Below are 72,089 nucleotides of genomic sequence, written 5' to 3'. Positions count from 1 at the left end.
ATGTGAAAGCATTTACACAAGGCCGTGTAAGTGTTTATGTTATTTTTACACTGTATTTCACATCACAGTTATTAACCACTTTAGTATCGATATATTTGTTTAGTTCCTCAACCTGTGCTCCCCCATTTTTGTTTGTTTTTGTGTAACTAACAAGCTGCGACACTGCGGGCGTGTAACTAACAAGCAGTGACACTGCGGGTGTGTAACTAACAAGCTGCGACACTGCGGGCGTGTAACTAACAACCAGCGACACTGCGGGTGTGTAACTAACAAGCAGCGACACTGCGGGTGCGTAACTGCGGGTGCGTAACTAACAAGCAGCGACACTGCGGGTGCGTAACTAACAAGCAGCGTTACTGCGGGTGTGTAACTAACAAGCTGCGACACTGCGGGCGTGTAACTAACAAGCAGCGACACTGCGGGTGTGTAACTAACAAGCAGCGTTACTGCGGGTGTGTAACTAACAAGCAGCGTTACTGCGGGTGTGTAACTAACAAGCAGCGTTACTGCGGGTGCGTAACTAACAAGCAGCGATACTGCGGGTGCGTAACTGACAAGCAGCGTTACTGCGGGTGTGTAACTAACAAGCAGCGTTACTGCTGGTGTGTAACTAACAAGCAGCGTTACTGCGTGTGTGTAACTAACAAGCAGCGTTACTGCGGGTGCGTAACTAACAAGCAGCGATACTGCGGGTGTGTAACTAACAAGCAGCGTTACTGCTGGTGTGTAACTAACAAGCAGCGTTACTGCGTGTGTGTAACTAACAAGCAGCGTTACTGCGGGTGTATAACTAACAAGCAGCGTTACTGCGGGTGCGTAACTAACAAGCAGCGATACTGCTGGTGTGTAACTAACAAGCAGCGACACAGCGTTACTGCGGGTGTGTAACTAACAAGCAGCGATCGTGCGGGTGTGTAACTAACAAGCAGCGTTTCTGCGGGTGCGTAACTAACAAGCAGCGATACTGCGGGTGCGTAACTAACAAGCAGCGAAACTGCGGGTTGCGTAACTAACAAGCAGCGATACTGCGGGTGTGTAACTAACAAGCAGCGTTACTGCGGGTGTGTAACTGACAAGCAGCGACACTGCGGGTGTGTAACTAACAAGCAGCGTTACTGCGGGTGCGTAACTAACAAGCAGCGACACTGCGGGTGTGTAACTGACAAGCAGCGACACTGCGGGTGTGTAACTGACAAGCAGCGATACTGCGGGTGTGTAACTGACAAGCAGCGACACTGCGAGTGTGTAACTGACAAGCAGCGACACTGCGAGTGTGTAACTGACAAGCAGCGATACTGCGGGTGTGTAACTGACAAGCAGCGACACTGCGAGTGTGTAACTGACAAGCAGCGATACTGCGGGTGTGTAACTGACAAGCAGCGACACTGCGTGTGTGTAACTGACAAGCAGCGATACTGCGGGTGTGTAACTAACAAGCAGCGATTCTGCGGGTGTGTAACTAACATGCAGCGTTACTGCGGGTGTGTAACTGACAAGCAGCGATACTGCGGGTGTGTAACTGACAAGCAGCGATACTGCGGGTGTGTAACTGACAAGCAGCGATACTGCGGGTGCGTAACTAACAAGCAGCGTTACTGCGGGTGTGTAACTAACAAGCAGCGACACAGCGTTACTGCGGGTGTGTAACTAACAAGCAGCGATCGTGCGGGTGTGTAACTAACAAGCAGCGTTTCTGCGGGTGCGTAACTAACAAGCAGCGATACTGCGGGTGTGTAACTAACAAGCAGCGTTACTGCGGGTCTGTAACTAACAAGCAGCGATACTGCGGGTGTGTAACTAACAAGCAGTGTTACTGCGGGTGTGTAACTAACAAGCAGCGTTACTGCGAGTGTGTAACTAACAAGCAGCGTTACTGCGGGTGCGTAACTAACAAGCAGCGAAACTGCGGGTTGCGTAACTAACAAGCAGCGATACTGCGGGTGTGTAACTAACAAGCAGCGTTACTGCGGGTGCGTAACTAACAAGCAGCGACACTGCGGGTGTGTAACTAACAAGCAGCGACACTGCGGGTGTGTAACTGACAAGCAGCGACACTGCGGGTGTGTAACTGACAAGCAGCGATACTGCGGGTGTGTAACTGACAAGCAGCGATACTGCGGGTGTGTAACTGACAAGCAGCGTTACTGCGGGTGTGTAACTGACAAGCAGCGATACTGCGGGTGTGTAACTGACAAGCAGCGATACTGCGGGTGTGTAACCGACAAGCAGCGATACTGCGGGTGTGTAACTGACAAGCAGCGTTACTGCGTGTGTGTAACTAACAAGCAGCGACACTGCGGGTGTGTAACTAACAAGCAGCGTTACTGCGGGTGTGTAACTAACAAGCAGCGTTATTGCGGGTGCGTAACTAACAAGCAGCGTTACTGCGGGTGCGTAACTAACAAGCAGCGTTTCTGCGGGTGTGTAACCAACAAGCAGCGATACTGCGGGTGTGTAACTAACAAGCAGCGATACTGCGGGTGTGTAACTAACAAGCAGCGATACTGCGGGTGTGTAACTAACAAGCAGCGATACTGCGGGTGCGTAACTAACAAGCAGCGTTTCTGCGGGTGTGTAACCAACAAGCAGCGATACTGCGGGTGTGTAACTAACAAGCAGCGACACTGCGGGTGTGTAACTAACAAGCAGCGTTACTGCGGGTGTGTAACTAACAAGCAGCGTTATTGCGGGTGCGTAACTAACAAGCAGCGTTACTGCGGGTGCGTAACTAACAAGCAGCGTTTCTGCGGGTGTGTAACCAACAAGCAGCGATACTGCGGGTGTGTAACTAACAAGCAGCGATACTGCGGGTGTGTAACTAACAAGCAGCGATACTGCGGGTGTAATCAAAGATACCTCCCCCCCAGAGACCACTCACGCTTGCCCGTGTGAGTGCACGCAGTATATTTCTGCACTTTTTGATTTAAATACAACCGTCTACTTCATAAGTATATTCTGCTTTATCCCTGACGTGTTTGTTTTTATCTCATTTCACTCCGAGGACGACATTACAAGCTATCCCTACAGAGAAGACCAGAAAAGTTCCACTTCAGACCAGCGGAGAAGTAAAGTACAAGCGGAAGAAACACAGAAGATACAACAGCAAAAGTAAAGATACCTTGATGTGAAAGCATTTACACAAGGCCGTGTAAGTGTTTATGTTATTTTTACACTGTATTTCACATCACAGTTATTAACCACTTTAGTATTGATATATTTGTTTAGTTCCTCAACCTGTGCTCCCCCATTTTTGTTTGTTTTTGTGTAACTAACAAGCAGCGACACTGCGGGTGTGTAACTAACAAGCAGCGACACTGCGGGTGTGTAACTAACAAGCAGCGACACTGCGGGTGTGTAACTAGCAAGCTGCGACACTGCGGGCGTGTAACTAACAAGCAGCGATACTGCGGGTGTGTAACTAACAAGCAGCGATACTGCGGGTGTGTAAATAACAAGCAGCGATACTGCGGGTGTGTAACTAACAAGCAGCGTTACTGCGGGTGTATAACTAACAAGCAGCGTTACTGCGGGTGCGTAACTAACAAGCAGCGACACAGCGTTACTGCGGGTGTGTAACTAACAAGCAGCGTTACTGCGGGTGTGTAACTAACAAGCAGCGACACAGCGTTACTGCGGGTGTGTAACTAACAAGCAGCGATAGTGTGGGTGTGTAACTAACAAGCAGCGTTTCTGCGGGTGCGTAACTAACAAGCAGCGATACTGCGGGTGTGTAACTAACAAGCAGCGTTGCTGCGGGTCTGTAACTAACAAGCAGCGATACTGCGGGTGTGTAACTAACAAGCAGCGACACTGCGGGTGTGTAACTAGCAAGCTGCGACACTGCGGGCGTGTAACTAACAAGCAGCGATACTGCGGGTGTGTAACTAACAAGCAGCGATACTGCGGGTGTGTAACTAACAAGCAGCGATACTGCGGGTGTGTAACTAACAAGCAGCGATACTGCGGGTGTGTAACTAACAAGCAGCGTTACTGCGGGTGCGTAACTAACAAGCAGCGATACTGCGGGTGTGTAACTAACAAGCAGCGATACTGCTGGTGTGTAACTAACAAGCAGCGACACTGCAGGTGCGTAACTAACAAGCAGCGTTACTGCGGGTGCGTAACTAACAAGCAGCGTTACTGCGGGTGTGTAACTAACAAGCAGCGTTACTGCGGGTGTGTAACTAACAAGCAGCGACACTGCGGGTGCGTAACTAACAAGCAGCGACACTGCGGGTGCGTAACTAACAAGCAGCGTTACTGCGGGTGTGTAACTAACAAGCAGCGTTTCTGCGGGTGCGTAACTAACAAGCAGCGACACTGCGGGTGTGTAACTAACAAGCAGCGTTACTGCGGGTGTGTAACTAACAAGCAGCGATACTGCGGGTGCGTAACTAACAAGCAGCGACACTGCGGGTGCGTAACTAACAAGCAGCGTTACTGCGGGTGTGTAACTAACAAGCAGCGTTTCTGCGGGTGCGTAACTAACAAGCAGCGACACTGCGGGTGTGTAACTAACAAGCAGCGTTACTGCGGGTGTGTAACTAACAAGCAGCGATACTGCGGGTGTGTAACTAACAAGCAGCGACACTGCGGGTGTGTAATTAACAAGCAGCGACACTGCGGGTGTGTAACTAACAAGCAGCGTTACTGCGGGTGTGTAACTAACAAGCAGCGACACTGCGGGTGTGTAACTAACAAGCAGCGATACTGCGGGTGTGTAACTAACAAGCAGCGTTACTGCGGGTGTGTAACTAACAAGCAGCGTTCCTGCGGGTGTGTAACTAACAAGCAGCGTTACTGCGGGTGTGTAACTGACAAGCAGCGATACTGCGGGTGCGTAACTAACAAGCAGCGACACTGCGGGTGTGTAACTAACAAGCAGCGACACTGCGGGTGTGTAACTAACAAGCAGCGACACTGCGGGTGTGTAACTAACAAGCAGCGATACTGCGGGTGTGTAACTAACAAGCAGCGACACTGCGGGTGTGTAACTAACAAGCAGCGATACTGCGGGTGTGTAACTAACAAGCAGCGACACTGCGGGTGTGTAACTAACAAGCAGCGACACTGCGGGTGTGTAACTAACAAGCAGCGACACTGCGGGTGTGTAACTAACAAGCAGCGACACTGCGGGTGTGTAACTAACAAGCAGCGATACTGCGGGTGTGTAACTAACAAGCAGGGACACTGCGGGTGTGTAACTAACAAGCAGCGATACTGCGGGTGTGTAACTAACAAGCAGCGTTACTGCGGGTGTGTAACTAAAGCCGAGTCCATAGAAGGAGGGCTGACGCTCAGCGCTGAGCCCCTGCATCCTCCATGTGGATGTCTTTAGAAGGGGCTCACGCGAGCGTCAGCAGGCGAGCCGAGGAGACAGGATTTTCAGCCGATGGAACTTCTGTTCCAGACGGCGCTGAGGATGTCACGTGGGCGGCCAGCAACCAATCACAGGTAAGTGAAGCAGAGAAATGGCAACATGTAAGTTAAATGTGTTTTATTCTTTTTCTGTGTGCTTTTTGCCTTGATTTCTGCTGTGTCTTGTGTGCTGAGACTTGTGTGCTTGTGTGCTGAGACTTGTGTGCTTGTGTGCTGTGAATTGTGTGCTGTGAACTGTGTGCTGACTTGTGTGCTTGTGTGCTGTGAATTGTGTGCTTGTGTGCTGAGACTTGTGTGCTTGTGTGCTGACTTGTGTGCTGTGAATTGTGTGCTTGTGTGCTGTGAATTGTGTGCTTGTGTGCTGTGAATTGTGTGCTGACTTGTGTGCTGTGACTTTTTTTTTGTGATGGATCCTGCACTTATTGAGGATTTAATCAATGAGGTCTCCCTCAGAGATCCATTGTGGAACCAACGTTCCAGAACTTATCACGACAGAATTGTCCACGATAAGCTCTGGAAAGAGATAGCGCAGCTACTGAACACATCACGGAAGTATTTTTCACCCCTTTTATGCGTATAAATGTGTATTTGCCTTTCCCTCCAAAAGCATACCCATACGCCTGTATACGTGTCATAAATCGCTAGTATCCATAGTATTAAAAATGCACGTTGTTACAATTTTATTTTCTAGTAAAATTAATTTTTTTATGTTATTTTTTATTCCTAGCAATAATTGCGAAAGCCAAGTGGAAGAACCTTCGGGACGGCTACCGGCGGGAGCTGAAAAAGTGCAGCCCACCGCGTTCAGGGGACCCTGGACCAAGCATCGGGGAAGGACCTTCCACGTGGCCATATTTTGAGCTGATGAACTTTCTCAAAGAACAGATGCCGCCAGCCAAAACGTCTTCGAATGTGGAAGATCCCGAAAGCCAGGAAGAGACCTTTGTGGAGTTGTCGTTCGTTGAAGATGACCCGAGCTCGGAGCCTGTTGCTTCTGTTTCCACGCTGGAACCTGCAGCGTCCCAGCACAGACTTGGAGCGGAAGATGCTCCAATTCGAAGAAAACAAATTCGGCTTAATGCAAGCGATGATGACGAGCAACGAAGAACTGGAGTTTTTTAAAAGTCTGGTTCCTTATATTCTGCCCTTGGACAAATTGACAAAGCTTCGTCTGCGTCAAAATATTCAAGAACTTGTTTTTGACGCGGTGGCGGATTTTGAGGCGAATAAGTAGACATTTATTTCCAAAAAAAAAGTTTACAGTTTGAAATACAGTTTAAAAAATAGTTATGTTAACTATCTTGTTGAATAAATATTTATACTTCTTCATTTAACTTTTTTGTCGGTGTATTTTCCATGTAGATTTAGATTAGACACTTTTTAATAAATTAATAAAAAAAATAAACAGGTTATATTTCAAACATATTTTCTGACTGTCTCACATGCTCCCTATCACAAAACAGTGTGCGTACGCACACACTCACTGATACTGTGTGCACGCACAGACACACACAGTGTGCACGCACACACTCACACACAGTGTGCACGCACAGACTCACACACACTGTGTACGCACAGACTCACTTCCAATGTGCCAAACTCGCGCACTGCCACGCTGAACCAATGACCCAATTCATGTAGGATCTAAAAAGGTTTTATTGATAATGTTTGTTCTTTCTATTACAAAAAATTATTAACCATATCCAAAAAATAAACTTTATTACTGTTACATGTTTTATAACTCTTCTGGTGAAATTTTTACATATCATTTTGCCATGGTACAGCTCCCTCCGCATTGAAATAATCTCTAAATGTATCTCGAATGCATTTAGCAATTTTGCCTGGTGCACTGTTAGCTTTATTTCTGCGGAATGAAGTAGGAAGTACTGCTGTACTTATTTCTGCGGAATGAAGTAGGAAGTACTGCTGTACTTATTTCTGCGGAATGAAGTAGGAAGTACTGCTGTACTTATTTCTGCGGAATGAAGTAGGAAGTACTGCTGTACTTATTTCTGCGGAATGAAGTAGGAAGTACTGCTGTACTTATTTCTGCGGAATGAAGTAGGAAGTACTGCTGTACTATCATTCATTACACCCTCATTTGCTCCTTCCAAATGGATTACCACATTATGTAGTATAGCGACACATTTCACTATACTTTTTGCATTTGGCACCGAAGTTTCTATCGCTTTCAATAGTATGCGCCATTTTGCTGACATTATACCAAATGCGCACTCTACACACCGCCTGGCCCTCGACAGTCTGTAATTAAAGATTTCACCCTCTTTTGTTAATCCTTTCCTACAATAAGGCTTCATTAAGTATTTAAGCAATGGGTAGGCCTCATCTGCTAGTAGGACATGTGGTAATTTATCTCTGGAACTGGATGGCAAAGCTTTCGCGTCAGGAAGCACCAATTTATTTTGTTCTATTAACTTATATAGTGATGATGCTCTAAATACTCCACCATCACTTTGTTTGCCATACGCGCCCACATCAATGGCTAGAAAACGACATTTCGCATCAGCAACTGCTTGTAAAACAATGGAGTGAAAATGTTTGTAGTTATAAAACATTGAACCAGAATTTGTAGGGTGTTTGATTCTTATATGTTTTCCATCTACACAGCCCACACAATTTGGAAAATTCCATTTCAACTCAAATTCTTTAGAAACCTTTTCAAGCAAATCAACATTTGGAAATGGCATATGTTCTGGCTGCAATGCATGATATATTGCGGTACATGTGGCATGTACAATTGACGCAACGGTGCTTTTCCCCATCTTGAATGAAAACGACAAGGAACGGAACGATGCCCCAGTTGAAAGAAATCTGGAAAATATAAAATAAAACAGTGCAAGAGTTATTACACATTGTTACAAACCATTGTATGCATCTCTCTTGGTCTCTCTCTCTCGGTCTGTCTCGGTCTTGGTGTCAAGGTCGGTCTCTTTTGTTCTCGGTGTCTCGGTCCCTCTCTTTCCTTCTCGGTCTCTCGCTTTCGTTCTCGTTATCTCGGTCTCTCGCGATAGAGATAGAGATATATAGAAATAAATGTACACAAAAACACACACACACAAATAATTACCGCAAAGTTATCATCAATCTTTCTTCGGCACGAATTACTTTGCAGAAATTTGTCTGTAATGGAGTTATAGCTTCTTCAATATGTTTCAAGATGTAGTCGAAAGTTTTTATTGACATTCTCATATATTCGTAGAATTTTTGATCGTGTGCACGTAGAAATGGGTATAATGTGGCAAATTCACCAAGTGTCGCACGCTGCCGATTAATTTCATGTACGTTTGTTGTTCTGCCACCCCAAAAAGCAGTTTTCACATAAACACTCTCCATTAGGAAAAAAATACACTCTCCATTAGGAAAAAAATACACTCTCCATTAGGAAAAAAATACACATCTCCTTTGACAAAGACATTCTTAATGTCAATTTCTGGTTTGAGATATATGCTTTCCTCAGATAATCTCTTTTGCTGTTTGCTTTTCCTTTTTTCTTCAAATCTCCAAAATCTTCACTGCACTGTGTGCCAGGCCTCGCACCCTGCCTTAATACAAGGGGCGGGGGGGGTGCCAGGCCTCGCACCCTGCCTTAATACAAGGGGGGGGGGGGGGGTGTGCCAGGCCTCGCACCCTGCCTTAATACATTGGGTGGGGGGGGGTGCCAGGCCTCGCACCCTGCCTTAATACAAGGGGGGGGGGGGGGTGTGCCAGGCCTCGCACCCTGCCTTAATACAAGGGGCGGGGGGGGTGCCAGGCCTCGCACCCTGCCTTAATACAAGGGGGGGGGTGTGTGCCAGGCCTCGCACCCTGCCTTAATACAAGGGGGGGGGGGGGTGTGCCAGGCCTCGCACCCTGCCTTAATACAAGGGGGGGGGGGTGTGCCAGGCCTCGCACCCTGCCTTAATACAAGGGGGGGGGGTGTGCCAGGCCTCGCACCCTGCCTTAATACAAGGGGGGGGGGGGTGTGCCAGGCCTCGCACCCTGCCTTAATACAAGGGGGGGGGGTGTGCCAGGCCTCGCACCCTGCCTTAATACAAGGGGGGGGGGGGTGTGCCAGGCCTCGCACCCTGCCTTAATACAAGGGGGGGGGGGGTGTGCCAGGCCTCGCACCCTGCCTTAATACAAGGGGGGGGGGGGTGTGCCAGGCCTCGCACCCTGCCTTAATACAAGGGGGGGGGGTGTGCCAGGCCTCGCACCCTGCCTTAATACAAGGGGGGGGGGGGGGTGCCAGGCCTCGCACCCTGCCTTAATACAAGGGGGGTGTGCCAGGCCTCGCACCCTGCCTTAATACAAGGGGGTGGGGGGTGTTAAATCGAGCTACTTCATGCACAGGGTCAGGACAAAACAAGCAGACACTGGGAGCGCACTGGGAGGGCACTGGGAGCGCACTGGGAGACACTGGGAGCGCACAATACACTGATTTCACCCACCCTCAATGTTTTCCCTCCTCGAGCCCTGAGGTTGGCGCCTTCACGGTCACTTCGGCGCTTCCATGTCACGTGAGCACGTTGTTCCCCTGCACGGCGCATGATGTGGACGTCGGGACTTCGACCCCGACTTGACCCCGTAACTCCGCCTACCATCAGCACGCTGGCTCGCCTGCAAGGCCGTGCAATCGCGGAGACTGCAGCAGGCGAGCCTCAGCGTCAGCGTGCCTCAGCGCTGTTCATGCCTCTATGGTCCGGGCCTAACAAGCAGCGACACTGCGGGTGTGTAACTAACAAGCAGCGATACTGCGGGTGTGTAACTAACAAGCAGCGATACTGCGGGTGTGTAACTAACAAGCAGCGTTACTGCGGGTGTGTAACTAACAAGCAGCGTTACTGCGGGTGTGTAAATAACAAGCAGCGATACTGCGGGTGTGTAACTAACAAGCAGCGATACTGCGGGTGTGTAACTAACAAGCAGCGACACTGCGGGTGTGTAACTAACAAGCAGCGATACTGCGGGTGTGTAACTAACAAGCAGCGTTACTGCGGGTGTGTAAATAACAAGCAGCGATACTGCGGGTGTGTAACTAACAAGCAGCGTTACTGCGGGTGTGTAAATAACAAGCAGCGATACTGCGGGTGTGTAACTAACAAGCAGCGACACTGCGGGTGTGTAACTAACAAGCAGCGATACTGCGGGTGTGTAACTAACAAGCAGCGACACTGCGGGTGTGTAACTAACAAGCAGCGATACTGCGGGTGTGTAACTAACAAGCAGCGTTACTGCGGGTGTGTAACTAACAAGCAGAGACACTGCGGGTGTGTAACTAACAAGCAGCGATACTGCGGGTGTGTAACTAACAAGCAGCGATACTGCGGGTGTGTAACTAACAAGCAGGGACAGGGAAGGAGTGTGAGTATGGGGATAATGAAGGCGTCCCGTTTTTATGCTGATCGGGTGCCTGGGAAATTCTGGGAAATAATTATATTTGAACGCCCGGAGGCCTCCATGGGCAAAGCTATTAACCCCTTCTCTGCCAGAATGTGGTTGCTGATCCTGCTGGCAGTGGCGGGGTTAATGGGATTGTGCTGTGATCCCATTATCCCACGGTAGTTTCGGGGGGGGGGGGTTGCTTTATTTGTAGGACCATTTTTGCACTTAAACAATAATCTTCGTTTTTACCAATGAACAACTTTTTGCAAAAGAAAATAAAACCCAACTAATTGAGACCGTGGGATGAAATGCGTCTGCGCGGGAAAGGGTTAAACTAATTCCAATAAGCGGGCGTGTCCGGCAGCCGGTCAGGAACCGGCGGAGAGTGCGAGGACACGCGTGGAAATCCCGCGGATCACACGTTACGTGGTGTGGTGAGAGGATTTCCTGCGCCTTCTCTTGGTGTCAGATTTAGGCAAGACGTTATAATCCGAGAGATGACATATCAGCTCCGCAGAATTGAGGAAAGAGAAAGGGAAACTGGGATAGGGCCCATTACAGTGTTACGCTGGGCAATCCCCACTCTAACTGCCCCTAGATCACTCCCTATAACTTCTCTGTTAAATGACCCTATAATTTATAAATTACCCTATAACTACTACCTATAACTCCTCCCCTAACTGCTCAGTATAACTCCTCCCCAACTGCTCCTATAACTCCTTGTAAGGACCCGGGAGCCACGCGGACCTCCCCGCGCTCCCGCAGATGCCGATGCACGCGCAGCCACTCACCTCCTCCCCGGAATCCCGCGCTCTCACGCGCGCCTCCTCGCGCAGGGCTTCCCCCACTGGAGCGGCGCTCTCTACCCTCGCGGCGCGCATGCGCATAGGATTGGATTCCTGGTCGCATTGTGTGTCATCGGCATGCTCGCGACGCTCCCAAGCGACGTGTCAAGAAAGCTCTATCAGCGTTAACATCCTCACCTGCCTAGCTACTCCCCAGCCTATCGCTGCTCCTGCGGAGGCCACGCCTCTGCTCCTCCGCCCTTGGGGATTGGCTCCCTCTGCCTATATATGCTCAGCTGTGCCACTGGCACCTTGGCTGAGCATAGATTCGTGTTCCGTGTGCTTACCTCTCCTGTACCTTAGATCTCCTGCCTTGCCTTGTGATTTTCTGTGTACCAACCCGGTTTGCGTTTGGATTACCGCTACTGATCTCGGCTATCCTCGACCATCCGCCACTCTCCTACCCTGACCTCGACTCTGTACCTCAACCATTCGGCTCTCTCCAAACCTGACCTCGGCAAGTATAATGACAACTCTGATCTCTCCTACCCCGACCTGGCTACCAAGACCACTCTACATTACGGACTTGACCCCTGTGTCTGTGGCTGTTGTTTACCTATTCCCATCTCAGTACCGGGGTCTCGTCTAGTTTGTGGTGAGCACAGCGTAAAAGTATGCTCAGCCCCATAAACATAGACTCCGCTGAGGTGGGAGAGATGGTGGCATCTCATGCCGCTATATTCTCCAAACTCGAGAAGTACCTAGAGCAGTCTGACCGTCGTATGGACTCCCTACAGAAGGACCTTCAGACCCTCTCAGCTCAGGTGCAACAGGCTAACCCCATGTCTTCAGGACCACGACTTCCCACTCCCAACCGGCACCCTGGAGATTCCATAGAATGTTGTGGGTTCCACAACCAATGCTTTATCCAGTTTGAGATGATGCCCTCCAGATTCCTTACGCCTAGATCCAGGCTAGCCTATATAATTTTGTTACTCACCGACGGGGGAGGCCCAGGCCAATGCGTCATCTGGGAACAGAGAAGGGACCTCACACAAGACATTGGACAATTCACTAAAGAGTTCAGACGTGTCTTTGACACACGGGCCGCAAAATTACTGCCGCTTCCTCCCTTTTTCACATAACCCAGGGGAATCGTTCCGTGGCCAGGTATGCATTGGAATTACGGACTATCGCCTCTGAGACAGGATGGAACAACAAGGCTCTTTCTTCTGCCTTCTGGCAGGGACTCTCGGAACAACTGAAGGATGAACTCGCCACGCAGGAGCGCCCAGCTGACCTGGAGGACCTCATCGTTTTCTGCATATGTGTGGACCAGCGCCTGCAGGAAAGAGGAGCTGAGCGTTCTCACCATCATCAGGAACCCAACAGATCTTCCTTTGTCCATTTCTCTTTTTCAGAGGTTCCCGCTGCCGATGTTCCGGAACCTATGCAGTTAGGAGGCAACAAGCTGTCCGTCTCGGAGAAACAGCGCCACCGTGCGTCTGGTCTTTGCCTCTATTGCAGCAATCCAGGTCATCTAGCTCTTCGCTGCCCTCTCAAGTCGGGAGACCACCGACTCCCACTAAGGTCCAGAGGAGCCTCCGTGGGAACACTCTCTAACTTCTCTATTACCAAGGAATCTTTACCCAACAGAATCATGATCCCAGTATCCCTATCCAGTACCAGAGACACTTCCTCCTCACCGTCCCTTCGACTGCCCCATAGACCTCTTGCCGGGTTCCGTCCTTCCCAGAGGACGCTCGTATCCTCTCTCTCTCCCTGAGACCAAGGCTATGTCTGACTACATTTAGGAGAATCTTCAGAAGGTTTTTGTAACAGGGGACTTATCCCTGTTCAGTAATGTGCCTTTAATCTAGCAGTGTGGTGGTTAACTTCTGGTAGTTAATTACTAAACACCACATGCCTGATTTAGATGGCTTACAAAAACCTGTCTGTTCAGACAGGAAGGGACTCCTTAGCTCACTTTTGAGCTGACCTTTGGAGACACCACGTCTTGAGCTCTGTCAGAAAACACAGCAGAGCTGATTTCAAGACACAGGGAAAACTACTAAACCTGAAGCTGAACCAGGAACTGAGAAAATTTTCCCTCCAAGAACCAAATAAGACTTCTAAACCTGGACGCTGATATTTTCTGTGCACGCACGGGTGCGGTTCCAGGAGAGCAGAGAAGCTTACTCTACAGCTGATAAGAGACTGCTTATATCTGCTTAAGACTTTCATTATTATCTGTTTATTTTCATGCTATATGTTTTGGGGCTGAGAGAAATGCTTGACTAGGGAGATGTGAATTAATTCCATAGTGTTTTCACTAGAAATACTCCTGATAAAAAGGAAAAGGCACAATAAAGCCTTATTATAATTTCACCTTATAAAAGCCTCCTAATTGTGTACCTCTGTGAACGTTCCGTCTACAGTTTTCATAAGAAAATCCTCTTCACCGGCAAGTGCAGGGTTCTTTTTTGTCAAGAAGAAAATGGCACCCTTCGTCCGTGTATTAACTATCGGGATCTAAACAAGATTACCATAAAAAAACAATATCCCCTACCGCCTACCGCTAATATCTGAATTGTTCGACCGTCTTCAGGGATCTACCATTTTCACCAAATTGGACCTACGTGGAGCATATAATTTGGTGAGAATACGTGGGGGCGACGAGTGGAAGACCGCCTTCAACACAAGGGATGGCCATTATGAATACCTAGTTATGCCATTTGGCCTGTGTAATGCCCCCGCGGTCTTTCAGGACTTTGAATATTTCATTTACAGAGACCTTCTCAACAACTTCCTTATTGTCTACCTCAACGACATTTTGATTTTTTTCAAGTCTCTTCCGGGAACACATTGAACAGGTCAAGCAGGTACTACTACGCCTCCGACAGAACCACCTCTATGCCAAGCTGGAGAAATGCCACTTCCACCAAACCTCTACTACCTTCTTAGGATACATTATCACTGATTCTGTTTTTTCCATAGACCCCTCCAAAACGGAAAGCTGTCATGGAGTGGCCCCTTCCTAATTCTCTCAAGGGCATTCAGAGATTTCTGGGCTCTGCCAATTATTATAGAAGATTTATCCACAAATTTTCATCCATTGTTGCCCCTATCACGGCTCTCACCAAGAAAGGAGCCGACGTTGTGTCTTGACCCCCTGCAGCGATCCTGGCCTTCGACGTCCTGAAGAAAGCCTTTAGTTTTGCCCCAGTCCTGATTCACCCCAATCCTAAACTCCCTTTCACCCTAGAGGTGGATGCTTCAGACTTCGGAGCCGGCGCCATACTATCCCAAAGAAAGTCTCCCTCAGCCAAGCTGCAGCCTTGTGCTTTCTTTTAAAAAAAATTCTTCTGCACAACAGAATTACGACGTGGGCAACAGAGAGCTACTATCTATCAAACTCGCGTAGGAGGGATGGAGGCATCTATTAGAGGGTACGGAGAGTCCAAACACCATTTTGTATCTGGAGAGCGCTCAACGCCTGGGTGCCCGTCATCCCCACTGGTCTGTTTTTTTCACGTTTCAACTATATTGTATCATCTCCTTCATACCCGGTTCCAAGAATATTAAAGCAGATGCCCTTTCCCGCCAATTTCTTGTCGAGGACAAAATCGAAGCCAGATCAGAAACCATTCTCCCCTCTAAGCTCATCATATCTGCCAATTCGTTCGACATACTAGACGACATTTTTCGAGATCAGACTAACATTCCTTGAGAAAGGTCTTTTAGAGCCTGAAACGCGTGGGAGGTTTTTTCCTGTTGTGTTTTGTTTGTTTTTTTGTTTTTTATGTAGTTTAATAAACTTTTTTAACTTTTTCATCCTACTGGTGAGCTGATGGTGCTTATTTCTGGGACTCTGCTGTTTCGTGCCAATCCCTCTTTTGTTCATAACATTCCTGAGGGTCTGGAGGTTCCGGACGGTTGTCTTTTTGCCGTACCACCCTTTCGCAGGAGGATTTTGGAGTGGGGTCACTCTTCAAAGACTGCCGGTCATCCTGGTTCTAGAAGAACTTCTGATCTTATCTCACAGACGTTCTGGTGGCTCAACATTCAAGCAGACTTGAAGGAGTTTGTCAAGGCATGCACCACATGTGCTCTTAACAAGGTCCCTCGCAGCTGTAAGGAGCGCCGACGTACAACAACCCCACGCTCCCCCTCGCGCATACGCGGGTTGTCAGCAAACCGGTCTCCCTTTCTGGCGCACGCAAGGTGCACGCAATGCGCGCGCGGACTTCTCCCTCTTCAGCACACGCAATGTGCACGTGCACAGCGCGGACGTTCCCCGACGCCACGAAGCTAGGCTCCGCCCCCGGATCACGCCACACACTCCCAGTGCGCGGCTCATGAGCTCTGTGGCAACAGACCATCAGCCCTAAACAGCGGCACCTTGGTACTTGGATCCAGCCTACCACAGGCCTCTATGGAGGCTGCGCCTCCGCTCCACCCCTCATGAGGATTGGTTCTTCCACACATTTATTCTCAGCTGTGACACTGGCACTTTGGCTGAGCATAGACTCACGTTACTCTGTATTTGCCTCTGCTTATCCTGCCTTGTTCCTGTCCTGTTGTCTTGTTCCTAGTTTGATCTCCTGTTTACCGACCCGGCTTGCCTTTGGACCTCCGGCACCTCTGGAATACTGATCTCAGCTCTCTCTGGCTCTCCACTTCACTCCAATCCTGAACCCGGCTTGTACTTCGATTCTCCTCTCTACAACCCTGACCTTGGCAATAGTACCTTCTACACTCCGGACCTCTCCTGCATTGAACCCGGCAAGTAAAACGACTACCCTGATCTCTCTTATCCCAGACCTGGCTATCAAGACCACCCTACATTCTGGACGGGGTCCCCGTGTCTGTGGCTGGTGCTTCCCTATCCCCATCTCAGCACAGGGGTCTCGTCTAGTTTGTGGGGCTGAGCATACTGTCACGCTGTGCTCACCACAAACATTGACCCCGCTGGGGTGGGAGATGTGGTGGCATCTCATGCCGCTATGTTCTCCAAGCTAGAGAAATATTTAGAACAGTCTGATCGTCCTATGGACTCATTGCAGAAAGACCTCCAGACCCTCTCAGTCCAAGTACAACAGGCTAACATTCCCACCTTCTCTCCACCTCCGCCGGTTAACCCCATTCCGTCCGATCCACGACTTCCCACTCCCAACCGGTACTCCGGAGATCACTTAGAATGTCGTGGATTCCCCAACCAGTGTTTTATCCAGTTTGAGATGACCTCCTCCCGGTTCCCTACATCAAGATCCAAGGTAGCCTATATTGTGTCATTGCTCACAGGTGACGCATTGGCCTGGGCCTCGCCCATCTGGGAACAGAGAAGAGAGCTCACGCAGGACATTCGGCGATTCACAAAGGAGTACAGACGTGTCTTCGACACCCCGGGCCGTAAGATTACTGCTGCTTCCTCCCTTCTTCACATCACACAGGGAAATCGTCCGGTGGCCAGGTTTGCCTTGGAATTCCGGACAGTCGCTTCGGAGACAGGGTGGAACGATGAGGCACTCTCTTCAGTCTTTTGGCAGGGACTTTCGGAACAGCTGAAGGATGCGTTCTGCATTCGGGTAGACCAACGTCTACAGGAGAGTTGATCCGAGCGTTCGCGCCATCGACAAGTAACCACCAGGACTTCACTTGTTCATTCCCCCTTTCAAGAGGCTCCCGCTGCTGATGCCCCGGAGCCCATGAAACTAGGCGGCAATAGACTGTCCCCCTCCGAAAAACACTGTCGCAGATCCTCCGGTCTTTGTCTCTACTGTGGAAACCCTGGCCATTTTGCTTCATGCTGTCCGCTCAAGCCCGGACCCAAGTCAGGAAACGCCGACTCCCATTGAGGTCCAGAGGAGTCTCCGTGGGAACACTCTCTAAATCCTCTATCACCAAAGAACCTTTACCTAGCATAATTTTGATTCCAGTATCGCTTCTGGCCCCGGGACTCTCGGTTGCTGCCTCAGCGTTCATCGATTCCGGTTCCGCAGGGAACTTCATAGATCAAGAATTCGCTAGGAGGAATAACATCCCACTGGAGAGGAAGAGGACCCTGGTGGGACTAGAGGCCATTGACGGACGTCCTCTACAACCGGCATTCATTGTCCTACAAACTATCGAACTGTCCCTATTGTTCGGGCAGACCCACAAGGAGAAGATCTCTCTGGATGTCATCCTCTCCCCTTCTGCTGAAATAATTTTTGGGCCTTCCATAGCTTCGACGCCACAACCCTCATATCGATTGGATAAAACAAGAAAGAACCCATCTCCTGGAATCAGCAGTGCTCCATGACCTGCACAGTACCACGACAGACGATCTGCAGTGTGAAAAACCCCGAAGAGGTACAGAGCACTTTACCAGGCTGTTATTCGCCCTTCAGAGATGTCTTTGATAAGGTCAAATCAGAGGTCCTTCCTCCTCACCGGTCCTTCGATTGCCCCATAGATATCCTGCCAGGTTCCGTTCTTCCCAGAGGGGGATCATATCCTCTCTCCCTTCCACAGACTAAAGCCATGTCAGATTACATTCAAGAGAATCTCAAGAAAGGATTTATCAGGAAATCTTCTTCACCAGCTGGGGCAGGGTTTTTTTTTGTCAAAAACAAGGACGGCACCCTTCATCCATGCATCGACTACTGAGGGTTAAACAAAATTACTATTAAAAACCGATACCCCGAGGGCGCATGCGCGACGGCTGGAGTGCATGAACGTGTGAGCCATTAGCTCCGTTCTCAGCCGGCGGCAATATTAAATAAAAACGCAGCAAAACAGCACAATCAAGCCCCAATTCATATCTACACACTGCCTCAAAGTCCCAGGATGCCGAGAACGACCCGCTCAAAGAGTACATCAGCGGTCCTGACAGATTACTTCACTAAAGGAGATCCAGCTCGGGCCCCCAGCCAGGAGGGAATGGCGCCAAGTAATTCCGAATCGGAAGAGGAGGAAGATGTCGGCCCAGACACCAGCAGAGACAACCAAATTATGAGACGCAGAGACATGAGAGAGTTCTGCTTAGACATCAAAAAGTGCTTTCAGTCTGAAGTGGCAGCCCTGAGAGCTGATATCTGCGGTATAGGAGAGCGCACAGACTCTCTTGAAAAAAAAATGGACGCCACAGTCAAAGCACTCCACAAAACAGACAGACAAGTGGCACAAATGAGGGAAACAGTCAGGGATATATTGGATCGGCAGGAGGATGCGGACAATAGGGATCGGAGGAACAATGTGAGGATCCGGGGGGTCCCAGAGACTGAAACGGATCCGGAGGACTTTATGTGCAGATGGCTCCAAAACATAATGCCTGACCGTTCGGAAGCAGACCGGCACCTGGACCGCTGCCACAGGGCATTGAGGTCGAGACCACAGCAAAATCCCCCCCCAAGAGACATAATAGCCCGTTTTCACTTTTTTAGAGTGAAGGAGGCATTCTGCCAATTGACCAGATCTCAGGGAGACTTTGAGGGTTATAAACTGCAGGTCTATCAAGACATCTCACCCACTACCCTGCTGAAAAGACAACAAATTGCCCCCGTAACTAAAGTGCTGAGAGAGGCTGGGACCCGCTACCGTTGGCTGTACCCGTTTGGGTTAATGGTGATACAAAATGGCGCTGCCACCACGCTGCGGAGACTAGAAGATGGCAGCAGCTTCCTCACCAAAATAGGGCTCCAGGACAAAATACCCGCAGAACTAGCCACAGGGGGAGCTGCACCCGACACTTCATGGAAGGAGGTGAGAAAAGCCGACAAGCGACGTCAACCCCACAGCCCGAAATGAAATCGGGACCTGAGCTGCAAATAAAGACAAACACCCTACCTGTTCCCGTTCCAGTTACTGTTCCATAGTTAAAGAAGCAGTTCAAGACCCGTTCAGGTCAGTTCCATGGCTCCCCGCAGCTCCGGCAGCACCTCTCCACGAATGGCGGCCATCTTGGAGCAGCTCCCGATCCACAATGAGAGGGGAGGGGCCGGAGGAAGGAGACTGAGGAGGCAAATCTCGCGAGAGGACGGCCTGCCACTACCAAGATGGCAACGGTCGTCGTCACCAGGGGAGGAGCTGCAAAGCATCACGAGAGGTTCCCGACTGCACAGGAGCCACAGACGGAGGGTTTGGAGGCTGAGCAGCAGACCTGTCGAGCTGGAATGAGTCCCGTGGCAAGGATGAAGCAGAAGAGGGGAGGGGGGGCTTACTATGTTTCCAGTTACTCAAGGTTTAACACAACACACCACAGTACATTAATAAATAAAGTGACAGGAGGAGAAGGTGTAGCACAATAGGTATAGTATACTAAAAAACAAAAAACAAATGATGAATAATAGTTTAATTTTTATTATTACCTTATTACTGTTTACTGTTAATGGAGAGTAATAAGTGATGTTTTAAAAAAAAGAATAAGAGGTCAAGGGGGACCGAACAAAAGCTAGGGGAGGGATTCCGAGTTAGTTATAGGGAGGGAGGGGAGCTGGAGGTAAGCTAGGTTACGTAGTTAGGAACGCGAATAAGTTGGGGGGGGGGGGGGTTCTGACGATAGAGTCAGTTCTTTAAAAGTGCTAGAGGATAGCTCATGGCAAGAGATACCACGTACATAATGGTAAAATTTGTCTGCCGGCGAGGGCTTCAGTCTGGCCGTCGCTGTGCGTCTACAGACTCGGGCCGGGGCGGATGCCCAGGTAGCCGAGAAAGTCCTTGGGAGAGGGTGGAGCGGAGGAGCCCTGTGGAGGGGAGGAGGGAGCCAGGGGCGCGGGAGGAGTTCCACCTACCCGAAGGCAAGGTGGGGGTGGTGGTCTGGGACCATTACTGCCTCACCCACATGGTTGTTCATATCAATGTTGTTTTTTTCCCTTTATGTGTCCTATGTCCCATATGTCTTTCCCCTACCCTCCCCCCCCTCCGGCCAGAGAGGCAACCCGCTGCCATTGAGCGCACCGCTGTGCACTGCAGAGAGGCCGAGTACTCCCGCGGGGTACCGGACACCCCATCTGAAGACACTCAGGACAAGAGGTGAGAACACACGCACCTCATGTCACTAACATTTATCTCACACAACGCCAAGGGGCTGAATTGCCCGCGTAAGCGGAAAATAGCGCTCACCGACTATAAACGTAAGGGTGCGGACATTGTGCTGCTACAGGAAACACACTTCAGTACCACCAGTTTCCCCAAATATTTTGATAAGCAATTTAGACAAGTCTACCTAGCGTCCGCAAGGGTAAAAAAACGCGGAGTAGCGATACTGATACATAATAGGGTGGGACTGGTGGTAGATGAGGTAAAGAAGGACGAGGAGGGTAGGTTCCTGCTACTCACAGGGTCTATTAACCAGCAACCGCTCACGATCGCCGTAATATATGCCCCCAGTGGGGGGGACCCGGCCTTCTTCGTCTCATCCTTTGAAACTATCCGCAAACACGCTAAAGGCGCATTAATTATAGGGGGAGACTTTAACACGGTATCAAACGCAGCCCTGGATCGCTCAGGGCCCTACAGAGGCCGGACGGATCCTGGATCCAGGGCCCTCGAACAGGGACTGCGCGATCTACAGCTGGTCGACATTTGGAGGGAACTCCATCCCCTCACTAGAAACTATACGTTCTACTCACACCCACACGACTCATTTAGTAGAATCGATTACTTCTTTGTCTCTAGTAGACTGGTCCCAAAGATCGCCCATGCGGGAATCCACGATATTTCGTGGTCCGATCACGCACCAATAGAGCTACGGTGCACACAGATAGGACTGGACAGGCCTGGAGCAAACTGGAAATTAAATGAATCCCTTCTAAAAATCCCGGATCTACAGATCAGGATTGGAGATGAAATCCAAACATTCTTTAGAGAAAACAAAGGAAGCGTTAGCTCTCACATAACCCTCTGGGAGGCACACAAAGCAACAATAAGAGGGAACCTGATTAGTATTGCGGCCCGTAAGAAAAAAGAGAGCAACGCTAAAATTAAGAGGGAACACGCGGAGCTAAAGACACTTTGGGATAAATATAAAATCGCCCCAGACCCTGCCACCCGCCAACAGATTGGCGACGCTCAGACTAAACTAAATCTACTTCTGGCCTCCCAGGCGGAGAAGTCGTTGAGTTGGACTAAGAGAAGATTCTTTGAAAAAGCAAACAAACCAGATACCCTGCTGGCTAATATGATCAGCGCTAAAACCAGTAATTATAATATCCAGGCCCTACGGCTGGAGTCAGGCAACATCACGGCCAACCCGCAAAACATTGTAGCGGAGTTCAAAACATACTACGCGAAATTATACGATGGGGATAAAGTAGCCCATTCGGCTGGCACGGACAAAGCCCTGAAAGATTTCTTGAAGGGCTCGAATCTACCGGGCCTGAGTAGGTTGGACAGAGAGGCAATGGGTAGTGACTTTACAACGGAGGAAATATTGGAGGTTATCAAACACCTAAAACCCTCTAAAGCCCCGGGTCCCGACGGCTTCTCGAATCTTTACTATAAGAAATTCGGAAAATTCTTAACCCCGTTCCTTCGCAACATGTTTAATCAAGTACTGGGAGGCACCCCTTTCCCCCAACAAATGCTCCAAGCGTCCATCTCGGTAATACATAAACAGGGAAAAGACCCGTTGGACTGCAAAAGCTACAGAACAATATCCCTGATTAATTCGGACATCAAAATTTATGCCAAACTCCTGGCCAATAGATTGGGTCTCATCCTACCCAGACTGGTGCACCCAGATCAAGTCGGGTTTGTCCCGGGTCGACAGTCTTCAGACAATACTCGACGAATCATTGATCTGTTAGAAATAGCCAATGCCAGATCAATACCAGTTATGGCGCTCAGTCTGGATGCAGAAAAAGCATTTGATAGGATAGACTGGCCATACCTTGAGGCCACGCTTGGAGCGTTTGGGATGGGAGAGAAACTAACAAAAGCAATTTTCGCCCTTTACGAGAATCCGTTGGCAAGGGTTACCCACCAGGGGTTCGTCTCGGACCCCTTCCAAATTAAGAGCGGAACACGACAGGGCTGCCCGCTCTCCCCCCTCCTCTTTGCGTTGTGTATGGAGCCACTAGCCGCCCACATACGCGAGAGCAAAGACATTACGGGTATAGACATTGGAAACCAGTCGCATAAGGTGGCACTCTATGCGGATGACGTGTTCCTGACTATATCTAGACCCCTTACCTCTCTGCCAAATCTTTTTGACCTGCTGGGGAGATTCAACAGGATCTCTGGATTCAAAATAAACCAGTCCAAATCTGATGCCATGAATATTAATCTCCCCACGCACATGGAGAAGCTGATCGCCTTAAATTTTAATTTTAATTGGCAACCGAAAAACATTAGATACCTGGGGATCAACGTCACCAAGGCGTATGACATGCTATATCAGGCAAACTATCCCAAATTGACACAGACTTTGAGAGGGGACCTCAAAAGATGGTCTACCCACAATATATCATGGATCGGAAAGATCCACTGCGTTAAGATGAACCTGCTTCCACGCATCCTATACCTATTCCAGACCCTCCCAGTGCCGATAGGATTGAAGGATGTCCTCTCACTTCAATCAGCTATAGATAAATTTATCTGGGGAGGCAAGAAAGCGAGGGTGGGAAAACAAATTATGCGTAAACGAACGGAAGCAGGAGGGCTGGCGGTACCTTGTTTGTTGTCCTACTACAAAGCGGCACAATTATGCCAAATCGTGCAATGGCACACGAATCCAGACTCAAAAAGATGGGTCGCCCTAGAAAAGGAGCTCTGCTCCCCTGTGGCTCTGGAACATGTAATCTGGCTCCCCAAAAAGGCACGGACTAGTGCCAAACTGCCGCTATCCTCCATGAACAACTCGATCTCGATCTGGGAGGCCACACGTATGAGATGCAGTCTGACCCATAAAGCGTCAGGTATGACCCCACTTTGGGATAACCCACTCTTTGCTCCGGGCCGGACCAGCGCAGACTTCTCTATCTGGAAAAAAAGCAAAATTAACAGGCTAATAGATCTGGGGGGAAAACGAGGCGTTCAATCATTCGATTTACTTAAAGAATACCAAAAAATTCCCAACGCCGAGTTCTTTAGATACCTCCAGCTCAGAGCGTTTTATCAATCAGTGCAGCCCCACATACCAATGACGAATTTTGAAAAGCTCTGTCGTTCGGGGACATCCACCGAGGGACTCACATCGCAGATGTACGGGGAAGTAATCGGTTCTAGTAAGACAGTGACGGACAAGACGGGGTATATGATTAAATGGGAAAAGGACTTAGGGGAGGAAATTGATGTAGAGGAGTGGACAAAAATTGTGACGGCGACGTCAAAAAGCTCAATGTGCACGACTTTGAGGGAGAATGCATATAAAGTTATGATGAGATGGTACCACACCCCCACTAAATTAGCTAAATTTCTGCCCAGCTACTCCCCATTGTGCCCAAGACAATGCGGACAACAAGCAGACTTGCTCCACATGCTGTGGTCTTGCCCCAAACTTACGCCGGTCTGGGATTCAGTTAATGATTGGCTGAATAGGATCCTCGGCACATCCACCCCCGTCGACCCATGGCGGTTCCTTTTGAACAGGCCGCAAAAAGGTCTCTCCAGGGGAGCAAACAAACTGGCGGTTCATTTCGCAACGGCGGTGAGGGGGGAGATTGCAGCACGATGGAAACAAAATGAAATCCCAATAATCACAAAGATCAGGAACCGAATTTGGTCAGTTTGCCAGATGGAGAAATTGACGAGTCTGGTCAATGACACTGGCACAAATTTCCTAAAAGTCTGGTCACCATGGTTGGCACAGACAGACATACAGGGGGTAGATAGGGCCACGATTTGGCATTGATAGATGTAAAGTGCATTCTCCCTTAAAGAGGCCCTAAGACACCCCGACGGTCCAAGAGCACACACAGTTCATGGATGGACAGAGAGTGTGGGGTACACCGGTTGCCCGCCGGACTGTCGGTTTTCTTAATTGCAGAGAGCCAGCGGTCGCACGTTTAGAAGCGGAACCTCGGTCGGAGACCCCTTCCCACCCCCCCTCCCCACCCCATTTCCCCCTCCCGGCTGGGAGCTATATGTAGTTTGTCGGTTAGTCTGTCTGTCTCCCCGTCTGTCCAAAGTACACAGATACTACACATGATGCATGTTTTCCAATTGCAGGAGGCACGTTTCCCTCCAATGTTTATCATGAATGCATGACATGTATGTACTCACACAATTCAAAATAAAAAAATTTAAGTTGAAAAAAAAAAAACCGATACCCCTTACCTTTAATATCCGAGCTGTTTGATCGCCTCCAAGGAGCAACCATCTTTTCCAAATTGGACCGACGTGGCGCATATAACTTAGTAAGGATTTGACAAGGCGACGAGTGGAAGACGGCCTTCAACACGAGACGGCCACTACGAGTACTTGGAGAAAACAATACAGACCGGCGCCGGTCTGTATTGTTTTCTCTGTGCTTTTCCCTAACTGTGTTTGGGTTAGTTTTTTTCCTGGCAGCCGTTCCATATTTAGTTAATAGTTAATATTTCACATTGTGGTTTGTATTGTATAATTTTATATTTCTATTTAATTGATATTTTTAGCGCTATATACACCATTCTTTTTCTCTAGTCACTACGAGTACTTGGTCATGCTGTTCGGCCTGTGCAATGCTCCTGTGGTCTTCCCGGATTTTGTAAACAAAATATTCAGGGATCTTCTCAATAACTTTCTCATCGTTTACCTCGAAGATATCCTGATTTTCTCTAAATCTCTTCCGAACACATTGAACAAGTCAAGCAGGTACTACTACGCCTTCGTCAGAACCACCTCTACGCTAAATTGGAAAAAAGTCGTTTTCACTAAACATCTACTACATTCTTAGGGTACATCATCTCGGACTCCGGGTTTTCCATGGATCCTGCCAAATTAAAATCCGTCTTAGACTGGCCGCTTCCCACCTCTCTCAAGGGCATTCAAAGGTTTCTAGGCTTTGCTAATTATTACAGAAGATTTATCCACAATTTCTCATCCATTGTCGCTCCGATCACTGCTCTTAGAAAGGAGCCAACGTCACGTCTTGGTCCCCCGCAGCTACTCAGGCCTTTGACTTTCTGCTGAAGAAATCCTTTGCTTCAGCACCTGTCTTGATCCATCCCAACCCTAAACTTCTGTTCACACTGGAGGTGGATGCTTCTGATATCGGAGCCGGCGCCATTCTTTCGCAAAGAAAGTCGCCTTCAGCTAAACTGCACCCCTATGCATTCTTTAAAAAAAAAAATCCCCAGCACAACAGAATTATGACGTGGGTAATAGGGAATTACTAGCTATCAAGCTCGCTCTGGAGGAATGGAGGCACCTATTGGAGGGTACAGAGAATCCAATCACGATCTTAACGGACCCAAAAAAATCTCATGTATTTGGGGAGCGCTCAACGTCTGGGAGCTCGTCAGGCCCGTTGGTCTCTTTTTTGTTTTCACGCTTTAATTACATTATTTCTTTTATTCCCGGCTCCAAGAACTTAGGACGAGAAAGGGCGTCTCCTTTTAAGTGAGGACAAACGGAAGCCAGAGCAGAGACCATACTGCCTTCCAAATAAAGGGTAGTCACTCTGCACTGGTGCTGTCAGAAATGGAATAGGAACCCTCTTGCTGCTGCCTGACTAAGGGACTCCAAACCCCCTATAAACGTGAGCTCCTGGATGGGAGCTCACAGACAAGAAAAAAGACAGGCAGAATGGCGCACTGAGGGACACGATCTTTAATAACCCCTAAGGGTATAAGCAATATTAAAATGTACACACTTAATTTAAACATTAAAAACTAAAAACACGTAGAGGTCATGTGAGACTGTTCCTGTGGAGTTTGATCCGTGTGGAGGCTGTGTAGGAGATCTCATGTTTCCCTGCTATTTGGTACGTCAATATTTGGGTCCGGACCCTTTTTGTATTATCAGCCGTGATTCCTTGTCTCCCCTCCTCCTTCTTGCCTATTGTTTTTAGTTTTTAGTGTTTAAATTAAGTGTGTACATTTTAATATTGCTTATACCCTTAGGGGTTATTAAAGATTGTGTCCCTCAGTGCGCCATTCTGTCTGTCTTTTTTCTTCCCTTCCAAATACATCATATTGTCACGGTAACTTATGACAAGATATAATATACACCAAATAACTGGGTTGAAATGAACGAAGCTTAGATATAATAAAGTATATTTATTCCTTAGATAGGTGAACACAGCAGTACAATTAACAGACAAGAAGGTAACACTTAATTAGGTGGGTTGGAAAGAAGAAGTAATCATATAGCAATTCTCCAGCAATCAGTGTCAATCAGTTGGTATAAAGAAGACAATGAGTATAGGCTGACATCAGTTTATGTATCTTTTCAGCCCTATCCTTACTATTGAGTGCAAGCTATTGGGGGAGAATTACCTGCACCCAATCTCTAACGTGGGAACATTGTTAACCCATGCCCCCCAGCTAGATGGCACATGCGTACTGGGACTCTGGGGGTCTCATTTCTGTAGTCCCACACCCAAGTCAGGGGCGCCAGTTAGTCTACCAGATGGGGTATCTGGTCAGGATACTCTTTGTTTGTAAGTGTCCGTTATGGCACTTACAAACCACTCAGGCTCTGCACTTCTCCGCCCTAATGTATACAGTGAGGGAGGATGAGTCTTTGATCAGGGGTCTGTTTTCGGACAATAGGTTCTCCTCTGATCATTTACATTCCACAGATGGCAGGAATCTTCGCAGGCTTTTATCCCCGTCTTGAAACCCAGCATACTTTTTAATATAAAGACATATTAAAATAACCGGTTCTGTTGGGCCCAGCGGATTGAAACAGGCCAGTTTTTCCTGCCGGAACTGACTCTCCATGGGGGCCAAGTTTCAGCCCGCTGCGACCTTCCAGACCGGAGATACGCAAATACAGTTTAAGAAATAAAATGTTTAATCACAGGATTCTCTGCTTTAAAATAAATCTCGGTTTTTCACTCTTTTTCCATTGACATCAACGGGCTCCGACACCATAGACTTTTAATGGAGCAGCTCCGCCGTTGAAGTCAATGGGTTCTGCCGCCATATACTTTCAATGGGGCAATTCCGCCATTGGCGTCTATGGGACTTCTCTGCCATAGCCTTTCAATGGGGAACCGCCGCCATTGATGTCTATGGGAAAAATCACTGATATTTATTGTTGCCCACACTCCGTCTGGTTGGTCGGAGAGGGTTGGAAATGGTCATGCATTCATGCTGGAACCGTGGCTTCATGCGACCCAAATCCCAGCCCTCTGGTCCTTCCAGAACCGGAGATATGGGCTTACATTTTTCATGGTTTCGGACTTAGCCGTTTTCTCGCGCTGCTCTTCTCTCCACCATTGAAGTCAATGGCGCGGCCCGTTTGGCTAGCGCGACCCTTTCCGGGGGTCCTGGATTCTTGGACCTGGTGTTGGTCAAGTGTGGGGAGGCATAGGGGCAAAAATAATTTTATTCCTGGGTGCCCTAGAACCTAAGATTCCCACGCCACTTGTTGGTGAACTTTGATCACTATTAGTCCAACTCTTTTTCAGACAATGTTTCCGCTTTGCGGTTTGGATGGCTGCCAACTCGTTCCTGGAAGACGGCGTCGAGGAATCCCCATTGAAGTCAATGGGCCCATTGACTTACAATGGGAAACTGCCGCTCCTCCTCTCGGACGCCACCTGCTGGTCTTCGAGGGAAACAGGTCCAAAACCGCTAGATCCGCCATTGAGATGAATGGAGCTCCAATGGCGACCTATGGGACTCTGCAAAATGGTGCCTGAAAAGGCGGGAACATGGAACAAAGGGCTATAATCACTTCCTAACTATTAACCCTTGCCCTCCCGGATGGATCCCAGTGTGTGTGTGGTGCAGACACTTACATGATGACAATACATGATAACAGGGGAAATACACATTGGAATGTTGTAGCAAGATAAAACCACATTCCTGGACCGCGGCCCAGTTAACCTTGCCTCCCTGGTGAGGTCAGGGGGTGGCCATATGGGGTGCAACCCCTTTAATACCGGGCCAATCCCCCTCTCCCTCTACACATATCCGCTATACTTTCGATGTCCTGGATGAAATTCTCATGGACCAGTCCAACATTCCGGAGGGCCTGGAGGTCCTGGACGGTTGCCTCTTTGCAGCACCAGCTCACCGCAGGAAGATTCTGGAGTGGGGTCACTCATCCAAAACTGCGGGTCATCTGGGTACCAAGAGAACTACAGACCTCACTGAATGGACTTTCTGGTGGCCCAACATGCAAGGTGATATCAGTAAGCTCGTCAACGCTTGCACCACATGTGCCCGGAACAAGGTTCCCCGCAGTAAACCTCAGAGACTTCTGCTTCCTCTCCCCATTCCTGATTGCCCCAGGAACCATTAATCAATGGACTTTATTGTTGACCTGCCTGTCTCCAAGGGCACGAATACAATCATTGACCGCTTCTCTAAGCAGGCACATTTCATCCCACTTAAGGGTCTTCCAAATTCTCCTACTCTGGTGGACATCTTTACTAGAGAAATCTTCCGTCTCCACGGAATCCCCTTGACCATCATCTCTGACAGGGGGACCCAGTTTATCTCCAAATTTTGGCTGGCATTTTCAAAAAGATTAGGTATAGCTCTACACTTCTCCGGGTACCATCCCCAGACTAACGGTCAAATTGAGAGGACCAACCAGACCTTGGAGCAGTACATGCGCTATTTCGTCACCGAAACCCAAGACGACTGGACGGAGCTTCTTCCTTGGGCTGAGTTTGCCCACAATTCCCTACGGAGTGAATCTACCCAAGAGTCCCCCTTCTTCGTGAACTATGGGTTCCAACCTGCACGACTATCCATCTCTCTTCCTTCTTCCGGGGTCCCAGCAGCGGACAACCGGATTCAAGCCCTGCAGACTTTGTGGACCGGGATTCAGGAGAATCTTAGGAAGGCTTCATCCAGACAGAAGGTTCAAGCAGACCGCCACCGTCGCGAAATTCCAGACTTGAAACCAGGAGACAAAGTATGGCTGTCCTATAGGAACATACGCCTAAGAGTCCCCACACTCAAGCTGGCACAAGATTCTTGGGTCCTTTTTCAATTCTGGAGAAGATTAATATGGTGGCGTACCAATTACAACTCCCAGCATCTATGAAGATTCCCCGTTTTCCATGTTTCTTTGTTGAAACCTGCATTCTGCAGTCCCCATTTTTCGGATTCCTCTTCTGCACCACCGGGCCCCCAACTCGTACAGGGCCAGCAGGAGTATGAGATACAGGCGATCATAGATTCCAGGATATCAAGGAGGACCATCCATTATTTGGTCCACTGGAAAGGATATGGCCCAGAGGAACATTCTTGGATTCCGTACCACCAGGTCTATGCACCCGAGCTCGTCAAGAAGTTCCATCAGAGGTACCCCCTTAAACCCTACGTGTATCGCCCGGAGATCTCTCTTGAAGGGGGTGTGGGGTACTGTAAGGAGCGTCGACGTACACAACCCCGGGGTCCCCGTGTCTGTGGCTGGTAGTTCCCTATCCCCATCTCAGCAGAGGGGTCTCATCTAGTTTGTGGTGAGCACAGCGTGACAGCAGTAAACCCCTGGGACTCTTACACTCCCTTCCTATCCCAGATCGCCCCTGGAACCATTTGTCAATGGACTTCATTGTGGAACTATCCATTTCCAGGGGCATGAACACTATCCTCGTGGTCATCGACAACTTCTCCAAACAGAACGTACACAGCTATGTTACACAAAATACAGGAAAAAGACACACTTACTTTGGAAACTGGGATACAAAACTAATCTTTCCTAGTTGCAAACAAACAGCAAAATAATCCAGGCCACTTTTTCTTCATATCAGCCTATTCCTTCTGGGGGTCTTCAAACTAGACACTTAGTCTCTGAGAAATGTAAACGATTTACTCAGAGCTGGGAATCCTTGGACCACACACTGAATCACACATGATGGAACTTAGATGGAACTGAAACTCGGGTGAATCTCTCCTCTCCAGTGACTGCACAAACTTTTAAAACTATTCCAAGCCTATCTGTATAATGTGCAGCCATTCTTTGGTGTGGGAACCAGTCATCCCACCTATAGCCAGGTTCTGCCAGTCTCTACAGACCCTGGCAGAGGGCTTCAGTATAGCAACTGAGCATGTGCAACCAAAGTCATCTTCCCCCACTTGTCACTTAGCATATGGCACCCTGCCTTCTTACCGGGTGCCGCTCAGTCTCCTTCATCCCTGCGTGCTGACCAAAGGTTCAACACCTCTATTTCCTTGCTTTTGAAGCTGACTCTTGATCTGAGGATATGGCCACTACTTAGCTATCCTGAACAAATGGTGCTCACACCTCTAGCCTTTCCTGCGAACAAAAGGGATCACACCTCTAGGACAAATGTCCCTTTGATCTAGTAGCCATAAGCCCCCCTCTGAGTCTTTGCAGGACAACAGATCCTGTCTGATTTAATGCATAAAGTTTAAACATATTTTAAAACACTGCTGTCTAGAAATATACTCATACATTCTGCTGCTAAAATGTGTTACAGTTTTTGCTGTATGAAATAGAGTGTAACCTAAATGGTTCTCCTTACACTAGTCTTCATTTCTTACACACAGCAACTGGATCTTTAAACATTTTAACTTCACTTTTAAAGCTCACACAGCCTTATTTTAATAAAACCCTCTCAGCCTGATACCTGACTGGAGTACCCCCCTGAACCCCTATACTGGATTCAGGGTACCTGGGCATTACCTGGGCAGTGTCCCTTTATCCTAGGGACCCTGTGTAGAGTGTGGGGATATACATTAACCCCTTATGCCCCATGTAGGTTGTGGGTATTCATCAAGCCCTTGTGTCCCCATTTTACCTCGTCTGGATCATGCTGCACTGAAACCCTAGCGAGGAGTCGCAAGAACGTTTGCTCCGGTCAAACTCCGACCCTGCAATGTGCTTTAGTGTATCCGAGAATCTTACCTGATTCCTGAGTATCCCTTCCGCAGGTTTCTAGGGGAGTAGCCTAAAAGTTATTGTAGTCTTTTGCTCCCTGCTCCTCAGGGAGTGAGGTAGTCTTTGCCCCCTGCTCCTCCTGGAGTAAGGAGGGTGAGGGTGTTCCTCTCTGAGCCATGGCGAGGGTGAAGGAGGTCTTTGCTCCCTGTTTCTCAAGGAGTGAGGTGAGAGCTGTAAGTCTTCCCCATGGCGGGGTAAGCTTGCTCACTTTAGGCTGGCTAGCCTAAAGACCACCTGGATTAGAGCACTATTGATGAAGGTGCACCGTCTAGACAGCCTGGGGCAAGTGGAGTGTGATATGCTGCTAGAAGAGCTGATGCAGAATGCCCTGCAATAAAGTACCTTTCAAGATACTTCTGCCTCTGGTGTCAGTTCCTGGGCAGGAGGGAAGTAATTGTGCAGTGATGGGGGCTGACACCTACACTCCGTGGGTTCCATCACCGCTGGAGGCGCTGACATCACCATGAAGAACCCAGAGATCTGTGCGAACCAGTCCTGTTTTTGTCTCTTTACCAACTGGCAGACCACTCAGACCTCCTGCAAACCTACAGGTAGAGCACCATACAATCGTGGTAATGCGCCCACTCCCATACACTGGTCCCTAAGTGAGGTAGAGCTTGTCACGGTAACTTAATTATAGGCTTGTCATAGACACCAAAAATACCTGGGTTGAACTGAACACGACTGAGATATAAATAAATATAGTTTATTCCTTGAAAAAGTGAACACACCTGATATACAAATAACAAACAAAATATAGACACTTACTTAAGATGGAATGATGAAACAGTGAAATCTGGACTGGCAGTTCATACAGCAATCTTGAAAATCACAAAGACATAAGACATAGGCTGAGCCTGGTTCTTATACAATTATTTCCCATTGAACACAACCTAAACCCAGCCCCTCTCATAAATCAGTGGTGAGGTTGACAGTCTTCCCCAGAGTAAAACTCCTCCCACCCAAGGACGTTTAAAAACTGCTTTTCCTATCTAAATAACTTCATAACTTAAGTTCAGTAGTACTTACTGGCACGCGAATCATATTAATACATTCCAGCACGCATGACGCTCCCAATAAGACTGAATATTACCGTGTAATACTAAAATTAAGAGAGATATTAATATCTGTCTCTTAGTACCTGCTAGACATCATGTGTCTGTAATCCTTATGTGCGAATCGGTCCCACGAATACACACATGTAGCTTTTAGCACGTTCAGCCAAGGACATCTCTTAATATTCTTATCAGAATGAGTGACCTTATTAAATATATCTCCTTGTGTAACCGCACCCCTGGCCCCCATAAACCCCTTGTCAAGAAATCCTTTGAAGCTGGGCCTCGTGTGTAGAGAACATTTGTCACAGGTGCTATATTTCAGACCCAATGCTCCAGACCTGTGTCCTAGCTGTCTCTACCAGCAATATACCCTTGGCCTGCCAATTCAGTATTAACATACTGTACACTAAACCCCCTCTGTACTTTTCACACCCAACTTCAATCAAGCCTGTTGAAGCCCAGATATTTCTGAAAAGACACCACACATATTTGTATTTTCCTGAACTGTAGCTCATTAACCCCTTAAGCCTCCTGCATCAATCCCAGTGTATGTGTTGGTGCAAACACTGCAACAGAAACAATACATTTTTACAGGGGAATATGCATTAGGATGCTGAAGCCAGGTAAAAACACATTACTGGACCACAGTCCAGTTAACCCCGTGCTTCCCAGGTGAGAGTAGGGGGTGGCCAAATGGGGTGTAACCCCTTTAATCCCGGGCCAAACCCCCTCTCCCATGTGTATACCGGTATTACCTCTGTGGACATAGTGACCGGACCGGCTTGGGGGGCCGCGGGATTTCCCTGAACATGGAGAGAGCATGGCTTTTGCTAGGGGTCTGGGCAGCTTCCTCCATCCTGTTTGGCTGCTGCTGGGTAATGCAGGAGGAGATGTCAGGAGCCATGGGCTGGGGCCAAGGAGGAGGAAACAGCATGGAGCGGAGAGAGAGAGTAGTGTGTGTTTCTCGAGCGTGTCGCACCTTTCACCATTGCATCCAAATTTTTTGGAGAAAACATCTGTCAACCCTAATTATATCACACGACATCAGCAAAGACAACTGATGACATCACAAATGACATGATCCCATCACACAACCCTCAAGCTCCCACTTAATCTGGGTCACTCTGAATATCTAAATTTGCAACATGAGCAAAAATACAGGAGACGCCAAAGTTCAAGAGCGCGAGGTGATTGTTTGGCACGCAAGTAGTGTCTCCCACAAACACGCATCGCGAGTAGTGTCTCCCACAAACACGCATCGCGAGTAGTGTCTCCCACAAACACGCATCGCGAGTAGTGTCTCCCACAAACACGCATCGCGAGTAGTGTCTCCCACAAACACGCATCGCGAGTAGTGTCTCCCACAAACACGCATCGCGAGTAGTGTCTCCCACAAACACGCATCGCGAGTAGTGTCTCCCACAAACACGCATCGCGAGTAGTGTCTCCCACAAACACGCATCGCGAGTAGTGTCTCCCACAAACACGCATCGCGAGTAGTGTCTCCCACAAACACGCATCGCGAGTAGTGTCTCCCACAAACACGCATCGCGAGTAGTGTCTCCCACAAACACGCATCGCGAGTAGTGTCTCCCACAAACACGCATCGCGAGTAGTGTCTCCCACAAACACGCATCGCGAGTAGTGTCTCCCACAAACACGCATCGCGAGTAGTGTCTCCCACAAACACGCATAAGAACATGGGAGGCCAACTCCAGTCCTCACTGGCCACCAACAGGCCAGGTATTATAGGGATATTCCTGCTTCAGCACAGGTGGCTCAATCAGTGGCTCAGTTATTAGACTGACCGCCACCTGTGCAGAAGCAAGGATATCATGAAAACCTGACCTGTTGGTGGCCTTTGAGGACTGGAGTTGCCCACCACCCGCCCAGAAATAGATGCTTGTTGGGCAGTGAAGGGTTAAGGGAGCGGAAGGAGGCTGTTGCAGAAGTGAAGGGGTTAATTCATTCCGGTCCTGGGGGGTTGGGCTTTTCAGCTGCCTTTCAGCAGTTTACATGCTGTGCTGAAGCAGGGATATCCTGAAAACCTGGCCTGTTGGTGGCTCTTGAGGAATGACCTTCGGCCACTCCCGCGCTTTCACTTATTTTTATTTTTTTTACAGCGGATCTTACAATATGGCCCCATACAACTACTCACGCGTGGGCCCCGGGGCAGGGAACAAAAGCCCCCCCCCCCCCTCCTCCCCTGTGCCGAGGGGCTTTACCTGCCGCCGTGGGAGCCGGTCCGGCCTAATTACCAATGTTAGGGCCGCCTGGGAGGGATCTCTCTGCCACTGGGTAAAGGCCGGCACGGCCCCTGCTGCACCGGGAGGGAAGAGATGCCGGCGGGCTGAGGATGGGGCCCCGGAAAGCACGGACACCCCAGCACCGGATTAACGCAGAGGGGTTCCCGATCCCCAAAGCATGCTCCCCCCCCCCCCCAAACTCAGTGTGCCCGCAGCAGCCAGGCGACACAGATTTTGGCTCTCGGCAATGGCGGTGGCGTTCTTCAGTGAGGAGCAGTTGTCGCGGCGATATGTGAAGACCGGTTTCTAACATTATACGGGGGCAATATTTCCGTTCTCCAAGTGTAAACCGTTTGCCGAGCGCGAGCTGGTAACGGGCTCGGAGACGTCCAGCCACGACGCACGGGAGAGAGACCCTTTATCCGCTTCCCGGAGGGTCGGACTTGGAAGGAGAAGTTGCCGAAATAAAGAGGTCTTCCCCCCCCCCGGTCTGACATCTCCCGGTGAGCAGAGATTTTGCTGAAGCCTGTGGAATTCCTGTCAGCGCCAGGCAGGGACTGCCAACCGATGGCCAACCCGGAGGGGGAAATTATCCCTTACCTGGTGGCATCTCCCGACATCCTGACGCAATCCCCCCCCCAACTGCTGGGAACATGGCTGCCCGGAGAGGTGGCAAACCCTGGCGCCAGGCAGGGCCGGATTAAGACCTTCAGAGGCCCAAAGCACTGAAAAGATCACAGTGCCCCCCACATTGAACTTAAAATAAAAATAATACTAAACCATAAAATAAAATTGTATTTTTCGAAATGACATAAAACTTACATGTTCGGTGAAATGAAAATAGCTTTAATTGAAATTGTAAAAAAAAAAAAAAAAGCTGTTTCATTTTTGATTGACCAAAAAGGTATACAGAACGCACATATATTTGGCATTATTACCATTACACTTATACTGTTTCTTATTAGTAACTTAAATAATACATAACAGCAGGAGGCACTCAAATAAATGGAATGAAAAGGGAATAAGCCAAATGAATTTAATATGTAAATGTAAATAGGAAACAAAAAGTTAAAAAATCACTGTGGTAATGTAAAGCCAATAAGTAGCCCCCAGTGTAAGGGGATTGGGAGGGGAGGGACACAGGGGAGGGAGAGACACAGGGGAGGGAGGGGTAGAAAAGGAAAAACCAAAAGGTAGGAGGGGGGGAAACAAAGAAACGGGAACAAGGGGGGCAATAACCCCTTCCTCAGGCCCGTTCCCAAGGGGCGCAGTAACCCGAGGTACAGTAGGGCCCCGCTTTACAGCGTTCCGCTCATACAGCGGTACTGGGAAGGGGGCCGCCATGTCTGCACATGCGCAGAACGGGGGCTGCCCAGGTCACGCATGCGCAGAACGGGGGGTTGAGGTCGCACATGCGCAGAACGGAGGTTGCGCAGAACGGGAAATTGCCGGACTTCGCATGCACAGATGCCAAAAATCGCCGGTTCCGCTTTGCGGCGGGACCATAGAACGGAACTCTCCGCATGCCCGGGGCCCGTCTGTTGAACAAACGGTGAAAAGGGAAGTACAAACTTCCCTTCAGTACAGTAAATGCAAACCCGCAGGTAGGAATATCGCCAAGGAGCGGCGCGGTATGGCGCAGTAAATGCAAACCCGCAGGTAGGAATATCGCCAAGGAGAGGCGCGGTATGGCGCAGTACATGCAAACCCGCAGGTAGGAATATCGCTAAGGAGAGGCGCGGTATGGCGCAGTAAATGCAAACCCGCAGGTAGGAATATCGCTAAGGAAAGGCGCGGTATGGCGCAGTAAATGCAAACCCGCAGGTAGGAATATCGCTAAGGAAAAGCGCGGTATGGCGCAGTAAATGCAAACCCGCAGGTAGGAATATCGCTAAGGAAAAGCGCGGTATGGCGCAGTAAATGAATGTCTATCTGAGCAATAATAATTGTGTCACTAGGCTGTGCGCAATAATCGGTGCACCAGGCCAGCAGCATTCACCGATTCCTGGTAGGGGAGAGCACAGGCCTGAGGTCGGCAACCGGCGGCTCCGGAGGCCCACGCGGCTCTTTCCGCTCCTACCGGCGGCTCCGGAGGCACACGCGGCTCTTCCAGCTCCTACCGGTGGCTCCGGAGGCACACGCTGCTCTTTCCGCTCCTACCGGCGGCTCCGGCGGCACACGCGGCTCTTTCCGCTCCTACCGGCAGCTCCGGAGGCACACGCGGCTCTTTCTGCTCCTACCGGCGGCTCTCTGCAGGTGGCCGACCCCCAGCTGCTGCCTCTCTCCCCCACTATCCTGGCGGTGGCTGCAGGGAAGGGGGGGGGGGGAGCTGGCCGGTGCTGGTCGGGCCTCTTGTTGCCGCCAGTCCCGATGTCTCCCCAGATGCTTGCCTGCCCCTCTCCTGTCCTTATGCCGGCGCGAGCCGACGTCACAGCCCGGCGTGGGCAGTACACGGGAGAGGCATATGTACAGGATATGTACGCGGTGGGAAGGGGGGGGGTGTAATATCCATGCAGGTGTTGCGGCTCTCGGAATATTTTGGAGAAATACATGTTTATAAAATGACGAGGCAGCGCGGGAGGTTGTAAGCGGCATACAAGTACTCGGTATAAATGTATAAGTAGTATAACATGTCCCCACACAAACACACCGGGGCACGGAGTACATAAATAGCACCGATTTCCCTCCCTGCCTGTGCTCTGACCTCACACGTACTCTGGGATGTGCAGGAAATACAAGTTGACAGTTGCTGCACTCCCATTGGCTCCCAGCGCACCATGTGACCGCGCCGCCGCACGGGAACACCATCTTGTTGTATCCCCTGCTGGCTGACGTGCCACAGCGCCTCGTGAGCCTACACGGGACACACCGGCGCCTGCCACTACCGAGGTGACTGACTGGTGTGCGCCGCGCACACCGCTACCGCGCACGCCGCCATCACCACCGGGACCGGGCCTAAGGGGTCTCACTAAGTGCGCAGTCCCTGCACGGGCTCAGGACCCCCCATTGCAGATTATTTAACAAACCCCTTAGGGCCGCCGCCTCACGAAGCCCTCGAGGTTGTTATTAATCAGACCTAATAATAAAGGAAGGAAGACGTTTAAAAGGTGCGATCCCAGATTGTGAGAAGGGAACATCCACAGTGTTAAACAAATGTAACCATGATTATAGCAAAGATATGGCTGGGTTTTTTTTTGGGGGGGGGGAAATTAACCAAGACTTTCCTCTACCCTTAACTTAACCCCCATGCTGTCCTTATCAGAGATCCTATAGTGGAAATAGGGTGCTCTGCCTGCGCAAACTCTTGTTGAACACACATTGAGATCACACAGAAGGGAGGGGGGCGATTTCCTCTGCCTGCTCCCAAGTCTCAGCTCACCGGGTTTACAGAGCAACGTTAAAACACCATTAAAAATATGTATACAGATGTAGCCAATGTTAGTGCGTCCCCCCCGCTCATCGTGCGTGACTGGTGAAAGAAAACGGCCGCTGTATGTGTAAGGTTTGTCACACTTTAACCCCGTCACTGCCATTACTACACTTTGCCCCTACGAGGGACTGGCACTTTAAACTATACACCTATTGTCCCGTCCTTGTCACCTCTCCAAGATGTCTCTTTCCCTCTCCAAGGTTTCATATCTCCCCTCTTCCAGATGACCTCCTCTCGCTTTCCACCTGACGTCTTTCTCTGGCCCCCCCGAAGCCTCTCCTCTCCCCCTCTCCCAGAGGCCTCTGCTCTCCGTCTCTCCTCTCCCTCTCTCCCAGAGGCCTCTGCTCTCTCCTGGTTTGATTCCCTTTCTCTGCAGGGTCAGTATCGGGGTATCCCGCCCTGCATGCGCACTTATAACCAGGAGAGGGGTGCGGTACACAGCCGGCAGATATCCACTGAGGTGTCTCCCCGTGGGTGGTTACGCCTTCTTCTTGGGGGGTCTGGACAGGAACTGACTGCGGATAAAGTGGGTCAGTTTGGTCTCCGAGAAGACGGCAGCGCCCAGTGTCACCGAGAGGCAGACCACTCCCACCGCGACGTGACCCAGCCTGGGGACCCAGCCCCGGTCACAGCACAAAGACACCTGGGAAATGGACAGACACAGTGTCACCGGAGTGTGCGTAGAGGCGAGTGCGCGTGTGTGAAGGCGTGGAGAGGTGTGAGGGCGCGTGGAGACATCCCCCCCCCCACACACTATTTTTGAATTATATTTCAATTTTTCATTGAATGCGGATATTTTCCCCAAAACAAACGCTGTCCCGGTGTGCCGCGTGGCGCTGGCCTTGCGGAGGTGACAGGGGTTAGGAGAGACCTTGTGATGAATTGCCCATTAAATGCTTAACCGCTGGAATTTTGGAGCTTTTCCCCAATGCCAATTTCAGTCCAGGCATAACCCGCATTAACGTACGCAATGGGACCGGAGCATGTATGTAACACAGGCATACCCCGCATTAACGTACGCAATGGGACCGGAGCATGTATGTAACACAGGCACACCCCGCATTAACGTACGCAATGGGACCGGAGCATGTATGTAACACAGGCACACCCCGCATTAACGTACGCAATGGGACCGGAGCATGTATGTAAAGCGAAAATGTACTTAAGTGGGAAAAAGGTAGTGCTTCACTTTATCGATGCATGTACTGTACTGCAATCGTCATATACGTGCATAACTGATGTAAATAACGCATGCGTAACAGGCTCTATAGTCTCCCCGCTTGCGCACAGCTTCGGTACAGGTAGGGAGCCGGTATTGCTGTTCAGGACGTGCTGACAGGCGCATGCGTGAGCTGCCGTTTGCCTATTGGGCGATTTGTCCTTACTCGCGAGTGTACTTAAAGTGAGTGTCCTTAAACCGGGGTATGCCTGTATGTGGGGCCCATAACCCTTTCCCTGCCAGAGGCCTACAACCCTGGCAGCAAAAGGGTTACACGCGTGTGATCGTTCCGAGACCCAAATGGACCAGCACAAGCCCCCAAGCTCCCGGCATCTCGACCTAGGACATTTGGCCGCGGCGAAACAGCCGGGACTAAATGCCCCATTCCGCCAGCATCTTACCTCTGAAAACGCGGTCACTGCCGCGCTGACGCCGAGCGCGGAGACGACGGCGGGGGACAGCAGTAGGCCGGTCAGCGGCCGGTACGGGCTCCCCCGGTAGTACCTCCTGATGTACAGGACGCTGTGGGCGATGCGCAGGCCCATGCTGAAGCAGTTGGCCAGGATGAAGCCCACGCTGCCCAGCCAGCCGGTCATGTAGTAGGAGAAGGCCAGGAAGCTGAGGGACAGGCCCAGCATGACGTAGTTATACCTGGGAGAGGAGAGGGACGTCACCAGGGGAAAGAACGCCCCGGTTCTCCAGATCCTTACCAGGTTTCAATCGCCCTTTGGGGAAACAAAATGGCCGCCAAAGCACAGGCCAATAGGAAGCTGCAACGTCGTCGTTGTGGAATCCTATTGGACGGCCATTTAAATCCCCTTGAACAACCAGGAAGCGATACCGGTAACTGGAGAAAATCCCCGTTATAATCCGGTAAACAAAATGGAGGTTAGTTAGGGTGGGATGCTCGCTCCATAAAAGTAGCAATTTCTCTCCCGCGCCCCTCCCCAGGTTAAAGCAGGGGGTGAACTGTGTCACTGGCAGCTGCAGAACCCCCCCCCCCCCCCCCATCTCCTGAGATATATAACAGCAGATCTAAATCTCCCGTGTCACGAAGGCCAATGGGAAGCCGCAGCGGATGACATCGCAGCTTCCTATTGGCCGCGTGTAGCCCCTGGGGAACGAGCCTTTATGACACAACTTACCCTGTAGGACATTCCTCAAGACACCCCCCCCCCCCCCAACAGCTCAGGCTTTAAGAATATCCCTGCTTCAGCACAGGTGGTGCAGTCGTTTATTGAGCCACCTGCGCTGAAGCAGGGATATCCTGAAAACCTGGCCTGCTGGTGGCCGTTGAGGACTGGAGTTTCCCGAGATATGTCACAGTAACGCTCTGACATGGCAGCTTCCTATTGGTCAGTGGGTGTGAGGCGTGAACGGCAGCCATATCGAGCGCGGTTACGAAAAGAAAGTGAGAGGGGATTGTTATCTAATATTGGAGTTTGCAAAGTCTCGTCGTCTCCTCTCCTCGGGATATTCTGCAGCGACGCTGCGCAGCGACTTCCGTTCCGCGTTATACCGGGGTATACAGTGTTATATGGGGGTCCGCGTCGGCGCCACTGGCCCCCACCCACCTGTCCACCTGGTCCTTGCTCATCGTTGCGAACGTGAAGCACTCGGTGACCCCGTTGATGGCGAGCAGGAGGACGTACAGACAGTAGCAGCGCAGGAGGCTGGGACCTGCAAAACCAGCAGAACATGGCGCCGTTAGGATACGTTTAACGGATTTATCCTTGTAACGCCGCGTAGACATATATACGCGCTGAAAGTACCTGGCGTGGCGTGTGAATTAGGTTAAAATCACTACAGTTTTGAAAGATTCAGTCAGCCATCTTGATTCAAAATGGCGCCCGGTAGAGACAGGGAGTGAGAGTGAAGGAGAGTGAGTGAGAGTGTGAGAGTGAGAGACAGAACTGTGGTAATGTCAGGCCCGGGGAGCCCTGCTTCCTATCTATACAGAACTAACGCGCCTTTAAAGCCTCCATCCCATTTTGCACCAAATACTGGAGCTGGAATAACAAGAAAGCGCTCAACGCCATTTTCATCGTGTAGCGATGTGGAAGTGGTTATCTATGGAGCAGCGAAACGCGCAGGGAAGTTCCTCCCTCGTACCAGAGCCCGCACTCAGCATGGACCCGCCGTATATATCCAGCGCCAGCTGTGAGTAAGCGTATCCGAATGCCGTGATGGTCAGGCCGATCAGCGTTACCAGCTTCAGCAGCGACGCCAGGACCTCCGTCGCAGTGGAAACGTCCTCCTGCCAAAACGCAGAAACGCAGGCGCGTGATTGGACAGCAGTGGAGTTGGAGAAAACAAAGATGGGGTTTATCGCTTTATATCTGAACACTAGAGATGGGTAAATTTTATTAGGGTCCCAAGTGCTATATATCACCCCGTACCCACCTTTATTCAAATGAGTTCAATTAGCATATCCCCCAGGTCTCTCCTCGGGTTGCATAAAAGGTGGTTTTAAGGGGATGTATATAGCATGTTAGACGCTAGTAAAATATGATCCTCTGTGCCTCGCCCTCATATTCGTGGGCGGTGCGAATATTAACAAAAATTCAACAATACATTTGCAGGCTAAATTCAACCTTCGTCCATCTCTGCTAATCACCGCCAGACAATGCAGATAGGTGTACGGGTTATCTGGAATGTACACGGGAAATAAAGTTTAAAGATGGTTTTGAAGGTGTTTGTAAAGATCATCGCTCCAGACCATATGTCGCAATCAAGTTCCATGGCATTTCCACGGCGGCCATCATGGCCGCCGCTTCACTGAACACTGAAGCAGGCTCTGGCCTGCCGGTCACTAATAATCCCTAGCCGGTCACTAATAATCCCTAGCCGGTCACTAATAATCCCTATTGTGTTTTCACGGTGAATAACAGGTCAACTTTACATTCTTTTCTGTCTGTCTCACTGATTCTTAGCATAAGTGGTGTTAGTTCGCTGGTGTTACGGACACCATTTTATTTCCATGCCAAATCTCAGTGGTTGAGGTCTCTGCCGTTGTGTTACCACTGCAGCCAACATGGCCACTTCTTTTATGAAAATTAAAGCAGGCTCCGGCCTACCTGTCGCTATAAAACTCCATTGTGTTTTCACTATGGCCAACATGGCCGCCTCCTATCTGAAACCTGTGGCAGGCTCCGGCCTACCTTTCTTTGACACCCGACATCCTTTCCTCTCTCCAGGACCTTGGCGAAGAACACGTAGAAGCTTTCCTCTATGGGCAGGAAGATGAAGCGTGCCACGAGCGAGCCCAAATTATTCACAATGTCGTACACTCCTGAGGGCAGAAGGGAGCGATATGGGACGCCGGCCTCCATCTTGCAGACACCCTGAAGCTTTCTGCCTCTTACAGAGAACAGATTCCCACATAGACTTCTGTGGAAGGGCAGGATCGCCATCTCACACACAGCAATAAGATACCCTCTTACACACTAACTGCCCCTATACACTGCAATAAGATACCCTCTTACACACAGTAACTGCACCCATACACTGCAATGGGATCACCGTTTTACAATTCAGGATCACTCCCTCAAAAATTTCCCCTCCCCAAACTCCTCTACCCCTGCCAGGGGGATCCCTTCCCTAATCGCCACGTTCCTAGGGACTGAAACGTGGACCCCCCTCCCCCTCACTTGCGGACTTTCCGAGAATCCATGTGAAAAACATCGGGACTTTTTACAACGATAACACAATGGGAAACCCTAAACCCTGCGCTGGATCGGAGCGCACCGGCACCCCCGGGGGCGCGTCACTGCTGTATGTTTAACTCATGAAAGGGAAGCAGTAAGCAAGCCCCGTATAAATCGCCCAACACTTACCCTGATCCCCAAAGGAGAGCACGTTCAGAAACGTCATGACGTAGCGCTCGCCTGTATCATGAGAGGGAAAACAGTGTCACAGAAATTAAAAGATCCCAGATAAAAACCCCACACCTTTTCTTTGCCCTTTCCCATTCCCCCCACCCATAATTTTACATTATTTTCCAGGGTGTTTAAAATGGCTGACATGTGCCACAGACTCTCTCTCTGTGATGTGAGGTGTCAGCGTGGCGCTGCCGGGTATAGGGCTGCCCCAGCGTGGCACTCACCCTCCGTCAGGATCTGCTTGAGGAAAGACTGTTTGAAGAGACTCCACGCCAGTCTAACCTGTGTCCAGTCTAGGAAGTTCTGCCAGGGAGAGTCCAAACGGGTTACAGATAAGATGGACATCCTGCATCAGGGAGATCTTTATTAATATCTCAGCTGCTGCCACTCCGGACACAGCACCGTCCATCCCAACCTCTTGACCGGCAACAGGTGAGAGAGAGGGGGGGGGAGGAAACAGGTGAGAGAGCAGGGGGGAGACAGGTGAGAGAGCTGGGGCAGACAGATGAGAGCGTGGGGGGGGGAGGAAACAGGTGAGAGAGCAGGGGGGAGACAGGTGAGAGAGCTGGGGCAGACAGATGAGAGCGCAGGGGGGGAGGAAACAGGTGAGAGAGCAGGGGTGAGACGGGTGGGAGACAGGTGAGAGCGAGGGCAGACAGATGAGAGATCCATCCTTGTAAAGCCGCAGCCCGTCCTTCGCTGCATACACACACACTAAAAGTACCTGGTGTGGCGTCTGTACACACAGAATTTGGTTAAAATCACTAGTTTTGAAAGGTTCAGTCCGTCATCTTGATTCAAAATGGCGTCCGAGAGAGTGTGAGAGAGAGCGAGAACTGTGGTAATTTCAGGCCCTGCTTCCTAATGTGCCTTTAAAGCCTCCATCCCATTCTCTCTCACCTGTCTCCCCCCTCTCTCTCACCTGTGTGTGTGCAGGTGTGTGTGTAGGTGTGCAGGTGTGTGTGTAGGTGTGCAGGTGTGTGTGTAGGTGTGCAGGTGTGTGTGTAGGTGTGCAGGTGTGCGTGTAGGTGTGCAGGTGTGTGTGTAGGTGTGCAGGTGTGTGTGTAGGTGTGCAGGTGTGCGTGTAGGTGTGCAGGTGTGTGTGTAGGTGTGCAGGTGTGCGTGTAGGTGTGCAGGTGTGTGTGTAGGTGTGCAGGTGTGTGTGTAGGTGTGCAGGTGTGCGTGTAGGTGTGCAGGTGTGTGTGTAGGTGTGCAGGTGTGTGTGTAGGTGTGCAGGTGTGCGTGTAGGTGTGCACGTGTGTGTGTAGGTGTGCAGGTGTGCGTGTAGGTGTGCAGGTGTGTGTGTAGGTGTGCAGGTGTGCGTGTAGGTGTGCAGGTGTGTGTGTAGGTGTGCAGGTGTGCGTGTAGGTGCATGTGTGTAGGTGTGTGTATGTGTAGGCCTGTGTGTGTAGGTGTGTGTGTAGGTGTTTGTGTATTATCTTTATACAATAGCCTTCTTCAGGGAAAAGGTGGTGGATGCATGGAGCTGCCTCCCATCAGAGGTGGTAGTGGGTAATACAGTGAGGGAATTCCTACCTGCTGGGGGCAGACAGAATGCTAACTGCTACATCTGACAGAAAGCCCCAATGATCCTATAGGGCCCGAGGTTTTACAGCATATAGGAGAATAGGCAGACACGGGGGCCGCGCGTTCGTCTCTGCCGTCGCGGTCTGCGTTTGCTTTGACAGAACCCCGCTGTTTTCCGGGGGGTGCAAGGAACGCGCTAGCACCCAAACACACCCACATTAAGCAGACCCAGCGGGCGAGGGTCCCCGAGGCTGGCGGTACCTGGGAGGCAGAATATTGGGGAAGGAATTCCGTCATCTTGCGGAGAGGGAAGGATTTCGTCTCTGCTTCCGGGGAGCCCAGGAACCCCGCAAAGTAAACCACGTAAGCCAGGGCGAGCAGGCTGGTGTACAGGACCTGGGAACAGACAGGGACCCCCCTCCCGAAATATCACACAGGTGCAGTTAGAGAACCGGACACTGAGCTGATCGTTTATACGAGACACCAGAAAATACACTTTATTCCCATCGACCTCACAGAACGAGCATCTGCTACGGAGGTGCCGTAACTTATGCAGTGCACTGACACCATTAACATGCTCTTCAGAACGTAAAATATATGTTCTCGTTACATTCTGGCCTTGAGAATCTGCAGAACTGAAAAAACTATTATTATTTTTTTTTTTTTTTTTAAATGCGGAATCCTTTTTTTTTCCTTCTTAAAAACGCCTGAAAATCCACAAAAATCAGCAGTTTGAAAAACAACCTGTCAAATCCACCAACATTTGTCCTTTTCCCCCTAGCTCCAGCACGTATTTAGAAATGATTTAATACATACAACCCACAAAATGACCAGACCGGCGATTCGAAGCTTCCGGAGAATTTTGCCGCCGTGGAAGTTTACGGCAGTAAAAAAAAAAAACACACACGGTTGCCAGATTTGTTCAAAGAAAAAAACCACAACATCGCCGCTCAGGGAGTGCAGCGATTACACACACCCTGATAATAACGGAGACTCCGGTTTCAGGGGTCTAGTTTTATTATATTATATCAAAACGGTCATTAGAAAATGGAAACGCGCTCCACTGCGCTCACGCTGTCACAGATTGGGAGGGGCTGCGTCATTTTCCTGGAGGCGATGCCGGGGGGGCATCTGGGTGTAAGCGAGCAGCCTGCTCGGAGCGTGACATCATTACCTGCTTTCCGCCTTCCACACACTCCGCTCCCAGTTACCCGCCACTCCAACGCGTTTCGCAGCCTCTCGCAATCTGTGAAAGTTTGAGTGCTGCGGAGCGCCTTTCCATTTCCGAATGACCGTGTTGATATGTACAGGAGTGTTTTCCATTTCTACATCCCGTGGTATTCCAAGCGAGGATCTGCTTTCCAAACCCAGCCTCTGAAACAGGAGTTGCATTATTACGCAGGGCCTTAAATTCGGCTGCTTCTAAACATGTGTGGAGGGCGGTGGAACGTTTCCTACCCAGCAGCATGGGGAAAGCTTATTATAATTAGATACACGATTATTTAGACCAGGGGCGGCCAACTCCAGTCCTCAAGGGCCACCAGCAGGTCAGGTTGTCAGGTTATCCCTGCTTCAGCACAGGTGGCTCAATCAGTGGCTCAGCCCGTGCTGAAGCAGGGATATCCTGAAAACCTGACCTGTTGGTGGCCCTTGAGGACTGGAGTTGGCCGCCCCTGGTTTAGAGGTTCACATTAGCTATTATTGTCACTATACTTTAGCTCTTGTGATGTACCCAGTGATTAGTATTTTAGCGTTTTCTTTTGCTTGGGGTTTGTGCATTTTCTTGTTGCCAGATTTACCTGGGCCACGGAAAAGATGACGAGACCCCACTGGGGATAAACAAGAACCAGGAGGACGGTGACGCAGCAGCGGGAGATCATCGCCAGACTCTCGGCCAGCACCTGGAAGTAAAAAGGATGGGCGCATTTAAAAGAAAGATTTTGCACTGCGGAGCGAGCGGTTTCTACACTTTAGGGCCAGTCCATCGGGGGACAGAGGTGAATAAAGGACAGTAGCATTTCATTTCCGCTCCGCGGACCCCCTGCTTCCCTAGATACTCACCTCCGTAGGGGGGTGCCGGTAGCAGCTCCGACTGGGCTGTGTGGATTTAAAGCCCTTGCGCTACGCGGGCCAATAGGAAGCCGTGACGTCATCCCTTGCAGCTTCCTATTGGCCCGCGAGACAGGGACATTGTTACCTGTGTTTAGCCCAAGCAGCTTTGAATTCCTTGGCTGTATTACCCTCGTCCACCTCTGCCGGGAGGCTGGTCCATGGGTCCTCTCCCAGAGGAGAGGCCCGCCCTCAGGTTCCACCCCTCCAGAGTGTGAGCTCTTGTGCCTACCCTTAATGAAGTGGATGGTTTGGGGTATCTCAGTGGGACAGCCCCAGGACTCGTGCGGCTTTATTAGGGTGAGGGGAGACACGCACCTTCAGCCTCACCAACAGATGGGATTGGGCCAACACCCAGAAAGGTTCTGCCAGGAGCTCCACCACGGCAGAGAATCCGAACGCCAAAACCCCGGTACCGTAATGCGGGATCACCTCTGGGTCTGGGACTTCCAGGACCCGCAACCAGACCCAGCCCAAGAGCAGCGACCAACAGATACCCAGCGGGACCCTGTAAGGAGGAGGCAGCAGGTACTGTATTGTGGTTTTGCTGCCACGTGCAGTGTTCTGCGTCTCTCTGCTGAAGAACGGTCCCAGTCTGTGATGTCATGTATGGCTCGGCCTGGGACAGTGGGGGAGGGGGCAGGGGTGTTTGAAAGTGTGGGATTTTTATAGGACGTCCTCGTTTCAGACTGCCGTTCGTTAGCAGCGATGTGTTTCCAGTGTTGGAAGTATATCTGCTGCTAAATCATTAAGTGACATCGTATCTTCCGGTCATCTTAGCAGAGATGGAAATTCAGTGACATTATATTCATATCTGAAGCGTTTCAATAGCCTGGAGTCATGGCTACTGTCCCATGCCCACAATCGCTCCGACCAACCATTGTGACCAAGCACTGCCATCTACTGCGCTTACCCACCATCAAGGCCAGGCACTGCAATCTACTACGCTTACCCACCATCAAGGCCAGGCACTGCCATCTACTGCACCTACCCACCATCAAGGCCAGGCACTGCCATCTACTGCGGTTACCTACCATCAAGGCCAGGCACTGCCATCTACTGCGCTTACCCACCATCAAGGCCAGGCACTGCCATCTACTACGCTTACCCACCATCAAGGCCAGGCACTGCCATCTACTGCACCTACCCACCATCAAGGCCAGGCACTGCCATCTACTGCGGTTACCTACCATCAAGGCCAGGCACTGCCATCTACTGCGCTTACCCACCATCAAGGCCAGGCACTGCCATCTACTGCGCTTACCCACCATCAAGGCCAGGCACTGCCATCTACTGCGCTTACCCACCATCAAGGCCAGGCACTGCCATCTACTGCGCTTATTCCCTCACCTGCTGTCTCTTTAAATCTCCCAACATACCACTTGAAGTGTAAGCTCTGCGGGGCAGGGATTTCCTTTCCTATTGTCTGACTTTGTTGGATTATAATTCCCTGCACTCGTGTGTCTCTTTTGTACAGCGCTGCGTACGCTGTGGGCGCTATATAAAGATATATACACATTTACAGCACCTGGCACTTCCTGTACCACAGGTGGCCTCACGGACACTTCCTGTACCACAGGTGACCTCACGGACACTTCCTGTACCACAGGTGACCACACGGACACTTCCTGTACCACAGGTGACCTCACGGACACTTCCTGTACCACAGGTGACCTCACGGACACTTCCTGTACCACAGGTGACCTCACGGACACTTCCTGTTCTATTTTTTTTCTTTTAGCATTCAGAACTTGGCATAAAAAGTTTGGGGTCAGTAAGGATTTCTGGGGTGCAGCTTGGACAGCGATGGAACGGCCGGGACAGATCGCAGTGTGCCGGGTCGGGGTGTGGGACGTGCGCCGGTACACTTACGTTAACCAGATGAGCTGGATGGTGTGCCTCCAGTTTTGCCGCGGGCCGTGACTCAGGCAGGTTCTGCGAAACGCTTCTCGGGCCAAGAACACCACCGTGGAGTAAAGCAGGGTCAACCTAAGGGGCGCCAGGAAAGACGGAAGTCACTGATCCACACGGAGAGGGGCAACTTCCACACGCAGGGGGCGCTCTTGGCGATAGGGAGCCGCAAGGGATGACGTCGCGGCTTCTATTGGCCCACGTGACGCGGGACCTTTAAACTGTGCCGGTACCGGCAGCACCTGCGGAGGGCGGTATCTCCGGAAGCAGGGGGTCCTCGGAGGTGCCATGAGTGGTTCTGCTCCGGAGACCCCCTGCTTCAATCCTATTAAAAACAAACATATTGTCGCCCGGACTGCTGCTTTAACCTAACGTGGGTTGTTGTTGCAGGAATTTAGGAAGCCACGGCGCTTCCGCTTTGGAAATCGGCGGCCATATTGCGAGCCCCGGGAAGCCGAATCTTCGCCGATCGATCACGGGAGAACGGAGCGATCGGCAGCTGAGATAATTGCGGCGACGAACGGCTGCATTTATTGCAACAAGAAACGGGCAAGACAAAATTAACCCTTTAAACCACGCGACAAACTCTGCACCTCACGTTAGAAAACGTTAGAAAGTAATTAGGCTCCAAAAATCTATGGAAAGCGCAGCGTTAAACACACCCAGTGCGTGGACGTGAAACGTTGTAACGTAATGATCCTCGTCTGTCTCTGGTAACGTCACAGCGCCAACTCCGGGTGCAAGGGAGGTACCGCCGCTGAGCAACATATACTGTACTGCTTTTACAATCAAATGAAAGCGCTCAGTCACGTAACGCCCTCTACTAAGCGATGGAACAGACCATATAAATGATTGCATTGTGGCCATACAAAGAAAAACACATTCACATATTACCTCACGTTAACGATGCCAATAATTTCCTTGGAGACGTAACGAAGCGTGAAAGCGTTTAATCCAAAGGTGAGAACCCGGAACAGAACCTGCAATATCAACACGTCAAATATAGAGATTTAGCACAGTAACTCAGGGTGGCTGCAGAGTATCAGGGACAGGCTCAGGCAGTCCTGGGATTATATGTAATGCAGGGTGACCTCCTGACTGCAGGGTATCAGGGACAGGCTCAGGCAGTCCTGGGATTATATGTAATGCAGGGTGACCTCCTGGCTGCAGAGTATCAGGGACAGGCTCAGGCAGTCCTGGGATTATATGTAATGCAGAGTGACCTCCTGGCTGCAGAGTATCAGGGACAGGCTCAGGCAGTCCTGGGATTATATGTAATGCAGGGTGACCTCCTGACTGCAGAGTATCAGGGACAGGCTCAGGCAGTCCTGGGATTATATGTAATGCAGGGTGACCTCCTGACTGCAGGGTATCAGGGACAGGCTCAGGCAGTCCTGGGATTATATGTAATGCAGGGTGACCTCCTGGCTGCAGAGTATCAGGGACAGGCTCAGGCAGTCCTGGGATTATATGTAATGCAGAGTGACCTCCTGGCTGCAGAGTATCAGGGACAGGCTCAGGCAGTCCTGGGATTATATGTAATGCAGGGTATTTTTTATCATATTAAAAAAAAAAAAAAAAGAAGGATTTACAAACATATCAATACAAAAGCAACAAATTTAAGTTAAAATATGCAATTTTGCATCTTATTTACACTGTATACAGAAAATATTTACACACTTATATCTGACACCCGCCCACCTTCTCTCCCAGGACGTTATATCCCACCTCTCTTCCCCTGCTTTATCTGCTCTAGAACCTGCTCCCCTGCACAGGTTACAGCAGCGATTCCCAACCAGGGCTCTGTGGAGCCGTCCCAGGGGTCCCGCCCAGCCTCCCACAGTCCCAGGGGTCCCGCCCAGCCTCCCGCAGTCCCAGGGGTCCCGCCCAGCCTCCCGCAGTCCCAGGGGTCCCACCCAGCCTCCCGCCGTCCCAGGGGTCCCACCTAGCCTCCCGCAGTCCCAGGGGTCCCGCCTAGCCTCCCGCCGTCCCAGGGGTCCCGCCTAGCCTCCCGCAGTCCCAGGGGTCCCGCCTAGCCTCCCGCAGTCCCAGGGGTCCCGCCCAGCCTCCCGCAGTCCCAGGGGTCCCGCCCCGCCTCCCGCAGTCCCAGGGGTCCCACCCAGCCTCCCGCCGTCCCAGGGGTCCCGCCCAGCCTCCCGCCGTCCCAGGGGTCCCACCCAGCCTCCCGCAGTCCCAGGGGTTCCGCCTAGCCTCCTGCAGTCCTAGGGGTTCCGCCCAGCCTCCCGCAGTCCCAGGGGTCCCACCCAGCCTCCCGCCGTCCCAGGGGTCCCGCCTAGCCTCCCGCCATCCCACCCAGCCTCCCGCAGTCCCAGGGGTTCCGCCTAGCCTCCTGCCGTCCCAGGGGTCCCGCCCAGCCTCCCACAGTCCCAGGGGTCCCGCCCAGCCTCCCGCAGTCCCAGGGGTCCCGCCTAGCCTCCCGCCGTCCCAGGGGTCCCGCCTAGCCTCCCGCAGTCCCAGGGGTCCCGCCTAGCCTCCCGCAGTCCCAGGGGTCCCGCCCAGCCTCCCGCAGTCCCAGGGGTCCCGCCCAGCCTCCCGCAGTCCCAGGGGTCCCGCCCAGCCTCCCGCAATCCCAGGGGTCCCGCCCAGCCTCCCGCAGTCCCAGGGGTCCCGCCTAGCCTCCCGCCGTCCCAGGGGTCCCGCCCAGCCTCCCACAGTCCCAGGGGTCCCGCCCAGCCTCCCACAGTCCCAGGGGTCCCGCCCAGCCTCCCACAGTCCCAGGGGTCCCGCCCAGCCTCCCGCAGTCCCAGGGGTCCCGCCCAGCCTCCCGCAGTCCCAGGGGTCCCGCCTAGCCTCCCGCCGTCCCAGGGGTCCCACCCAGCCTCCCGCCGTCCCGCCCAGCCTCCCGCAGTCCCAGGGGTCCCGCCCAGCCTCCCGCAGTCCCAGGGGTCCCGCCTAGCCTCCCACAGTCCCAGGGGTCCCGCCCAGCCTCCCGCCGTCCCAGGGGTCCCGCCCAACCTCCCGCCGTCCCAGGGGTCCCGCCCAGCCTCCCGCAGTCCCAGGGGTCCCGCCTAGCCTCCCGCAGTCCCAGGGGTCCCACCCAGCCTCCTGCCGTCCCAGGGGTCCCGCCCAGCCTCCCGCAGTCCCAGGGGTCCCCCGCCCAGCCTCCCGCAATCCCAGGGGTCCCGCCTAGCCTCCCGCCGTCCCAGGGGTCCCGCCTAGCCTCCCGCAGTCCCAGGGGTCCCGCCTAGCCTCCCGCCGTCCCAGGGGTCCCGCCCAGCCTCCCGCAGTCCCAGGGGCTCTGCCCAGCCTCCCGCAGTCCCAGGGGTCCCGCCCAGCCTCCCGCAGTCCCAGGGGTCCCGCCCAGCCTCCCGCAGTCCCAGGGGTCCCGCCCAGCCTCCCGCAGTCCCAGGGGTCCCGCCCAGCCTCCCGCAGTCCCAGGGGTCCCGCCCAGCCTCCCGCAGTCCCAGGGGTCCCGCCCAGCCTCCCGCAGTCCCAGGGGTCCCGCCTAGCCTCCCGCACTCACTGTGCGGCCCACAACGGCTTTCCTGGCTCTCCCCCCGGCTCTCCCCAAAGGCCGGTTACAGGACTGCGGCACTTCCGGTGCCAGTCATGCGTGCTCTGACCCACCGCCACATCATGCCCTCTGCTGCCTCCTGCCCGCCGCTGCCTGTGGTAGGCATGTGGGGGTGGGGGGTGAGATGCAGGAAGGGAGTGATGTGATGCAGGGGGTGGGTATATGAGGATGATGAGGGGTGCTGGGGGAGATATGAAGATGATGATTTTAACTGTGTTGCCCGATTTAAAAAAAAAATATGTATTGGGGCGGCGGGGGCCTTTTTAATTTGCATTGGCGGGGGCCTTTTTAATATGCATTGGCGGGGGCCTTTTTAATATGCATAGGCGGGGGGCCTTTTTATGTATTGCGGGTGGGGTTTTATGTATTTAGGGAGGTGTTTTTTTTGGTATGTATTTTGTGGGGGGGATTGAGTGGAGTGGGGTAATTGACGGAAGGTAGGGGCGAGTGAGAGGAGAGAGGGGGGGAGGGAGTAAGAGTGAGACGCAGTGGAGAAATACAGCGCAACGCCTTTATAACGCTGTGCTTGGGGTCCAAAGAATCCCATCGCGCTATAAGCGGATCGCGTTAGAAATAATGTACAATTGTATGCATTGTACCATAAAGTATTTAAGATGCTAATAATCGTGTTGTAAAGTATTCATAAATACGAAAATTGGGAGCCACGCCTGCATCGCGTTATAAGCGGATTTGCGTTGTAACGGATCGCGTTATAACGGGATTGAGCTGTACATGTGAGGTGGGAGGGCAGAGAGTGAGTGAGATGGAGGGGAGAGAAATACATGGGGAGAGAGGGTGGGAAATAGAGGGGGCTCATGAGGTGTGAAATGAACCTAATATGCGTCAGCCAGGTAGGGGTTTCCCGAGATTTTTTGAAACACTTCAAGGGTTCCTCCAAACAAAAAAGTTTGGGAATCACTGGGTTACAGGCACTAGATCCCGCTTTGTGGGGAGAAGACTGCGGGTGATCCACAACCTGTAATTAACCAGCCCATTAATTAACACCACTGTGCTACCACTGTAACCCTGCAAGTGATCCCTAAACATACCATACACACCTCCCTATACATTTGGCATTTTAATTCTGGCATCTGTAAGGAGGCAGCCATACTCTCCCACATCTCTACTGCGTAGGGGCACTCCAGGAGGAGGTGCTCCACCGTCTCTAAGACCCCAACACAGGAATCTCTGGGGTTGTTCCTGTCCTCAATGTTTTTATATGTAAGGTTTGCCCTTACATACAAACGCCCATGGAAGGCCAACCAGAGTGTATCCTGAATCCTAAAAGGGACTCTTGGGTCTAACAGATTTTATAAGGCTTCTTTCTGGTCATCTACACCCCAATGTTTCAGATCGAATGTCTGGACACATACCCTACTCAATACCACCTAGTAGAGTTTTTTTCCTGGGTATAGAAGTAACTTCTGATACTGTGACCTTACACTTGTTTAAAAACCTGTAGGTGATCATCATGTATTTTGGTGTGTATATACCTCTCACTGTAATTATTTTGATATTCCTTCCATCTAGCCAGCCTTTCAGGGGAGATACCCACTGCCTAAAAAAACATGCCAAATCTGGTCATCTCTACTGAGAAAATTCTGCAAATTAAAATATACAAAAATTAGTGAGAAAAATAACCAAGGGTTCACCATTCCCAAACCTCCTCTCTCTCTGGGCAAATACGTGATGTCTCTCCAACACATTTAAACGATTTCCCCAGAGCAACGGAAAAAAAAGGCTACAGTATATAGTGATTGTAACGTCCGCAGGGGGAGGAAATACAAAACTTAAATACACAAAAATAGGTATCAAAAAAAAAAACCTTAATCATTTTAACTTTTTCCCTGAAAGAGAATTTCCACTTCTTCCACCGTTCTACCTTTACCTTACAGATGTTCAGTTTCTCCTTCCAGTTGTGAACGCCGGATTTCTCTTTTCCAAAACAAATCTCTAAAACTTTAAAAGAGGCATTGTCTATCTGAATATCCTCAGGTAGACTAAAGGGGGTTTCCTCTTTTCCTAACCAACAGGCCACAGACTTATCCCGATTCACCCGGGACTTGGAAACATTTGAGTTTTTATTTATTTCATGGCTTATATCCTCAAATGGTTTTTTTGAGGCAACATAAATACAAACGTCGTCTGCATACGCCTGGCACTTAACTCGCCCCTCGTGTTGGGGACCCTCACAGGGTACGGCTTGAATGTGACTGTTCTGCTCCAGGTGTCATAAAAAGGGGTCTATGGAGAAGATGTATAATAGGGGGCTCAGCGGGCAGCCCTGCCTAACACCCGACTTTATGGGAAAAGATTCCCCTACCCAGCCATTAATGACCGGTCTTCCATAAGCTCCTTCATACAGCAGAGCCAGTTTCTCCATAAAAGTATCTGGGAAACCAGATCTTTCCAGAGTTTTAAAAAGATAGACATGATCCACCATATCGAAGGCTTTGGCTTGGTCAAGATTTAACAGGTACCCCGACAGACCTCCATTCCTGCCCATCTCAAACATCTCCCTGATGTTAATTAAGTTATTAGCGATGTTCCTTCCCTTAATGGCACAGGATTGGGAACTCGTTATCACCTTCTCAGCGATGTTACTCATCCGATTTATAAGGATCTTCGCTAAGATTTTATAATCATTGTTTAGTAAGGCTATTGTTCGCCAACTTTTTAATTCTTTCGTTTCCCCTTTCTTATATTATAAGGTTAACAGGGATTCACGCTGAGAGTGAGAGAGACCTATTCCTCCCAGAGAAGCATTATAAACGTTTGCCAATATTTCAGCTAAAACCTCACGGAAAACTTTATAAAATTCAGCAGTGATTCCATCTGCCCCGGGGGTTTTATTACCTGAGAGGGTCTTAATTGCGTTAGACACATCCCTTGCAGTGATTGGGGAGTCTAAGCCTATCAGGTCATCCTCAGAAACTGATGCGACGTTAATAGATCCCAGATAATTGCCCATTTCTACAGGATCAATAGTTTTTTGCTAAAAAAACTCTGCATAGTATTCAGAGACAACATTAAGCATTATAGTAACACACACACCCTGTGCATCTTGTAGGCCACATATGACCTTTTTAGTTCTGGTTTTACAATTTTCATAGGGATCTGAAGAATAAATCCCACAGCCACCAAAATCCTTCACGTTTGTTAAAGAGGATAACCGTTCACATTGTAATAACCTCATACTTTATTTAACACACCAATACTGCTCAGAATTCACTTCTTGACCATTCTGCATTCCCGTATATAATTGCAGCAATTTAGAACGGAGGATCAAATATTTCTTGTACCTCAGCTGGTTTGTTAGACCTGAAGTTTTTAAAATATATATATTTTTTTATGTATTTTTTAGTAACCTCCCACCACTGCACTATATTGGGATACAGAACTTGTGTGGATACGCAGTCCTTGAAGAACTGTAGGAAACTTTCTCTTACAGTCTCCTCCTGCAACATGGAGGAGTTCAGCTTCCAAACACTGCGACCTAGAATCACAGAGGAATCTAAGTGTAGGGTTATCTGTAGAATAGCATGGTCAGAATATTCCACAGGTGATAATCTGCAGCTGTCAATATTTACATTGCTCCTAACATATATCCTGTCTATTATGTTTTTTCTCTCCCCACATACATGTGTGTATCCTGGAGTTTTTGGATTATGACGTCAATAAACATTGCTTAAATCAGCCTGTTTACACATCATTTAGGAACACTATATCATATTCCAATACATCTCTACCACTGCCACGGTCTAGATTCAAGGTCACACAATTAAAATCACCCTCTAGAATAAGACACTTGGATGTAAACACAAAAGGTTGAACTAAAGCAAACAATTCCCTTCTTTGTTTTTTGATTTGGTAGCCATACATATTAATTAATCTGTGCTTAACATTCTGGAATGACACATCTAGAATAAGACATCGGCCTGGGCTCAGGTCAATCACTTTTGGCCGAGTGCAACAATAGGGGTTTCTTTGTGCTGAGCATTTCTTGATCAGAGATTTTTTTATGTCAATCACTTTTTTCACACTGGAAGTCATATCCCTTAAATAGAAACCCCACCCCATCACACAGGTCTGGGCCAGAGAACCAAAAAGATGCACCGCTTGTCCAATCCACAGAAACCGCTGAAATTTCCCTAAGGGACGAGAGTCTGGTTTCATGCAGGAATAAAATGTCAAAATCCAGGTCCTTGAAAGCGCTATATGTCAGCGATCTTCTTTTCCTGGTTTTTATGGAGTTGACATTTGAAGACCCTACTCTTAGAGGGGTGAGGGAGGTATGTATCATTCTGAGAAGTTGTTGTTACTCTTAAACCAGGATCACATGTAGGATGTGAATGGCTCCAGTGGTTTAACTCATTCCCTTTTGAAAGCACACTAAGTCCTTCTATTTTATTCAACTTTATTGGGGGAGTCAACAGAAATATAAAAGGTACTGCTGCGGCCGAGTTTATTCGAGCATTTGCCCGTTCTCGGCCGCAGCAGTTACCTGGCATCGGTGACGCGCGGCATGCCGAGGGGCTGCCACTTGCAAGCCGGGAAATCTCCCGGCTTGCGGAACTGGCCACACTTCAATAAAGTGTGTCGCCAGTGTACTTGCTGATGGTTTAGTGAGAGAGTGCTTCTCTAGATGAAGGTGCCTTGGTATGGGGGGGGGAAGGGAAGGTAAAAAAGGATGGCCTTGCAGGGGGTGTAAAGGAGGTGGAATGTACTCACAAAGCCAGCTTGCAAGGAAAAGAAAGACACTTTCCTGTGGCAGGCAGGAACAGTCTAAGGGCCACTATAACTGCCAGAAAGACAGGGGAGCTGGGCTGAACCAACCTCCTGGCTATGAAGATTGGAAGGTTGCCAGGGCAACCAGCTAGGGCGGTGTAAAGGGCATGTGTAGCAATAAAGTTGCATTTCACACAGGCAGCTAGCTGCTGGAACAGGAGGAAAACATGCAGCTTAACTAGAGAGACAGTTTACTTGAAAGCTGCAAAGGGATACAGAAAATGTGTAATCCTGTTCCAGGACAGTTACACTCCATATGTCCTCTATTTGTGCTTTTTTCCCTTTTGTTTTCCCTTTGCCAGGCGATGACTCTCTTTCGTTGGAACGCGGCCTCATCTCCATGTTCTGTGAAGCTATAGGTTTTTCACTTTTACCATCTGTCTTTGGGGTAATGGTTGTACCTATGACCATGGATCCTGTGGGTTGTTCCACCTCCCTCCTGCTGATGTTTTGAGGAGATGGTGCCTCCTGGGAATTCTTCGTTGCTTCTGCATCTGGGGCTTCGGGTGTACTCGATTCCTCTGTTTCCTGCTGTTCCTCGTCTTTTTCCTGATCTTCCACCCTATCAGTCCAGGATTTTTGTAGTGGCTGAAACATGTTCCGTATCTTTAGGCGGTCAATCATTGCAGTAAGGTAATTTTTTAAAAATCTTGGACAAGTTCAGCTGCACGAGGGTTGTCTTTACTTGCCGACTGTTGACTTTGCAGCTGTGGGAATTTTTTTTGTGGGACTTCTGAACCTATTTCCCAATTTTATTTTCAAGAGGCAGTTCCATCTCACGCCTCTCCTGGTGCTCTGGTACTTCTTGGGAGTCTTTGTTCTGTGGGGTCTAAGAAGGGAGAGGATTACTTCTGGTGTACTCTCTTTCTACTGTGATTGGATTGTGAATTTCCTTTAAAACCTCCTCAATCGGGCGCAAGCCCATGGAATCTCTCCTCTCTGCAGCTGGCCTCTGTGCCTCGGAGTGCAGGTCTCTATCCTCCTCTGTTTCAGAACATACTCTTGTGCTTGATTGTGTTGGGCATGGGGACAGACATTGTATGAATGCCCACTTTCTGAGCACAAGTTAAACAAAATGATTTTTCTTGCATTTATTTCGGTGGTGCCCCAAATCTTTGCATAGACTGCATCTGATCTTGTTACATCCCGATAAAGTGTGATCTTGATCCACACTTAAAGCAACATTTGGGCTGCCCACGGTAGAAACACCTTCCTCTTTCATTTCCAATGTATAGGAAGTATGGTAAGTGTGTCACAGTGTTGTCTGCACACACCAGTTTCACCTCAAATCCTCCATTCCAGTATTCACCATTATACAGCTTCCTTGGTCCTTTGAGTATGTCACACTGGTGCTTCAGCCAGAACTCAATGTCATCCACTGGGATAGATTCATGGTCAAAGATAATATTCACTATCACAGTCTCAGGCTTAGATATCGCTGTGGCCTCAAAAGACTTCCACTCAGAGCTGCTACTCACAGCTTTGTATCTCTCCCAGAAAGTCTCAAGGTGGGTGGAGGTTTTAAAACCGATATCGTAGTATGGTGACTAAGGGCCATGCAGGAGGGCGTAAACATCTTCTGGGTCAAAACACAAAGATTTATTTATTAGTGTATTCCCCACATAATCAAAACCTGGATCTTTCTCTCTTGGTCCCAGAAATGTCAGTCTCACCACATTCCTTCTTCTTAAAAGGTTTCTTATGGGAATAGTGGGAAAGAATCTCAAATCTTTCAGTGATTTCCATGCATTTTTCTGTGAATCACTGGGTTTTGCTGGTTCTGTATTTTCCGGGCAGTCTGAGCCCCCAGCAGCTGGAACTTGATCCAGGCTATCAGTGCTGATTGCAGGCACCAGGTACAGCTGATTTTCCTCTCAGTGAGATTTCCTCACTCTGGCATCTGACTCCCCTGCAGCCTCTGTGTGTCTCCCTGCAGCTGAGAGCTGTTCCAGGTTAGCAGTGCAGGTTTCAGGTACCTGTGTAATCTGTGTACCAGTCAGTGAGTTAACCCTTTCTGGCTCACAGTTTAACTCCATTGCCTCTTCAGAGTTTATAGCAATGGGCTCCGAGTGAGAAGGAAGTTTCCCAGGGTCTCTTTCCATTGTTTCTGCCTCCGCTGCTGTTTGCAATGTACCTGTGTGTCACGGTTGCCCAGGACTTTTTTTTTTTTTTTCAACATTTTGTTTATTGTGTTTTTCAAAGTATAACATACAGTTGTCACATTGTCAAAATAAAAAGCTTTCCATGGGACAAACGACATTCATACCGCCATTCATACCGACCTGGGAGAAGGGAGACAGGAGGGTGTGGGGGTAGGAAGGGGGGGGGAGAGGGAGGGGGGGGCAGAGGAGTCCTTTCTGATGTACGATGTTTTCCGTTCCTGGTCCGTAGGTCAGGTGTTACGACCAACTGTTTCGGCGAGGCACCGGGTAGTTAATATAGGGGGTAATGGATCTGTGTTAGCGTCCTCCCGTGGCGGGCATACTGTCTCCCTCGTATGAGGCTGATTGCAGCTTCTGCTCGCCATCCAAGGAGAACTCACCTGCCGCTATTAAAGCCAGATGGAGGCATTGCTCACCCCTGGGATGTCTGTCTGTGCCAACCAAGGCAACCAGACTTTTTGAAACTTTGGGCCAGTGTCGTTGACCAGACTTGTCAACTTTTCCATCTGGCAAACAAACCAAATTCTATTCCGAATTTTGTCTAATGAAGGAATTGCATTCTGTTTCCACAATGCTGCAATCTCGCATCTCATAGCCGTAGCAAAGTGTGCGATCAATTTGTTCCCTGATCTAGATACGTCTGTCGTGGGTTTGCCTAGAAGGAACACCCACGGATCTAGTTGAATTTTGAGGCCCAGAAAGAGCCTCTGTAGCCAATCTCTAATTTGGATCCATACGGGTCTAATTCGTGGACAAGACCACAGCATGTGTAACAGGTCCCCCTGTTCCCCGCACTGCCTGGGGCAAAGCGGGGAAGCGCCCGGCGCGAATTTTGCCAATCTAACTGGGGTGAGGTACCACCGCATTAGTACTTTATATGAGTTCTCCTTTAATGTTGTACAGATCGAACTGCTGGCTGCCGCCTTAAAAATCTCAGCCCAGTCATCGTCCTCCAGTGGTTCCGTCAGATCTGTTTCCCATTGTGTCATGAACCTGGGTTTGTGTGAATCGTCGCTATCAGAACCGACCACCACCCTGTACAGTGCAGAAATGACTCCCCGTGTGTCGGTGCCTCGACCACAGAGCTTCTCAAAATTGGTTAACGGCGTCTAATAGTGTGTTTGGTGTAAAATGCCCGGACCTGGAGGTATCTAAGAAATTCTGTGTTGGGAATGCCAGTTTCTGACTGTAATAGATCAAACGGTTTAATGGTGTCGCGTCCCTCCAGGTCTTTTAGTTTGTGGAACCCCCTGTTTTGCCAAAGTGTGAAGTTTTTGCCAACTAAACCCGGAGCAAAGTCTGGATTCCCGTATAATGGGGCCATTAAAGTGTGTTTAGAGGTTAATGAGTGATTAGTTTTGGCTGCTTCCCAGACCGACAGTGAGTTGAGCACGGAGGACAGATGCCCAGGACTTTTAACACCATTTATATTTAAGGGATCGGTAAATAAGCAACACACGATAATGAAATAAAATGAGGTTTATTTGGATAAGACATCGGAAACACACAATACAGAAATATACACAATTACTTTGGGTCTGGGGGTTAAAACTAGGCTTTCCTAGGTGCAAGGCAACTGCTTCAGCACAGGCTCATCTTGTTCACTCCACGGAGCTGGAATAAGCCTGGAACAGGTAACTTCACTCCTCAGAGCCAGTCCTCGGCTTGGCTAGGAATTCCCTGGGAAACCTCACCGGCGCTTCACTGGACCAGTCCCAAGCCTATCTATAAGTCTGAAAAGACACTCCTGGGCCCTTATGCACGGATCAGGGGTAACCAAAACCGGGCTGAACCTTTTTATTTGTGAGCCCGTCACAACCGGTAACTCCACCAGGAAGTCAGGACCCTGAGCTGGAAATAGTGCAAATCGTTCCTGTTAAAAACATGGAGGTTACGGCGTGGAACGAGCTGTTCCTCCTACTTGTTGTTTGTTTATTTTGGATCGCCCATTTCTTTTACATTGTGGGATTCGTGGGTCCTCGCTGAGCAAAACGCTGCTATTACCGGCCCCGGGGGACTCCCTATTCTCCAGATACTTACCGGTGAAGTGACCGGGTTTAAATCGGGGGAGGCAAAATGGCTACCAAATCTCAGGCCAATAGGAACGCGCAACATCATCGGGTGTGGCTTCCTGTTGGACGGCCAATCCCTTTTAAAAACCAGGAAGTGGTGCCGGTAACTCCACCAGGAAGAGGTGCCGGTAACTCCACCAGGAAGAGGTGCCGGTAACTCCACCAGGAAGAGGTGCCGGTAACTCCACCAGGAAGAGGTGCCGGTAACTCCACCAGGAAGTGGTGCCGGTAACTCCACCAGGAAGTGGTGCCGGTAACTCCACCAGGAAGCGGTGCCGGTAACTCCACCAGGAAGCGGTGCCGGTAACTCCACCAGGAAGTGGTGCCGGTAACTCCACTAGGAAGTGGTGCCGGTAACTCCACCAGGAAGTGGTGCCGGTAACTCCACCAGGAAGTGGTGCCGGTAACTCCACCAGGAAGTGGTGCCGGTAACTCCACCAGGAAGTGGTGCCGGTAACTCCACCAGGAAGTGGTGCCGGTAACTCCACCAGGAAGTGGTGCCGGTAACTCCACCAGGAAGTGGTGCCGGTATCACGGTAGACTAGGTCTTTTAACACGATTTATGTTTAAGGGATCGGTCACAGGGCAAAACATGGCAATGAAATAAAATGAGGTTTATTTGGATAAGACATCGGAAACACACAGAAATATATAATACAGAAATATACACACTTACTTTGGGTCTGGGGGTTAAAACTAGGCTTTCCTAGGTGCAAGGCACCTGCTTCAGCACAGGCTCATCTTGTTCACTCCACGGAGCTGGAATAAGCCTGGAACAGGTAACTTCACTCCTCAGAACCAGTCCTCGGCTTGGCTAGGAATTCCCTGGCATCGCAATGCCCCTGGGAAACCTTACCGGCGCGTCTCTGGACCAGTCCCAAGACTATCTGTAAGTCTGAAAAGACTGAGACACACACACCCCCTGGTCTACAGCAGCCTCTTTTAGAGACTACGTTTTAACATGGACTGAGCCTTTTAGCCACTCAGAGCGTGGGATTATTCTCAGCAGCCAATCAGAGCAGGGCTCATCTGGCTGATGAGGTCAGAGGCAGGGGGGGTGTTGAAACGGCTCGGGACGCCCCATGGGCGGGTCATATGTTCTGGCCAATAGGGAAAGCATATAATACAATTATATTGTATTAGCGTTATCATTTTTATATAACACTATCAATTATATATTTTATTACACTGTATTAGTTATGTGTTTAGCATATCATGCCCCTTATGGATTTGCATGTGTTTATATGTTTGTTGCTTTTTGTATTATGGACTCGTATGTTATGTAGCTGTTTGTATTAGCTTTTGCATTGTACATTTTGACAATGCGCCGATTGGTTGGCTTAATAGTAATATCCTGGTACGTTCCGGATTGGCAAAAAGGCACGAGCCTTCTGGTATTTAAACCCCGCCTCAGGATTCTATAGTCTACCCCCTGATGAAGCGCGATCAACACGCGAAACGCGTAGAGGCGACGTCATTACACAGCACATGACGATGGAGAACCGGAAGCTGCCGTTTACCCACTTCCACGATCGCACGAGGAGATTGATCACAAGCCAAGATCTTTACTGATACCATCTGTTGCAAGAACTGAAGTGTTGGACTGAGTCCTCAATAAATAAAAAAAACGGGTAACGGCCAAAATTTAAGGTTGTACCCGGTCGGGTACCCGATTTGGCACTTACCTGCAGCGTGGCGGCGACATCTAGGATCAGCAGCAGCAGTCCTGTGACGGTGGCACAGCCACCTGTCCAATAGGAACGCTCCATCTCCTGCTCCGGTCACGTGGTTCCCCGGCGGCTCACACAGACAATGTTTACCTGCTCCGGTGCTGTGGAAGTGATTCCTGCAGCTCCCCCGCCGGCTGAAGACACCTCCGATGCTGCCACCGTCACAGGACCGCTGCTGCTGCTAGTCCTAGATGTCTTCGGAAAGGTAAGTATGAAAGATTATTTCCAGCTGCCCTGACATTACCCGACGCCAGGAATTACCCGGCTGAGCCCACTTCTCAGTGGCCGGTTCTGGGTAATGTCTGGGTAGCTGGAAATGGGCCGGGTTCCGGGTAATTCCGGGTACTCGGTACAGCACTATTGGGGACAGCGCGCCTAACATTCCTCTTTTCCAGCTCAGCCTCTCCTTTTCCTCCCTGTTATAACGTTACTTTGCTGCTGGGATTCACTGCTCTGTGTTTGTCTCTTCCTCCATTCCTTCCTGCTCAGCAATCTCTTTCTCTCTCGTCTTTTCTCTCTGAATTCTCCTCAATTCTCTTTCCGTTTGCAAAAGATCCTCAGTGTCAGTAACATCCAGGCCTCAGCCCCTGGGGTTCCCAGGTTCCCTGCCCCAGCACCACCACACCCTGCTGGGTCTGAGGCCACGCTGAGCCCCTAGTGGGAGCTCAAACAGACACAGCCTCTCTCTGCAAGGGTGACCTCCTGACTGCAGAGTATCAGGGACAGGCTCAGACAGTCCTGGGTTTATATCTGAGGCTGCGGCCAGGCAGGGAGCGGGCGCGCTAGCGCTCGTGTTTCATGGGCGGCTAGGTGCGCGCTAGTCTGGGGGCGCGGCCATGTCACAGAGCTGGTTCGCCCTCATTGTGCGACCCGCTCATGTGACGCGCTTGCGTGCGGCAAAATCAAATTTGCTTGCTCTGCAAGCATCTAAGCGCCGAGCATGTGCAGACGCTCGCTCACGCTGGCCACACACATTGCCTCAATGTGTTTCAGAGCGGCCAGCGTGAGCCCGCCCGCTCAGCGGCACCCTGGCCGAGGCCTAAGGCTGCGTCCCCGCTGGCGCTGACTACGCTCATGCTTCAGCATTGACGTCACTAACTCTCTAAGCATGAGCACTGGGTGTCACGTCTAATTTGCAAGCGCGTGGGGGCATTGGGGGCTTGTTGAGCGCGCTTCAAACTCACTTTTTTTTGTCTCAAGCGCCAAGCTTGCGTGCCCACTTACGAGTGCGCTCACGCGGCGACGTCAACATAAAGAGTACAAGAAGTAAAAGCGGCAAGCGCACAGCACGCTCAGCACCAGCGGGGACGCAGAATAATGCAGGGTGACCTCCTGGCTGCACAGTATCAGGGACAGGCTCACACAGTCCTGGGATTATATGTAATGTAGGGTGACCCCTATAGCCCCCAATAATAATCCCTATACAACATTACCTGCAGCACCATGCTGTAGGAGGCCAGCTTTGTGGTGTCAGTGAGGACATCCTGGGACCCCATCCTGGTGACAATCTGTCATATGCAGCATATAATGACAGGGACTCGTGGTGACTCCTCCGCAAACACCAACCCGGCCCCACACGAGGAACCCATACTCCCTCTCTGCTGCAGCAGCAGAACCCTTCCCCTGCTGCTGAGGGGCAGGGAGGCCGGCGCCGCCATTTTTGATGTGGGCAAATCCCCAGGTAGGCATAGGAAGAGATATATTACAAGAGGAGCTCAAATATGGCATATTGTTCTACATATTCCCATAATGCATATGTGTATATATCCCATTTATTTAGCAGTGAGTGAGGTTGCTAAGTTAATGGGGGTGATCCTATAGATTGGCATTTAAACGTATTGTCCTGGTGCATTATTCTGCCAGTCCCACTGCCTCACACATGCAAAGCATGGGGGGGACTGACAGCTGAGGAGTCAACACGTATTCCACTTGTTTGGATACGTCACTTCGTACCCATAACAAAGATGGCCGGCCTGAGATCCTATGCCCCACCTCTCTAGCCCAGCCCTCTGAAACCATGGGAACACCTCCGACTCCAGAAGAGCGGAAGCGTGAGCTGTCCAACGTCTCCCGTGAGGTCACGAGCGTCCACACGCCTCCTTTTCCCTGAGTTATGTAGCTGCTGCCACCTTGTGTGCGGAGGGCGGCACTGCACGGTTACTAGGGAGGCATAGCAACCGCTGAAAGTGTAATTACATAGGGAAATCCTCATCATTACAGCATAGTTATATAAATGTCATTAATCTGGATTTTGGCTTCACAATAAAATCCTCTTTAGGGAAGCTGGCAGCAGCTCTATTAAAATAATTGAGATGACTCTCTGAATTAATCTAAGATCCTAAAAAAAATTAAAAAAAATATATATTATATATCTCCCACTGCAGCAATAAAAGGTTATCGGATGGAGGATTATCTGGACTAACCAGACCCAGAATAAATTATGGGGAGTTAAACACTGTGGGTATATTCACGTCTCAGGCCTGCAACCCTGCCCTTCCCCATTATCTCTTAGCATACAGTGCTCCCACTGCAGCCAGGGATTCTGGGTAATGTCACCTTTTGCAGTGTGTGTGTGTGTGTGTGTGTGTGTGTGTGTGTGTGTGTGTGTGTGTGTGTGTGTGTGTGTGTGTGTGTGTGTGTGTGTGTGTGTGTGTGTGTGTGTGTGTGTGTGTGTGTGTGTGTGTGTGTGTGTGTGTGTGTGTGTGTGTATGTGTATTTCTGGACCAAATAAATAGGTCCCTTTGATATCTAATTAATCTGACATAACATGAATTCCTTATTCACTTCTATATACCCACATTAACAAACTCTGCAGTGTTTCCAGGTGAATTATATTTTCTTTCACTGTAGATAAGCAGAATGAGAGAATACCTGCTGGATATTAAACGGTTAAGTTGCGGTGATTACCTGGATGATATGTACATAAATATTCTAGGAACGCCTTCTGCAAATAAGAGGCAGTGTTTTGTGAATATTTGTCGTGTGAGAGTCTCCAGCCTGGAGCCTGCGTTCTTACTCCTGTCACTGTTTTACTGCCGTGGACCGGAGCCTCTGTATACCGGAGCCTCTGTATACCGGAGCCTCTGTATACCGGAGCCTCTGTATACCGGAGCCTCTGTATACCGGAGCCTCTGTATACCGGAGCCTCTGTATACCGGAGCCTCTGTATACCGGAGCCTCTGTATACCGGAGCCTCTGTATACCGGAGCCTCTGTATACCGGAGCCTCCGTATACCGGAGCCTCCGTATACCTGAGCGGACCGTGTTACTGAGCCCCATTCTCTGTGTGCAAATGAGTGGAAGAAATGTTTGATTAGAGCTTAGCTCGGGACCTGCCCGATGCCGGTTTCTCCTGAGAATATTTCAAGTTACTGATATTTCATTGTTCACGTACAATTATTTCCCAAAGGGCCTCACTGTCCTGCCTGACACTCCCTTTATACACAGGTACATGGCATGTATACACAGCACAGGTACAGCGCAGGCAGTGCCAGCCCCCTCCTCCTTACACAGACCTACACCATGTATACACAGCATAGGTACAGCGCGGGCAGTGCCAGCCTCCTCCTTACACACACCTACACCATGACATACACAGCACAGGTACAGCAGCGGCAGTGCCAGCCTCCTCCTTACACACACCTACACCATGACATACACAGCACAGGTACAGCAGCGGCAGTGCCAGCCTCCTCCTTACACACACCTACACCATGTATACACAGCATAGGTACAGCGCGGGCAGTGCCAGCCTCCTCCTTACACACACCCACACCATGTATACACAGCATAGGTACAGCGCGGGCAGTGCCAGCCTCCTCCTTACACACACCTACACCATGACATACACAGCACAGGTACAGCAGCGGCAGTGCCAGCCTCCTCCTTACACACACCTACACCATGACATACACAGCATAGGTACAGCGTGGGCAGTGCCAGCCTCCTCCTTACACACACACCTACACCATGACATACACAGCACAGGTACAGCAGTGGCAGTGCCAGCCTCCTCCTTACACACACCTACACCATGACATACACAGCACAGGTACAGCAGCGGCAGTGCCAGCCTCCTCCTTACACACACCTACACCATGACATACACAGCATAGGTACAGCGTGGGCAGTGCCAGCCTCCTCCTTACACACACACCTACACCATGACATACACAGCACAGGTACAGCTACCTTGCCTGTGTGTACAGCCTGGGGGGTTTAAAACACTTTGATTATGCAGCTTGGGTCAGGCTGGGGCCAGACTAATTAAGAAGCCCTTCTCAAATTAACCTCGTCACTGCTGCACTGCAAGCCTAAACATAGGTTTGCCAGGTATATGGCTGGTGACGTTCATTCACCCTGTCACAGTAGGGTTAGTGTTTGTAGGGTTAGCAACGCAATGTATTTGTAGGGAGAACTGTGAGTCTCCAGGAGCGGAATTGAACAAAAGTGTAAAGTATAATGTTTAAGTGAAACAGTTTAACTATCACGCAATGAATAGCAGTACGGCATAGGTCACAGGAGCGGGGGCATAGGTCACAGGAGCGGGTGCAAAGGGCGCGGAGAAGTCACATAGCGATACAGTGTAACCCCCCTGTTGGGATTACTATATTTCATATAAGAGGGTAATTTTGGTTGTTATTGCACTAAGCCAGGGGTGCGCAAACTGGGGGGGGGGGGGTGGGCGGGAGGGGAGGGCGCGGGGTTTGCCAGGGAAGCCGCAAGGGCCTCTGTAAACCACAATTACTTTGGGTCAGACCATGGCAACGGGCGTCAAATGACGCTGCGGGGTCATGTGAAATCACGTTGCCATGACAACAGGACATCATGTCGCCCAGAACGTCTCTACCCAGGTTAGGAAGGGGGGGGGGGTGTGCGCCCAGAGAGGGGGACAGCCGGCAGGGGGGCGCAGGAGAAAAAGATGCGCTCACCTGCGCAAAGCAATAGTCTTTCAGTAAAAGTTGCATTTAGTGCAGCTGCCAGTCTGACTCCGCCCACATTCCAGAAGGTGTCACTCTGCCATACAGAGTGGGCGTAGGTTGGAGGGTCCAGTACACTTCCCATGTAACCATGGTGACCTGTGATGTCACCATGGCCTATAAATATTGAGGGTGGGGGTTTAATGCCTTAGACAAGGGGGGCGCAAGATTTTCCAGGGGGGGACGGCGTTGTAGAGGCCCCGCGCTCTTCCCCAAAGCATTTGAATTCAATTCCGGGGGATCGCGTGAGGCCTCTGCAATGTCTCCTACCTTGTCTCCGGCGACGGGGTCACGTGTCCCCGAAGACAAGGGGAGGAGGGGGGGGGGGGGAGCAGGGGGGTGCAGCGAGGAAAGTTAGCGCTCCCTTGTCTTAGACCCCAGGAGAATCCCACATACCAACAGGGAGGAACAAGGTGGGGGTCTCACCATATTTAATGTTCATTGTGTAATTGTATCGAGTCCCCTTTTATTATTTTCAGTAGATCAGGGACGTGCCCCTTTAGGTCGACTGATAGGAGGGATTATATAAAGAGGATTTAAGCCGTGCGGACGTTCCTGGATCCACTGTGTAGGATCCAGGGAAGTATTCACCATGAAAACCTGTCCTGTTTGTGGAAATAAAGATTGTCAAGTTATTGTTCAACTAAAAGTCTCTGGCGCCCTTTATCAGCTTCAACATCTACCTCCAAGCCTACACACCCAGCCTGCCGGACACCAGCCCCTGAGATCCAGCCTACACACCCAGCCTGCCGGACACCAGCCCCTGAGATCAAGCCTACACACCCAGCCTTGCCGACACCAGCCCCTGAGATCCAGCTTACACACCCAGCCTGCCGGACACCAGCCCCTGAGATCCAGCTTACACACCCAGCCTGCCGGACACCAGCCCCTGAGACCCAGCTTACACACCCAGCCTGCCGCACACCAGCCCTGAGATCCAGCTTACACACCCAGCCTGCCGGACACCAGCCCCTGAGATCCAGCTTACACACCCAGCCTGCCGGACACCAGCCCCTGAGATCCAGCCTACACACCCAGCCTGCCGGACACCAGCCCCTGAGATCAAGCCTACACACCCAGCCTTGCCGACACCAGCCCCTGAGATCCAGCTTACACACCCAGCCTGCCGGACACCAGCCCCTGAGATCCAGCTTACACACCCAGCCTGCCGGACACCAGCCCCTGAGACCCAGCTTACACACCCAGCCTGCCGCACACCAGCCCTGAGATCCAGCTTACACACCCAGCCTGCCGGACACCAGCCCCTGAGATCCAGCCTACACACCCAGCCTGCCGGACACCAGCCCCTGAGATCCAGCCTACACACCCAGCCTGCCGGACACCAGCCCCTGAGATCCAGCTTACACACCCAGCCTGCCGGACACCAGCCCCTGAGATCCAGCCTACACACCCAGCCTGCCGGACATCAGCCCCTGAGATCCAGCTTACACACCCAGCCTGCCGGACACCAGCCCCTGAGATCCAGCTTACACACCCAGCCTGCCGGACACCAGCCCCTGAGATCCAGCTTACACACCCAGCCTGCCGGACACCAGCCCGTGAGATCCAGCTTACACACCCAGCCTGCCGGACACCAGCCCCTGAGATCCAGCTTACACACCCAGCCTGCCGGACACCAGCCCAGGAGATCCAGCTTACACACCCAGCCTGCCGGACACCTGCCCCTGAGATCCAGCTTACACACCCAGCCTGCCGGACACCAGCCCCTGAGATCCAGCTTACACACCCAGCCTGCCGGACACCAGCCCCTGAGATCCAGCTTACACACCCAGCCTGTCGGACACCAGCCCCTGAGATCCAGCTTACACACCCAGCCTGTCGGACACCAGCCCCTGAGATCCAGCTTACACACCCAGCCTGCCGGACACCAGCCCCTGAGATCCAGCTTACACACCCAGCCTGCCGGACACCAGCCCCTGAGATCCAGCTTACACACCTAGCCTGCCGCACACCAGCCCCTGAGATCCAGCTTACACACCCAGCCTCCCGGACACCAGCCCCTGAGATCCAGCTTACACACCCAGCCTGCCGGACACCAGCCCCTGAGATCCAGTTTACACACCCAGCCTGCCGGACACCAGCCCCTGAGATCCAGCTTACACACCCAGCCTGCCGCACACCTGCCCCTGAGATCCAGCTTACACACCCAGCCTGGCGCACACCAGTCCCTGAGATCCAGCTTACACACCCAGCCTGCCGGACACCAGCCCCTGAGATCCAGCTTACACACCCAGCCTGCCGGACACCTGCCCCTGAGATCCAGCTTACACACCCAGCCTGCCGGACACCAGCACCTGAGATCCAGCTTACACACTCAGTCTGCCGGACATCAGCCCCTGAGATCCAGCTTACACACCCAGCCTGCCGGACCCCTGCCCCTGAGATCCAGCTTACACACCCAGCCTGCCGGACACCTTCCCCTGAGATCCAGCTTACACACCCAGCCTGCCGGACACCTGCCCCTGAGATCCAGCTTACACACCCCGCCTGCCGGACACCAGTCCCTGAGATCCAGCTTACACACCCAGCCTGCCGGACACCTTCCCCTGAGATCCAGCTTACACACCCAGCCTGCCGCACACCAGTCCCTGAGATCCAGCTTACACACCCAGCCTGCCGCACACCAGTCCCTGAGATCCAGCTTACACACCCAGCCTGCCGGACACCTTCCCCTGAGATCCAGCTTACACACCCAGCCTGCCAGACACCAGTCCCTGAGATCCAGCTTACATACCCAGCCTGCCGCACACCAGTCCCTGAGATCCAGCTTACACACCCAGCCTGCCGGACACCTGCCCCTGAGATCCAGCTTACACACCCAGCCTGCCGCACACCAGGCCCTGAGATCCAGCTTACACACCCAGCCTGCCGGACACCTGCCCCTGAGGTCCAGCTTACACACCCAGCTTGCCGCACACCAGTCCCTGAGATCCAGCTTACACACCCAGCCTGCCGGACACCAGCCCCTGAGATCCAGCTTACACACCCAGCCTGCCGGACACCAGCCCCTGAGATCCAGCTTACACACCCAGCCTGCCGCACACCAGTCCCTGAGATCCAGCTTACACACCCAGCCTGCCGGACACCTTCCCCTGAGATCCAGCTTACACACCCAGCCTGCCGGACACCAGTCCCTGAGATCCAGCTTACACACCCAGCCTGCCGCACACCAGTCCCTGAGATCCAGCTTACACACCCAGCCTGCCGGACACCTGCCCCTGAGATCCAGCTTACACACCCACCCTGCCGCACACCAGCCCCTGAGATCCAGCTTACACATTGAGCCTGCCGGACACCTGCCCCTGAGATCCAGCTTACACACCCAGCCTGCCGCACACCAGCCCCTGAGATCCAGCTTACACACCCAGCCTGCCAGACACCAGCCCCTGAGATCCAGCTTACACACCCAGTCTGCCGGACACCAGCCCCTGAGATCCAGCTTACACACCCAGCCTGCCGCACACCTGCCCCTGAGATCCAGCTTACACACCCAGCCTGCCGGACACCAGCCCCTGAGATCCATCTTACACACCCAGCCTGCCGGACACCAGCCCCTGAGATCCAGCTTACACACCCAGCCTGCCGCACACCAGCCCCTGAGATCCAGCTTACACACCCAGCCTGCCGCACACCTGCCCCTGAGATCCAGCTTACACACCCAGCCTGCCGCACACCAGCCCCTGAGATCCAGCTTACACACCCAGCCTGCCGGACACCAGCCCCTGAGATCCAGCTTACACACCCAGCCTGCCGCACACCAGCCCCTGAGATCCAGCTTACACACCCAGCCTGCCGCACACCTGCCCCTGAGATCCAGCTTACACACCCAGCCTGCCGCACACCAGCCCCTGAGATCCAGCTTACACACCCAGCCTGCCGC

The 72,089-nt window shown here is 50.8% G+C and overlaps 1 protein-coding gene and 1 long non-coding RNA gene across 2 annotated transcripts; both read right to left on the bottom strand.

Annotated features, from left to right (window-relative positions):
* Positions 1 to 22,773: 22,773 nt before the first annotated feature.
* Positions 22,774 to 23,823, bottom strand: LOC142483908 (uncharacterized). The gene is made up of 2 exons (XR_012797498.1): positions 23,669 to 23,823; positions 22,774 to 23,510 (listed from the first exon to the last, which is right to left on the bottom strand). It is a non-coding gene; the product is annotated as an uncharacterized LOC142483908 (long non-coding RNA).
* An 11,852-nt stretch (positions 23,824 to 35,675) lies between these two features.
* RFT1 (RFT1 glycolipid translocator homolog) lies at positions 35,676 to 65,008 on the bottom strand. Its single transcript, XM_075583832.1, has 13 exons — positions 64,643 to 65,008; positions 49,817 to 49,902; positions 48,884 to 49,000; positions 47,330 to 47,519; positions 46,702 to 46,803; positions 45,164 to 45,298; positions 43,600 to 43,678; positions 43,331 to 43,381; positions 42,656 to 42,786; positions 41,607 to 41,751; positions 41,069 to 41,174; positions 39,896 to 40,145; positions 35,676 to 38,918 (listed from the first exon to the last, which is right to left on the bottom strand). Exons 1-13 carry the CDS (start codon positions 64,703 to 64,705, stop codon positions 38,754 to 38,756), a joined length of 1,620 nt encoding a protein of 539 aa, XP_075439947.1. The 5' UTR covers positions 64,706 to 65,008; the 3' UTR covers positions 35,676 to 38,753.
* Between the last annotated feature and the right edge of the window lie 7,081 nt (positions 65,009 to 72,089).

The sequence above is a fragment of the Ascaphus truei genome, unplaced genomic scaffold (assembly GCF_040206685.1).
Source record: "Ascaphus truei isolate aAscTru1 unplaced genomic scaffold, aAscTru1.hap1 HAP1_SCAFFOLD_391, whole genome shotgun sequence".
Lineage (NCBI taxonomy): Eukaryota > Metazoa > Chordata > Amphibia > Anura > Ascaphidae > Ascaphus > Ascaphus truei.
This window is presented reverse-complemented; position numbering and strand designations above follow the sequence as displayed.

Bases quoted from the DNA above. Each gene is read 5' to 3' on its own strand.
- RFT1 (XM_075583832.1), bottom strand. From the start codon at position 64,705: ATGGGGTCCCAGGATGTCCTCACTGACACCACAAAGCTGGCCTCCTAC. The intron at 41,752-42,655 runs GTAGGCCGGAGC...GCGTTTTGGCAG, and splicing joins ATGTCGGGTGTCAAAGAAAG to GAGGACGTTTCCACTGCGAC. The intron at 40,146-41,068 runs GTGGGTGGGGGC...CTCCTCTCCCAG, and splicing joins AGCAAGGACCAGGTGGACAG to GTATAACTACGTCATGCTGG.